This window comes from Pagrus pagrus (assembly GCF_965226575.1).
Source record: "Pagrus pagrus genome assembly, chromosome: 13".
Classification (NCBI taxonomy): Eukaryota; Metazoa; Chordata; class Actinopteri; order Spariformes; family Sparidae; genus Pagrus; species Pagrus pagrus.
The window spans coordinates 750,613-822,701 of record NC_140197.1 but is presented as its reverse complement, the minus strand read 5'-3'; the positions used below and the strand labels follow the sequence as shown (position 1 = coordinate 822,701).

The 72,089-nt window shown below is 40.4% G+C and overlaps 1 protein-coding gene and 1 long non-coding RNA gene across 4 annotated transcripts; both read right to left on the bottom strand.

The window, feature by feature from the left end:
• Positions 1-17,906: 17,906 nt before the first annotated feature.
• LOC311267926 lies at positions 17,907-22,164 on the bottom strand. Of its 3 annotated transcripts, none has more exons than XR_014623888.1 (6): positions 22,104-22,164; positions 20,095-20,243; positions 19,717-19,855; positions 19,456-19,635; positions 18,502-18,634; positions 17,907-18,204 (listed from the first exon to the last, which is right to left on the bottom strand). It is a non-coding gene; the product is annotated as an uncharacterized lncRNA (long non-coding RNA). The 3 variants fall into 3 exon arrangements; XR_014623889.1 differs by having other exon boundaries at positions 17,908-18,204; positions 18,509-18,634; XR_014623890.1 differs by lacking the exons at positions 17,907-18,204; positions 18,502-18,634 and adding an exon at positions 18,734-18,850.
• A 16,871-nt stretch (positions 22,165-39,035) lies between these two features.
• On the bottom strand, positions 39,036-48,190 carry LOC311267579 (uncharacterized protein; the record flags this gene model as incomplete). Its single annotated transcript, XM_084370718.1, has 2 exons — positions 39,036-40,060; positions 41,379-48,190. The coding sequence occupies one exon, from the start codon at positions 48,188-48,190 to the stop codon at positions 43,472-43,474; it is 4,719 nt and encodes a 1,572-aa protein (XP_084226844.1). The 3' UTR covers positions 39,036-40,060; positions 41,379-43,471.
• Between the last annotated feature and the right edge of the window lie 23,899 nt (positions 48,191-72,089).

Here is a 72,089-nt window from a genome sequence, read left to right as displayed (position 1 = left end):
GCTGAACATTAAGCTGAATATTTTAAAAGTTGAACAGTTTCTCTAGCTGAACATAAAGCTGAATATTTTAAAAGTTGAACAGTTTCTCTAGCTGAACATAAAGCTGAATATTTTAAAAGTTGAACAGTTTCTCTAGCTGAACATGAAGCTGAATATTTTGATAGTTGAACAGTTACTCTAGGTGAACATGAAGCTGAAGATTTTAATAGCTGAACAGTTTCTCTAGCTGAACATGAAGCTGAATACTTGAAAAAGCTCAAAAGGCAGAAAGCTGAATATTTGAAAAGGTTGACAAGCTGAAAAGTAATAGGCTGAAAGAGCTTAAAAAGCTGAACATTTTGATAATTGAACGGTTTCTATGGCTGTACATGAAGCTGAATATTTGAAAAAGCTGAAAAGGCAGAAAGCTGAATATTTGAAAAAGCTGAAAAGGTTGAAAAGCTGAAAGTAATAGGCTGAAAGAGCTTAAAAAGCTGAACAGTTTGATAATTGAACGGTTTCTATGGCTGTACATGAAGCTGAACATTTGAAAAAGCTGAAAAGGCAGAAAGCTGAATATTTGAAAAAGCTGAAAAGGTTGAAAAGCTGAAAGTAATAGGCTGAAAGAGGTTGAAAAGCTGAACAGTTTGACAGCCAAACAGTTTCTGTAGCTGCACATATGCTGGAGCAGTAGCAGAACCAAAGTTGAAAATGTCCCCATAAGAATGAATGGGAAAACACCTCCCAAACACCTGCAGGTTGAGAAAAAAGTGTAATGGTTATGGACAAAATATGTATACAGTGAGTAACAGGAGACATTGCTGAACTCTGTGATGTGTTTTTTATTTCTGTAGAGTGAAAAATGAGGGAGCCAGAGCGAGAGACAAAACCGGTACCGTCTGCTCTCCTCCAGAAATTTAGGCTCAAATTTAACATTGCGGCTTATGGGGGAGTTGCTGGAGTTCTTGTCGCTCTAGGGCTTCTACAGCCAAAAGTTTAAGACGCACATCTGAAATAAGGTGATCATATGAAAGCCAACACGATTTCCTACATTTCTATGTATATATTGTCTATGTGAAGTAAAAGCTGTGGGACCCAAATCAAGCTGAAGACAGTTTTTTCAAAAGTTTTTGCAGCTGCTCTCCACTCTAGCGATGATGTTCCGCACTCTAGCTCACGCAATACACACCCATTATAAACCCAGAAGATGAGCTAAAAATCCTTCAAACTAAAACTGTGATATTTTCAAAACCATAAAAGATTTTCAAAAACTGAACACATGCCCAATAGTTCAAGGTCTTGTGAATATTTTAAAGTTGGAATGGTGTCTCTAGCTCAAAGTATGAGAGAGCAGAAGAGGTTGAAAGTGGATGAGTTTTGAAGAGGATTTGAAGATTTTCCCATTTGCTTCCATATTAAATTTTTTTTTGAAAAAGCTGAATATTTGAAAAAGTTGAAAAGCTAAAAAGCTGAAAAGAAGAAGGCTGAAAGAGCTTAAAAAGCTGAACATTTTGATAGTTGAACGGTTTCTATAGCTGAACGTATGCTGAAGTAGTAGCAGAATGAAATTTGAAAAAATCCCCATAAGGATGAATGGGAAAAAATTTTGGTTTTAGTTTTGAAAAAGCTGAATATTTGAAAAAGTTGAAAAGTTAAAAAGCTGAAAAGAACAAGGCTGAAAGAGCATAAATAGCTGAACGTTTTGATAGTTGAACGGTTTCTATAGCTGAACGTATGCTGAAGTAGTAGCAGAGTGAAATTTGAAAAAATCCCCATAAGGATGAATGGGGAAAATTTTGCAGAAAAAGCTGAATATCTCCAAAAGTATAAAAGATAGAAATACCAAAAATACAAGCAGTAATGTCCTTAACAAGCTGCACATTTTGATAGTTGAATGGTTTCTATAGCTAAAAATGTGTAGGAGGAGATAGGTGCTGAAAAACGTACGGAAGCTGGAATAATAATAATAACTAGAAAAATTGTATTTCCTGCGAAAATACAGTGTGAATGCTGATTGCTGAAGTGATTTCGCAAAATCTGCTGAATGTGCTGGAAAACACTTGCCTAATCCACAAAACATGCATAAAACTATGAGAATGAATAGTCAAGAATTTGCAGGAAAAGCTGATTTTTTTCAGAAGCTGAAAAGGCAGAAAGGCTGAAAAGTACAAGGTTGAAAAAGCTTAAAAAGCTGAACATTTTGATAGTTGAACGGTTTCTCTAGCTGAACATGAAGCTGAACATTTTGATAGTTGAACGGTTTCTATAGCTGAACATGAAGCTGAATATTTGAGAGCTGAAAAAGTTGAAAAGCTGAAAAGTAATAGACTGAAAGAGCTTAAAAAGCTGAACATTTTGATAGTTGAACGGTTTCTCTAGCTGAACATGAAGCTGAACATTTTGATAGTTGAACGGTTTCTATAGCTGAACATGAAGCTGAATATTTGAGAGCTTAAAAAGTTGAAAAGCTGAAAAGTACAAGGTTGAAAGAGCTTAAAAAGCTTAAGATTTTGATAGTTGAATGGCTTCTATAGCTGAACATAAAGCTGAATATTTGAAAAAGCTGAAAAGGTTGAAAAGCTGAAAGTAATAGGCTGAAAGAGCTTAAAAAGCTGAACAGTTTGACAGACAAACAGTTTCTGTAGCTGCACAGATGCTGGAGCAGTAGCAGAACCAAAGTTGAAAATGTCCCCATAAGAATGAATGGGAAAACACCTCCCAAACACCTGCAGGTTTAGAAAAAAGTGTAATGGTTATGGCCAAAATATGTATACAGTGAGTAACAGGAGACATTGCTGAACCATGTGATGTGTTTTTTATTTCTGTAGAGTGAAAAATGAGGGCACAAGAGCGAGAGACAAAACCGGTACCGTCTGCTCCACTCCAGAGATTTAGGCTCAAAGTTAACACTGCGGCTTATGGGGGAGTTGCTGGAGTGCTTGTCACTCTAGGGCTTCTACAGCCAAAAGTTTAAGTCGCACATCTGAAGTAAGATGATCATATGAAAGCCAACAAGATTTCCTACATTTCTATGTATATATTGTCTATGTGAAGTAAAAGCTGTGGGACCCAAATCAAGCTGAAGACAATTTTTTAACAAGTTTTTCCAGCTGCTCTCCACTCTAGCGGTGATGTTCCGCACTCTAGCTCACGCAATACACACCCATTATAAACCCAGAAGAGGAGCTAAAAATCCTTCACACTAAAACTGTGATAATTTCAAAACCGTAAAAGATTTTCAAAAACTAAACACATGCCTAATAGTTCAAGGTCTTGTGAATATTTTAAAGTTGGAACGGTGTATCTAGCTCAAAGTATGAGGGAGCAGAAGAGGTTGAAAGTCCATGAGTTTTGAGGAGGATTTGAAGATTTTCCCATTTGTTTCCATGTTAAATTTTTTTTTGAAAAAGCTGAATATTTGAAAAAGTTGAAAAGCTAAAAAGCTGAAAAGTATAAGGCTGAAAGAGCTTAAAAAGCTGAACATTTTGATAGTTGAACGGTTTCTATAGCTGAATGTATGCTGAAGTAGTAGCAGAATGAAATTTGAAAAAATCCCCATAAGGATGAATGGGAAAAAAATTTGGTTTTAGTTTTGAAAAAGCTGAATATTTGAAAAAGTTGAAAAGCTAAAAAGCTGAAAAGTATAAGGCTGAAAGAGCATAAAAAGCTGAACATTTTGATAGTTGAACGGTTTCTATAGCTGAACGTATGCTGAAGTAGTAGCAGGGCGAAATTTGAGAAATTCCCCATAAGGATGAATGGGGAAAATTTTGCAGAAAAAGCTGAATATTTCCAAAAGTATAAAAGATAGAAATACCAAAAATACAAGCAAGAATGTCCTTAATGAGCTGCACATTTTGATAGTTGAATGGTTTCTGTAGCTCAAAATTTGAAGGAGCTGAAGAGAGCTGAAAAACGTACGGAAGCAGGAATAATAATAATAATAATAAATTCCAGAAGAACAATAGTGTGAATGCTTTGAAGCATTCACACTAACTAGAAAAATTGTATTTCCTGCGAAAATACAGTGTGAATGCTGATTGCTGAAGTGATTTCGCAAAATCTGCTGAATGTGCTGGAAAACACTTGCCTAATCCACAAAACATGCATAAAACTATGAGAATGAATAGTCAAGAATTTGCAGGAAAAGCTGATTTTTTTCAGAAGCTGAAAAGGCAGAAAGGCTGAAAAGTACAAGGTTGAAAAAGCTTAAAAAGCTGAACATTTTGATAGTTGAACGGTTTCTCTAGCTGAACATGAAGCTGAACATTTTGATAGTTGAACGGTTTCTATAGCTGAACATGAAGCTGAATATTTGAGAGCTGAAAAAGTTGAAAAGCTGAAAAGTAATAGACTGAAAGAGCTTAAAAAGCTGAACATTTTGATAGTTGAACGGTTTCTCTAGCTGAACATGAAGCTGAACATTTTGATAGTTGAACGGTTTCTCTAGCTGAACATGAAGCTGAACATTTTGATAGTTGAACGGTTTCTATAGCTGAACATGAAGCTGAATATTTGAGAGCTTAAGAGGTTGAAAAGCTGAAAAGTACAAGGTTGAAAGAGCTTAAAAAGCTTAAGATTTTGATAGTTGAATGGCTTCTATAGCTGAACATAAAGCTGAATATTTGAAAAAGCTGAAAAGGTTGAAAAGCTGAAAGTAATAGGCTGAAAGAGCTTAAAAAGCTGAACAGTTTGACAGCCAAACAGTTTCTGTAGCTGCACAGATGCTGGAGCAGTAGCAGAACCAAAGTTGAAAATGTCCCCATAAGAATGAATGGGAAAACACCTCCCAAACACCTGCAGGTTTAGAAAAAAGTGTAATGGTTATGGCCAAAATATGTATACAGTGAGTAACAGGAGACATTGCTGAACCATGTGATGTGTTTTTTATTTCTGTAGAGTGAAAAATGAGGGCACAAGAGCGAGAGACAAAACCGGTACCGTCTGCTCCACTCCAGAGATTTAGGCTCAAAGTTAACACTGCGGCTTATGGGGGAGTTGCTGGAGTGCTTGTCACTCTAGGGCTTCTACAGCCAAAAGTTTAAGTCGCACATCTGAAATAAGATGATCATATGAAAGCCAACAAGATTTCCTACATTTCTATGTATATATTGTCTATGTGAAGTAAAAGCTGTGGGACCCAAATCAAGCTGAAGACAATTTTTTAACAAGTTTTTCCAGCTGCTCTCCACTCTAGCGGTGATGTTCCGCACTCTAGCTCACGCAATACACACCCATTATAAACCCAGAAGAGGAGCTAAAAATCCTTCACACTAAAACCGTGATTATTTCAAAACCGTAAAAGATTTTCAAAAACTAAACACATGCCTAATAGTTCAAGGTCTTGTGAATATTTTAAAGTTGGAACGGTGTATCTAGCTCAAAGTATGAGGGAGCAGAAGAGGTTGAAAGTCCATGAGTTTTGAGGAGGATTTGAAGATTTTCCCATTTGTTTCCATGTTAAATTTTTTTTTGAAAAAGCTGAATATTTGAAAAAGTTGAAAAGCTAAAAAGCTGAAAAGTATAAGGCTGAAAGAGCTTAAAAAGCTGAACATTTTGATAGTCGAACGGTTTCTATAGCTGAATGTATGCTGAAGTAGTAGCAGAATGAAATTTGAAAAAATCCCCATAAGGATGAATGGGAAAAAAATTTGGTTTTAGTTTTGAAAAAGCTGAATATTTGAAAAAGTTGAAAAGCTAAAAAGCTGAAAAGTATAAGGCTGAAAGAGCATAAAAAGCTGAACATTTTGATAGTTGAACGGTTTCTATAGCTGAACGTATGCTGAAGTAGTAGCAGGGCGAAATTTGAGAAATTCCCCATAAGGATGAATGGGGAAAATTTTGCAGAAAAAGCTGAATATTTCCAAAAGTATAAAAGATAGAAATACCAAAAATACAAGCAAGAATGTCCTTAATGAGCTGCACATTTTGATAGTTGAATGGTTTCTGTAGCTCAAAATTTGAAGGAGCTGAAGAGAGCTGAAAAACGTACGGAAGCAGGAATAATAATAATAACTAGAAAAATTGTATTTCCTGCGAAAATACAGTGTGAATGCTGATTGCTGAAGTGATTTCGCAAAATCTGCTGAATGTACTGGAAAACACTTGCCTAATCCACAAAACATGCATAAAACTATGAGAATGAATAGTCAAGAATTTGCAGGAAAAGCTGATTTTTTCAAAAGCTGAAAAGGCAGAAAAGCTGAATGTTTTGATAGCTGAACAGTTTCTCTAGCTGAACATGAAGCTGAATACTTGAAAAAGCTGAAAAGGCAGAAAGCTGAATATTTGAGAGCTGAAAAAGTTGAAAAGCTGAAAATTACAAGGTTGAAAGAGCTTAAAAAGCTTAAGATTTTGATAGTTGAATGGTTTCTATGGCTGAAAATAAAGCTAAATATTTGAAAAAGCTGAAAAGGTTGAAAAGCTGAACAGTTTGACAGCCAAACAGTTTCTGTAGCTGCACATATGCTGGAGCTGTAGCAGAATGAAATTTGAAAATGTCCCCATAAGAATGAATGGGAAAACACCTCCCGAACAGCTACAGGTTTAGGAAAAAGTGTAATGGTTATGGCCAAAATATGCATACAGTGAGTAACAGGAGACATTTCTGAACCATGTGATGTGTTTTTTATTTCTGTAGAGTGAAAAATGAGGGCACAACAGCGAGAGACAAAACCGGTACCGTCTGCTCCACTCCAGAAATTTAGGCTCAAAGTTAACATTGCGGCTTATGGGGGAGTTGCTGGAGTGCTTGTTGCTCAAGGGCTTCTACAGCCAAAAGTTTAAGTCCTACATCTGAAATAAGAACATTATCTGAAAGCCAACAAGATTTCCTACATTTCTATGTATATATTGTCTATGTGAAGTAAAAGCTGTGGGACCCAAATCAAGCTGAAGACAATTTTTTAACAAGTTTTTCCAGCTGCTCTCCACTCTAGCGGTGATGTTCCGCACTCTAGCTCACGCAATACACACCCATTATAAACCCAGAAGAGGAGCTAAAAATCCTTCAAACTAAAACTGTGATAATTTCAAAACCGTAAAAGATTTTCCAAAACTGAAAAACAAGTTCAATAGTTCAAGGTCTTGTGAATAGTTTAAAGTTGGAATGGTGTCTCTAGCTCAAAGTATGAGGGAGCAGAAGAGGTTGAAAGTGGATGAGTTTTGAGGAGGATTTGAGGATTTTCCCATTTGTTTCCATGTTAAATTTTTTTTTGAAAAAGCTGAATATTTGAAAAAGTTGAAAAGCTAAAAAGCTGAAAAGCACAAGGCTGAAAGAGCTTAAAAAGCTGAACATTTTGATAGTTGAATGGTTTCTATAGCTGAACGTATGCTGAAGTAGTAGCAGAATGAAATTTGAAAAAATCCTCATAAGAATGAATGGGAAAAAATTTTGGTTTTAGTTTTGAAAAAGCTGAATATTTGAAAAAGTTGAAAAGCTGAAAAGCTGAAAAGCACAAGGCTGAAAGAGCATAAAGAGCTGAACATTTTGATAGTTGAACGGTTTCTATAGCTGAAAGTATGCTGAAGTAGTAGCAGAGCGAAATTTGAGAAATTCCCCATAAGGATGAATGGGGAAAATTTTGCAGAAAAAGCTGAATATTTCCAAAAGTATAAAAGATAGAAATACCAAAAATACAAGCAAGAATGTTCTTAACAAGCTGCACATTTTGATAGTTGAATGGTTTCTGTAGCTCAAAATTTGTAGGAGGAGATAGGTGCTGAAAAACGTACGGAAGCAGGAATAATAATAAATTCCAGAAGAACAATAGTGTGAATGCTTTGAAGCATTCACACTAATAAATTCCAGAAGAACAATAGTGTGAATGCTTTGAAGCATTCACACTAATAAATTCCAGAAGAACAATAGTGTGAATGCTTTGAAGCATTCACACTAATAACTAGAAAAATTTGTATTTCCTACGAAAATACAGTGTGAATGCTGAAAGCTGAAGTGATTTTGGAAATCTGCTGAATCGTAGTACTGGAAAACACTGGAATTTTTCAAAGCTGAAAAGGCAGAAAAGTTGAAAAGGAATGGGTCGAATGGGTTGGAAAAGCTGAAGATTTTGAAAGTTGAACAGTTTCTAAGGTGAATCTTTTGATAGTTGAACAGTTTCTCTAGCTGAACATCAAGCTGAATATTTGAAAAGGTTGAAAAGCTGAAAAGGTTGAAAAGTTGAAAAAGGTGAAAAGCTGAAATGGTTGAGCTGAAAAGGTTGAAAAGCTGAAAAGTAATAGGTTGAAAGAGCTTAAAAAGCTGAATATTTTAAAAGCTGAACAGTTTCTCTAGCTGAACATAAAACTGAATATTTTAAAAGTTGAACAGTTTCTCTAGCTGAACATAAAGCTGAATATTTTAAAAGTTGAACAGTTTCTCTAGCTGAACATAAAGCTGAATAGTTTTAACAGTTTCTCTAGCTGGACATGAAACTGAACATTTTGATAGTTGAACGGTTTCTATAGCTGAACATAAAGCTGAATATTTGAAGAAGCTGAAAAGGTTGAAAAGCTGAAAGTAATAGGCTGAAAGAGCTTAAAAAGCTGAACAGTTTGATAGCGGAACGGTTTCTATAGCTGAACATAAAGCTGAATATTTGAAAAAGCTGAAGAGGTTGAAAAGCTGAATAGTTTGACAGCCAAACAGTTTCTGTAGCTGCACAGATGCTGGAGCAGTAGCAGAATGAAATTTGAAAATGTCCCCATAAGATTGAATGGGAAAACACCTCCCAAACACCTGCAGGTTTAGAAAAAAGTGTAATGGTTATGGCCAAAATATGTATACAGTGAGTAACAGGAGACATTGCTGAACCCTGTGATGTGTTTTTTATTTCTGTAGAGTGAAAAATGAGGGCACAAGAGCGAGAGACAAAACCGGTACCGTCTGCTCCACTCCAGAGATTTAGGCTCAAAGTTAACACTGCGGCTTATGGGGGAGTTGCTGGAGTGCTTGTCACTCTAGGGCTTCCACAGCCAAAAGTTTAAGTCGCACATCTGAAATAAGACCATCATCTGAAAGCCAACAAGATTTCCTACATTTCTATGTATATATTGTCTATGTGAAGTAAAAGATGTGGGACCCAAATCAAGCTGAAGAGAGTTTTTTCTAAAGTTTTTGCAGCTGCTCTCCACTCTAGCGATGATGTCACCCACTCTAGCTCACGCAATACACACCCATTATAAACCCAGAAGACGAGCTAAAAATCCTTCAAACTAAAACTGTGATAATTTCAAAACCGTAAAAGATTTTAAAATTTTGAAAAACAAATTCAATAGTTCAAGGTCTTGTGACTATTTTAAAGTTGGAATGGTGTCTCTAGCTCAAAGTATGAGAGAGCAGAAGAGGTTGAAAGTGGATGAGTTTTGAAGAGGATTTGAAGATTTTCCCATTTGCTTCCATATTAAATTTTTTTTTGAAAAAGCTGAATATTTGAAAAAGTTGAAAAGCTAAAAAGCTGAAAAGCACAAGGCTGAAAGAGCATAAAAAGCTGAACATTTTGATAGTTGAACGGTTTCTATAGCTGAACGTATGCTGAAGTAGTAGCAGAATGAAATTTGAAAAAATCCCCATAAGGATGAATGGGAAAAAATTTTGGTTTTAGTTTTGAAAAAGCTGAATATTTGAAAAAGTTGAAAAGCTAAAAAGCTGAAACGTACAAGGCTGAAAGAGCATAAATAGCTGAACATTTTGATAGTTGAACGGTTTCTATAGCTGAACGTATGCTGAAGATGTAGCAGAATGAAATTTGAGAAATTCCCCATAAGGATGAATGGGAAAAATTTGGCAGAAAAAGCTGAATATTTCCAAAAGTATGAAAGATAGAAAAATGAAAAATAGAGGCAGTAATGTCCTTAACGAGCTGAACATTTTGATGGTTGAATGGTTTCTGTAGCTCAAAATTTGAAAGAGTAGAAGAGAGCTGAAAAACGTACGGAAGCTGGAATAATAATAATAACTAGAAAAATTGTATTTCCTGCGAAAATACAGTGTGAATGCTGACGGCTGAAGTGATTTCGCAAAAGCTGCTGAATGTGCTGGAAAACACTTGCCTAATGCATAAAAAATGCATAAAACTATGAGAATGAATGGTCAAGAATTTGCAGAAAAAGCTGATTTTTCAAAAGCTGAAAAGGCAGAAAGGCTGAAAAGTAATAGGCTGAAAGAGCTTAAAAAGCTGAACAGTTTGATAGTTGAACGGTTTCTATAGCTGAACCTGAAGCTGAATACTTGAAAAAGCTGAAATACAGAAAGCTGAATATTTAAAAAAGCTGAAAAGGTTGAAAAGCTGAAAAGTACAAGTTTGAAAGAGCTTAAAAAGCTGAATATTTTAATAGCTGAACGGTTTCTATAGCTGAACATGAAGCTGAATACTTGAAAAAGCTGTAGAGGCAGAAAGCTGAATATTTGAGAGCTTATAAAGTTGAAAAGCTGAAAAGTACAAGGTTGAAAGAGCTTAAAAAGCTTAAGATTTTGATAGTTGAATGGTTTCTATGGCTGAACATAAAGCTGAATATTTGAAAAAGCTGAAAAGGGTGAAAAGCTGAAAGTAATAGGCTGAAAGAGCTTAAAAAGCTGAACAGTTTGACAGCCAAACAGTTTCTGTAGCTGCACAGATGCTGGAGCAGTAGCAGAACCAAAGGTGAAAATGTCCCCATAAGAATGAATGGGAAAACACCTCCCAAACAGCTGCAGGTTTAGAAAAAAGTGTAATGGTTATGGCCAAAATATGTATACAGTGAGTAACAGGAGACATTGCTGAACCATGTGATGTATTTTTTATTTCTGTAGAGTGAAAAATGAGGGCACAAGAGCGAGAGACAAAACCGGTACCGTCTGCTCCACTCCAGAAATTTAGGCTCAAAGTTAACATTGCGGCTTATGGGGGAGTTACTGGAGTGCTTGTCGCTCAAGGGCTTCTACAGCCAAAAGTTTAAGTCCTACATCTGAAATAAGAACATCATCTGAAAGCCAACAAGATTTCCTACATTTCTATGTATATATTGTCTATGTGAAGTAAAAGCTGTGGGACCCAAATCAAGCTGAAGAGAGTTTTTTCTAAAGTTTTTGCAGCTGCTCTCCACTCTAGCGATGATGTCACCCACTCTAGCTCACGCAATACACACCCATTATAAACCCAGAAGAGGAGCTAAAAATCCTTCAAACTAAAACTGTGATAATTTCAAAACCGTAAAAGATTTTCAAAAACTAAACACATGCCTAATAGTTCAAGGTCTTGTGAATAGTTTAAAGTTGGAATGGTGTCTCTAGCTCAAAGTATGAGGGAGCAGAAGAGGTTCAAAGTGGATGAGTTTTGAAGAGGATTTGAAGATTTTCCCATTTGCTTCCATATTATTTTTTTTTTTGAAAAAGCTGAATATTTGAAAAAGTTGAAAAGCTAAAAAGCTGAAAAGTACAAGGCTGAAAGAGCATAAATAGCTGAACATTTTGATAGTTGAACGGTTTCTATAGCTGAACGTATGCTGAAGTAGTAGCAGAATGAAATTTGAAAAAATCCCCAAAAGGATGAATGGGGAAAATTTTGCAGAAAAAGCTGAATATTTCCAAAAGTATAAAAGATGGAGAAAAGAAAAATACACGCCATCATGTCCTTAACGAGCTGCACGTTTTGATAGTTGAATGGTTTCTGTAGCTCAAAATTTGTAGGAGGAGAAGCGAGCCAAAAAACGTACGGAATCAGGAATAATAATAACTTTAATAAATTCCGGAAGAACAATAGTGTGAATGCTGAGTCAGCATTCACACTAATAATAACTTTAACTAGAAAAATTGTATTTCCTGCGAAAATACAGTGTGAATGCTGACGGCTGAAGTGATTTTGCAAAATCTGCTGAATGTGCTGGAAAACACTTGCCTAATCCACAAAACATGCATAAAACTATGAGAATGAATGGTCAAGAATTTGCAGGAAAAGCTGATTTTTTCAAAAGCTGAAAAGGCAGAAAGGCTGAAAAGTAATAAACTGAAAGAGGTTAAAAAGCTGAACAGTTTTCAAGCTGAACATGAAGCTGAACACTTGAAAAAGCTGAAATACAGAAAGCTGAATATTTAAAAAAGCGGAATACTTGAAAAAGCTGAAAAGGCAGAAAGGCTGAGAAGTAATAGGTTGAAAGAGCTTAAAAAGCTGAACAGTTTGATAGTTGAATGGTTTATATGGCTGAACATAAAGCTGAATATTTGAAAAAGCTGAAAAGGTTAAAAAGCTGAACAGTTTGACAGCCAAACAGTTTCTGTAGCTGCACATATGCTGGAGCAGTAGCAGAATGAAATTTGAAAATGTCCCCATAAGAATGAATGGGAAAACACCTCCCAAACAGCTGCAGGTTTAGAAAAAAGTGTAATGGTTATGCCCAAAATATGTATACAGTGAGTAACAGGAGACATTGCTGAACCATGTGATGTCTTTTTTATTTCTGTAGAGTGAAAAATGAGGGCACAAGAGCGAGAGACAAAACCGGTACCGTCTGCTCCACTCCAGAGATTTAGGCTCAAAGTTAACACTGCACCTTATGGGGGAGTTGCTGGAGTGCTTGCCGCTCAAGGGCTTCCACAGCCAAAAGTTTAAGTCCTACATCTGAAATAAGATGATCATATGAAAGCCAACAAGATTTCCTACATTTCTATGTATATATTGTCTATGTGAAGTAAAAGCTGTGGGACCCAAATCAAGCTGAAGAGAGTTTTTTCTAAAGTTTTTCCAGCTGCTCTCCACTCTAGCGATGATGTTCCGCACTCTAGCTCACGCAATACACACCCATTATAAACCCAGAACACGAGCTAAAAATCCTTCAAACTAAAACTGTGATAATTTCAAAACCGTAAAAGATTTTCAAAAACTGAAAAACGAGTTCAATAGTTCAAGGTCCTGGGAATAGTTTAAAGTTGGAATGGTGTCTCTAGCTCAAAGTATGAGGGAGCAGAAGAGGTTGAAAGTGGATGAGTTTTGAGGAGGATTTGAGGATTTTCTTATTTGTTTCAATGTTAATTTTTTTTTTGAAAAAGCTGAATATTTGAAAAAGTTGAAAAGCTAAAAAGCTGAAAAGTACAAGGCTGAAAGACCTTAAAAAGCTGAACATTTTGATAGTTGAACGGTTTCTATAGCTGAACGTACGCTGAAGTAGTAGCAGAATGAAATTTGAAAAAATCCTCATAAGGATGAATGGGAAAAAATTTTGGTTTTAGTTTTGAAAAAGCTGAATATTTGAAAAAGTTGAAAAGTTAAAAAGCTGAAAATTGATAGGCTGAAAGAGCATAAATAGCTGAACATTTTGATAGTTGAACGGTTTCTATAGCTGAACGTATGCTGAAGTAGTAGCAGAGCGAAATTTGAGAAATTCCCCATAAGGATGAATGGGAAACATTTTGCAGAAAAAGCTGAATATTTCCAAAAGTATGAAAGATAGAAAAATGAAAAATGGATGCCATAATGTCCTTAATGAGCTGAACATTTTGATAGTTGAATGGTTTCTGTAGCACAAAATTTGAAGGAGTTGAAGAGAGCCGAAAAACGTACGGAAGAAGAATAATAATAATAATAATAATAATAACTAGAAAAATTGTATTTCCTGCGAAAATACAGTGTGAATGCTGAAAGCTGAAGTGATTTTGGAAATCTGCTGAATGTGCTGGAAAACACTTGCCTAATGCATAAAAAATGCATAAAACTATGAGAATGAATAGTCAAGAATTTGCAGGAAAAGCTGATTTTTTCAAAAGCTGAAAGTAATAGCCTGAAAGAGCTTAAAAAGCTGAACATTTTGATAGTTGAACGGTTTCTCTAGCTGAACATGAAGCTGAATACTTGAAAAAGCTGAAAGTAATAGGCTGAAAGAGCTTAAAAAGCTGAACATTTTGATAGTTGAACGGTTTCTCTAGCTGAACATGAAGCTGAATATTTTGATAGTTGAATGGTTTCTATAGCTGAACATAAAGCTGAATGTTTTGATAGTTGAACAGTTTCTCTAGCTGAACATGAAGCTGAATATTTTGATAGTTGAATGGTTTCTATAGCTGAACATAAAGCTGAATATTTTGATAGTTGAACGGTTTCTATAGCTGAACATAAAGCTGAATGTTTTGATAGTTGAACAGTTTCTCTAGCTGAACATGAAGCTGAATATTTTGATAGTTGAATGGTTTCTATAGCTGAACATAAAGCTGAATATTTTGATAGTTGAACGGTTTCTATAGCTGAACATAAAGCTGAATGTTTTGATAGTTGAACAGTTTCTCTAGCTGAACATGAAGCTGAATATTTGAGAGCTTAAAAAGTTGAAAAGCTGAAAAGTACAAGGTTGAAAGAGCTTAAAAAGCTTAAGATTTTGATAGTTGAATGGTTTCTATGGCTGAACATAAAGCTGAATATTTGAAAAAGCTGAAAAGGGTGAAAAGCTGAACAGTTTGACAGCCAAACAGTTTCTGTAGCTGCACATATGCTGGAGCAGTAGCAGAATGAAATTTGAAAATGTCCCCATAAGAATGAATGGGAAAACACCTCCCAAACAGCTGCAGGTTTAGAAAAAAGTGTAATGGTTATGGCCAAAATATGTATACAGTGAGTAACAGGAGACATTGCTGAACCATGTGATGTGTTTTTTATTTCTGTAGAGTGAAAAATGAGGGCACAAGAGCGAGAGACAAAACCGGTACCGTCTGCTCCACTCCAGAGATTTAGGCTCAAAGTTAACACTGCGCCTTATGGGGGAGTTGCTGGAGTGCTTGCCGCTCAAGGGCTACTACAGCCAAAAGTTTAAGTTCTACATCTGAAATAAGAACATCATCTGAAAGCCAACAAGATTTCCTACATTTCTATGTATATATTGTCTATGTGAAGTAAAAGCTGTGGGACCCAAATCAAGCTGAAGAGAGTTTTTTCTAAACTTTTTCCAGCTGCTCTCCACTCTAGCGATGATGTTCCGCACTCTAGCTCACGCAATACACACCCATTATAAACCCAGAAGAGGAGCTAAAAATCCTTCAAACTAAAACTGTGATAATTTCAAAACCGTAAAAGATTTTCAAAAACTAAACACATGCCTAATAGTTCAAGGTCTTGTGACTATTTTAAAGTTGGAACGGTGTATCTAGCTCAAAGTATGAGGGAGCAGAAGAGGTTGAAAGTCCATGAGTTTTGAGGAGGATTTGAAGATTTTCCCATTTGTTTCCATGTTAAATTTTTTTTTGAAAAAGCTGAATATTTGAAAAAGTTGAAAAGCTAAAAAGCTGAAAAGTATAAGGCTGAAAGAGCTTAAAAAGCTGAACATTTTGATAGTTGAACGGTTTCTATAGCTGAATGTATGCTGAAGTAGTAGCAGAATGAAATTTGAAAAAATCCCCATAAGGATGAATGGGAAAAAAATTTGGTTTTAGTTTTGAAAAAGCTGAATATTTGAAAAAGTTGAAAAGCTAAAAAGCTGAAAAGTATAAGGCTGAAAGAGCATAAAAAGCTGAACATTTTGATAGTTGAACGGTTTCTATAGCTGAACGTATGCTGAAGTAGTAGCAGGGCGAAATTTGAGAAATTCCCCATAAGGATGAATGGGGAAAATTTTGCAGAAAAAGCTGAATATTTCCAAAAGTATAAAAGATAGAAATACCAAAAATACAAGCAAGAATGTCCTTAATGAGCTGCACATTTTGATAGTTGAATGGTTTCTGTAGCTCAAAATTTGAAGGAGCTGAAGAGAGCTGAAAAACGTACGGAAGCAGGAATAATAATAATAATAATAATAATAAATTCCGGAAGAACAATAGTGTGAATGCTTTGAAGCATTCACACTAATAATAACTTTAATAAATTCCGGAAGAACAATAGTGTGAATGCTTTGGAGCATTCACACTAATAATAATAAATTCCGGAAGAACAATAGTGTGAATGCTTTGAAGCATTCACACTAATAACTAGAAAAATTGTATTTCCTACGAAAATACAGTGTGAATGCTGACTTCGCAAAATCTGCTGAATGTGCTGGAAAACGCTTGCCTAATGCATAAAAAAATGCATAAGACTATGAGAATGAATGGTCAAGAATTTGCAGAAAAAGCTGATTTTTTCAAAAGCTGAAAAGGCAGAAAGGCTGAAAAGTAATAGGTTGAAAGAGCTTAAAAAGCTGAACATTTTGATAGTTGAACGGTTTCTATAGCTGAACATGAAGCTGAATACTTGAAAAAGCTGAAATACAGAAAGCTGAATATTTAAAAAAGCGGAATACTTGAAAAAGCTGAAAAGGCAGAAAGGCTGAGAAGTAATAGGTTGAAAGAGCTTAAAAAGCTTAAGATTTTGATAGTTGAATGGTTTCTATGGCTGAACATAAAGCTGAATATTTGAAAAAGCTGAAAAGGTTGAAAAGCTGAACAGTTTGACAGCCAAACAGTTTCTGTAGCTGCACATATGCTGGAGCAGTAGCAGAATGAAATTTGAAAATGTCCCCATAAGAATGAATGGGAAAACACCTCCCAAACAGCTGCAGGTTTAGAAAAAAGTGTAATGGTTATGGCCAAAATATGTATACAGTGAGTAACAGGAGACATTGCTGAACCATGTGATGTGTTTTTATTTCTGTAGAATGAAAAATGAGGGCACAAGAGCGAGAGACAAAACCGGTACCGTCTGCTCCACTCCAGAAATTTAGGCTCAAAGTTAACATTGCGGCTTATGGGGGAGTTGCTGGAGTGCTTGCCGCTCAAGGGCTACTACAGCCAAAAGTTTAAGTCGTACATCTGAAATAAGATGATCATATGAAAGCCAACAAGATTTCCTACATTTCTATGTATATATTGTCTATGTGAAGTAAAAGCTGTGGGACCCAAATCAAGCTGAAGACAGTTTTTTCTAAAGTTTTTGCAGCTGCTCTCCACTCTAGCGATGATGTCACCCACTCTAGCTCACGCAATACACACCCATTATAAACCCAGAAGAGGAGCTAAAAATCCTTCAAACTAAAACTGTGATAATTTCAAAACCGTAAAAGATTTTGAAACTTTGAAAAACAAGTTCAATAGTTCAAGGTCTTGTGAATATTTTAAAGTTGGAATGGTGTCTCTAGCTCAAAGTATGAGGGAGCAGAAGAGGTTGAAAGTGGATGAGTTTTGAAGAGGATTTGAAGATTTTCCCATTTGCTTCCATATTAAATTTTTTTTTGAAAAAGCTGAATATTTGAAAAAGTTGAAAAGCTAAAAAGCTGAAAAGAACAAGACTGAAAGAGCTTAAAAGGCTGAACATTTTGATAGTTGAACGGTTTCTATAGCTGAACGTATGCTGAAGTAGTAGCAGAATGAAATTTGAAAAAATCCCCATAAGGATGAATGGGAAAAAAATTTGGTTTTAGTTTTGAAAAAGCTGAATATTTGAAAAAGTTGAAAAGTTAAAAAGCTGAAAAGTACAAGGCTGAAAGAGCATAAATAGCTGAACATTTTGATAGTTGAACGGTTTCTATAGCTGAACGAATGCTGAAGTAGTAGCAGAGCGAAATTTGAGAAATTCCCCATAAGGATGAATGGGGAAAATTTGGCAGAAAAAGCTGAATATTTCCAAAAGTATGAAAGATAGAAAAAAGAAAAATACAAGCAGTAATGTCCATAATGAGCTGAACATTTTGATAGTTGAATGGTTTCTGTAGCTCAAAATTTGTAGGAGGAGATAGGTGCTGAAAAACGTACGGAAGCAGGAAAAATAATAACTTTAATAAATTCCAGAAGAACAATAGTGTGAATGCTTTGGAGCATTCACACTAATAATAAATTCCAGAAGAACAATAGTGTGAATGCTGTGTCAGCATTCACACTAGTAATTAAGCACTGACAATAGAGTACCAGTGACTTCATAAAAACATAGATTGGTTAGAATGTTTTAGAATACATTTATTAACAAGATTGAACATGTCAATAATAACATTAAAAAAGGAACAACACTAAGATTAAATTGAAAGAAATCTAACAGAACATTTTTAAATTGATTATAACCCTCCTTTAATTCCCTCCTCTTTATTCCTCTTTTTCCACAATGTCTCATCCCACAACCATTGTTCCCTACATCGTTAGTCTTGATTTGACTGACCCCTTTTTCAGCAGGTGGGAAATGGGGTGCCACAGCTCCCTCCGGATCTCACAAATTGAGTAGTCGTGGAGGAGCAGCTTGAAGAACTCTTCCTCCTCTTCCTCCATCACCCCCAGGAAGTCTGCCTCTTTATAGCGGTCATTACAGCAATCTGGAGCAAAATGTAAAGGTCATACTAATAACATAACTGATAATCTCTTTTCCTTAAAAACATTATCATGACTGTGAATCAGTCATTTAAAAATGTTTGCTGGGTCGGAAATGATTGTTTTGTTTATCTATGTGTAAGAATTCTGCTCTTTTACATATCAATAAGGAGATGGCATTTATAAAACAACATTTTACAACCTTACTTAATAGTTAACTTTACAGTTTACAGTTTTGTAGTACTGAAGGCAAACAAAAGACATCACAAGTGAAATGATGACTGAGATGTCGATGCACTTACATTTTACCCCATACTGGTCTATGGTCCCTTTCCACACTGCAAACACTCGCCTTAGTACGGAAAAGACTTTGAGGCTTTCGAGTTCCTCCCCTGTAGCGAGGTTGATGGCCTCCTCTGTAATTGCCGTCACTCTCTAAAATAACAGGATCAGATAACAGAAGAGGGGAAAATTAGTTTTTCTAGGCAGCGCAGTATTTGAGAGTGCCAGCTACTGTAGTGAACTCACATCAATGACAAAGACGAGTCTCTCGGCTGCGTTAGATGGAAGTCCGTCGCCAAATCTCTCCAGCTCTGTGCGAGACTGTACTAGTTTCTTCTCAATCTGATCTTCCAGTCGAGGCAGAGACATCTACAAATCACACAGGGCCAAAACTTTAACGCATGAAGTGGGTAAAGTGGTCCGTAGTGAACTGTGAAGCTGAAGCACCAAGAAGTATTTACCTGGATATGATGCACCAGCTCAAGTGTGAGTTTTTCAGCTACACGGCTTACGAGTGAAATAATTATTAATAAGTAATCACCCACAATGAGTGGTCAGTAAAGTTTTCACTTTCACTTTCAAGGCCGGCCTGAGAGAGGAGCTGGACAGCGGTTCTTCTTACGCTGTGATTGGTGTAATGCGTTATAAGTCCAGCTGTCTTGCTTATGTTGCTATATGTTGCCAGGGCGGATCAGTGCGCTGTGCCTAGCAACGGTCTGTTATACTTGACAACGGTCATTATAATGACTTAACGCACGAAGTGGGTAATGTGGTCCATAGTGAACTGTGAAGCTGGAGCACCAAGAAGTATTTTACTGGATATGATGCACCAGCTCAAGTGTGAGTTTTTCAGCTAATTCAGGAACAGTGGCGTGGCCTTCGTCATAAAGAATGCTGCGACAAAAAGAAGAAGTTACTGAGTACCAGCTACACAACCCGTCAAAATCACTGTTAACCAGAAGGAATGAACTTACTGGAAATGCACATGATATTTGAAGAAGGCTTTCTCTCTTCTTGTTGCATCAGTAAGAGTCCCCTTCTCTGTGATCGCCTTCTGACCCCTGCACTTGACGATCATGTAGCCCTTCTTCAGGTGGGTGACCTCATTGTGGACGATGTCAACCGCCGTCTGTTCTGTGCCTTTGTCAAGATACCTAAGAGAAAGAAAGACAAACAGTGAACTATATAAAAGTAACTTGGCAAAGTGGCCACTTTCCAAAATATGCTCTATTTACCCAAAGTCCTCTCTCCATCACGATCCACCTTCTGTGCCATCCCCAGAGCCTCTGTGGTTGCAATGTCCACGTTGCTTGGAACAAACACCAAGCTGACAGTTTCTTGTTTTTTGATGAACGTCTGGATCAGTCTCTTTATCTGAAAGTATGAATCCATAATGAAGTTATAATCTGCACCATTATCAATCACCACTGTGTTTGGTTGTAATCAAATCATGAACAAACATTATAAATCTACACCACCTTTAAGTGTCCCGTAAAGGTCATTACACACCAGAGAAATACAGTTTCGGATGGATAGGAATGGAGGCAAATCATTGTGCAATATTTAATAGATTAGCCATTTCAGGTATTTCAAGTATCTTGTGAGCAACTAACCATTTGCTAGGTGACATCTCCTCAGAGATTTCCTTTCCAATCTGGAAGACATCATTGTCTTGCATGAGCATGTGTAGGATGCCACTGTTCTCATCCTCCTCCTCCACGGGCCCCAAGGATCTCTGCATGTTGATGACGTGTTTTGGCTTCTGTTGAAAGACAAACATATGGCTTGATATCATCATTTTCCCAAAGAAAACAAGTAATTGAGATGATATTCCTTGCCTGGATACATAAGTACATTGTAAGGATAGGACTTGGAAAAATAGAATCAAATGTCATAAAAGTACCAAAATACACTGTTAAGTATATGAACTGTGGGGCTTGCTAATACTTTTTCATCCATCTCTGTTTAAGCAGCTCTTGATCATCATTCAGTCAACCCTGAGCTTTACTTGAACCAGGTTCTTCTGGGACATGTCGGATTTCATCAAATCTTGCGGACCCCATCTCTAATCAAAAACTTTAAGCAAAAGATATGGGGAAGAAAGTATTGAAACCGACAATACTTTAAGTCTAACACAATACTAGTACACCTATCTTAGTCATTTAAAGTATCCTACAGATCAAATGACTGAGTAAGCCATATCTATCTATCTATCTATCTATCTATCTATCTATCTATCTGGACATTCATAACTACCTTAGTACCAACTTGCACTTTATGTAGATACTGCCTACATCTCTTTTAATTGTATTTATACCTTTATATTTCTCTATTTTAATCTTTTTTTTTTATTGTTTTATTTTAACTAGCTGTCTGTTCTGTGTTGTATATAACTGCCCCAAGTACCTTGCCTTGAATTCCCCCCTGGGGACAAATAAAGTTTTTTGAATTCGAATATGCACGCACGCACACACACACGCACACACACACACACACACACACACACACGCACGCCGATTGCAACGGCTGTAAAATTACCAGCTCGAGCGAACTGTCATCACAACCCATCTTCACTGGATCCTGAGATAAACTTTGACCGATGAACTTAGACCCTTTAATGACTGTAAATACTGTAAATACTGTGTAAATAGTCTCATTTAACCTGCGGTTCCTGCTGCCGACCTTTTTCACCTTTCCTACCAGACTTTTTCCATTTGTTTTATTTATTTTATTCCAATCGACCGGTAAGTAACTTAGCTAACGACTACTGGCTAACTTAATCCAGAAGTGCATTTATGAACACCAGGTTTTCTTTGGTGAACTGGGCAATTCAGCCAACACTGCTTCATTTTCAGCATAACTGTGTTAATAATATGCATCTACTTAATGTGAACTAGGTGATGACTACATGTTGGTCGAAATTTACCGTTACCAGCAGTCAGATAATATGAGATAAACGCTAAACATAGGCTGAGTTGTCGTTAGCAGCATATGCTAAACTACAAGGTTTTCTCAGTCGGCCTTCACAATTAACTTCTATTACTAACGTTCCTGTGAATTAGGACCTTTCAACGTTATAGCTTTAGTAACATGGGTCAGTACAGCCATAATATATTAAGACCTTTAACTCAAGTCAGCCATTTTGTCAAAACTCCCGGGCTAAAACCATCAATGCAACAACGTGATTGGCTGATAGGTTTACCGCTTCAACGAACCACACGATTGGTCCTTGGAGGGTCGGGGCGGATGTATCATATTACCGCAATGGCGATACGGACTTTTCTATTCACATTGCCTTAACCGCTCCGTTTGCTTGAAAAGAGGAGCGAATAGGAAACATTAACCTATGTACAAAAAAACCTTAAGCACAACTTCGCCCAAACCACATAATTATTTTTTAATTAACGCATAGTCCATCACAACATTTAATCAATCAAACTATCGACTAAATTAGCTTTCTTGATCTGGGCTAACGCTAGCTTCACGTTAGCGCAACTCGCATTACACAGCCTCAACAAAATCGTTGCAAAATACAAATACTGAGTGAATTTATTTCGGGGAAATAAAAACTGCAACTTGCCATCGAGTCACGCTTTTATACAATGCATATTGCAAAACTTACCAGTGAAAGTCCATTTTGTAGGGAGCTCGACTGCAACTGCGACGTCCAACCATGATCTCCACGCTGCACGAAGACACCAGCAAGTCTTAAAACAACCGGGTGCAAACAGGGAACAAAGGCGTTGGTTCCGGTGTCACACCAAATTCTGTAACCCTATGTGAATTTTACTGCCAAATACAGTTACTAACTTTATTTCAGGGGGGAAAAATGTCAACATGCCATCGAATCACGCTTCTATACAATGCATTTTGCAAAACTTACCTGAGAAAGTAATTTTATCGGAACAAAATTCCGTTTTGTACGGGGGGCTCGTTTGCAAACACGGAACAAAGGTGTTTGTTCCTGTGTTACACTAAATTCTGTGACCACATGTCACCCCTATTTTATTATAATGTCTATATTCATTAAGATAACAATTACAATATTTAATAACTATATTGTCCCTGCAAAAGGGGTTATTATCTGGTACAAGAAATAGTACAAATACACAAATGTACTTATTGTAAGTCACTTTGGACAAAAGCATTTGCTTGATGTCCTAAATGCAAATGTAAATATAATATTCTATTCCACCAAAATCACAGGTACCAAAATGAAGTAAGATTTATCACATTGAACTTTTGTAGCCATAAGACAGTTTCCAAAGGCTGAATAATCTAAATATGCTGTTATATGTGTTGGCAGCTGACTGATTCAGTTGTTTATTTTATTTCTCAATGTGTTTACCTTCAGGTGTGTCCTTTGTTATCACTGCTTCTCTACAGACTAAATACGATGACTTTTTGTAGACAATTTCTTTGACTGTATACAACCCAGATACTCCTATATACTGTCAGAAATACAAAAGCCCCCCTCAAAATAACAACATCTTACTTACCATCTCATCTTCAACTTTAACATTATTTTTGAAATACAATACATAACATATTACTAGTTACCTTGATTTTAAAGTAATATGTTACATTACAACAATATTACTGTCAGCATAGAGTACTTTTTACGTTTTAGTTACTGTGAACAAAATGCCCAAATAACCCAGTACACCGCCGGTACTCCTTTGGGACACTACAGTTTGCTATGTTACCTCCACTAAAATTGCTGGCTCACAACAATATGGAAACAATTCCTTCAGATAAAGATCTTTTTGTCTGCTGAGGAAGCTCAGGTCCTTTGGGGTGCAGGGGGCACTCCTGACAACTTTCTATGACTCTGTGGTGGCATCAGCCATTTTCTATGGAGTAGTCTGCTGGAGCAGCAGCATCTCGGCAGCAGGCAGGAAGAGACTTGATAAACTCATCAAGAAGGCCAGCTCCATCCTGGGATGCCCTCTTGACCCAGTGCAGGTGGTGGGAGAGAGCAGGATGATGGACAAGCTGTCATCGCTGCTGGTGAAGGAGTCCACAACCAGCACTGCTCCCAGTAGACCTCACTGTGCACTGTGCACTGTGCATTACAAAACTATGCACATATCCACACACTTTCTGGTTTGCACAAATTGGACAATTTTTAATATTCATATTTATTATTTATTGTTTGTAAATAAAAATACCAAACTGTTTATACTTACACTGTCCATATTATAAATACTATGTCATATTGTAGATACTATGTATATACGAGTTAAATTATATTTCTTATCTCTTTTTATATTGTTTATTTTTTACTTTTTATTATTGTTTAAGTGTGATACTGTCCTTTGGCTGCTGTGACCAAGAAATGTCCCCTTTTGCGGGACAAATAAAGGAATTCTGATTCTGATTCTGATTCTGAAGTCACTTTTTATAACCAATAACACAAGTGTTATTCAAGGAGTTGTCTCACTCTGAAATATCACAAAGTAGGTTCAACATATAGGTAATGTTCCCTAAAGGTTCTCTAGAGGTAGTTTTTTTTTCTCAATCCCATAAACACCTTCAGTGATCCATTATCAATTGGCAGTGAAGCTAGCTTCCTAGCTATATATGGACAGACAGACAGACAGACAGACAGACCCACAAGGCCTTCCATTTTCAGTTGGGCTTTTGACATAAAAAACACTTATGTCTGTGTGTGTTTTTGTTTTTTGTTGTTTCAGAATGGCACTTGCACTCCTCCTGGGGACAAAGTCCCCAAATCCATACTTCAAGCCACCACCCCTGACGGTCTACATCCTTAAAATGATGAACTCATCAAAAGTTATTTCATGGGATTTTTCTCAGAACACAGTTAGACCGGCCATTACTAAATTGAACAAGGTTGCTGTGCTAACAGATGGTGTGACCTGCACTAAAGTAACCTTGTTCCAGCAATTTGGCAATAAAATTAGGGAGGGCAATACGTACATCATGAGGGGCCACACCATAAAGGGTACAAATACACCATATTACATTAACATATCAGATAAGACCATGTTCTTCAAAACGACTGATATTTCAGTCCAAGAAGACCTCCATCGCCAGGCAGAGGCCCTTCTCCAGCCAAAGTCTGCTCTCACTGAATTAAGTGAGTGTCGGACTTCAGAGGGCCTAATCAGCGTTGAGGGTCAGGTGGTGGAGGCAAGTTTTTTTCATGGCTTCTAGTATTAAGATGGTGAAGTGGCAGTGAGGGTCCATAGTACTGTGGCGGGCACTTTCCATTTACTCCTGTTTTTTTTATACTAATAACCTATGTGTCTGTGTTCAGAGGTTGATTGTCTGCTAGTTGATAAAACCAAGACTTCTGTTTACAATTTAAAGTATTAGCATACTGATATAAACTTGAGTTTGGAATATCATTATAAAGCGTGAAATTAAAATAATCCATCTTTTCATTCAGGCATCACCAATCAGGAAAGTGTCAGTTGGGAATGACCCTCTCCCCATACGGCAACTGACTCTGCAGCAGGTAAGCTGTAAAGCCATAGGTATGGTTCATGGACAGGTAGAGATGGGGAAAAGGAAGGGGCAGAGGGAAGAAAGGAGATGAACAAGAGATGGGAAGTGGAAATAGAGAGAGGTGGAATGAAAGAGGGGGATGAAAGGAAAGAGGTTGGACATGGAGATCAGACAGTAGAAGGGAGGCAGAGGATGAGATAAGGAAAAGGAAAGTAGAGGAAGACAGAAGGAGAGAAGGAGGAGAAAGAAGAGAAGAAGCGAGAAAAGAACAAGAAAAACAAAATGTCTGTTTGTGTGTGTGTGTGTGTGTGTGTGTGTGTGTGTGTGTGTGTGTGTGTGTGTGTGTGTGTGCACGCGCGTGTGCCAGCATGTCTGACCCATATCTGAACTGTAGGTAGTTCTGTATGCTGTTTCCGCAGACAAATTGAAAGGAACTGATGCTAGATCAGTTCAGACATAATTAGGGGTTCATGGACAGGTAGACGTAGGGAGGAGAAGAAGAAGATGAAGATGAGGTACAGGAAGAAGAGAAGGGGGAAGAATACAGGACAGGAAGAGGAAGAGATAGAAGGGGGGATAGAGAAAGGAGGAAAGAAAGTAGGAGGATGAAAAGGAAGAGGTAGTATTCAATTGTTGTTGTAACAAAAAATAATGTATTCCCCTATCTGTGACAGGGAAGTGCCAAGGTAGAGGTGTGCCTCTGGCCAGAGGCAGCTTTAGAACCTCTGCATGTTGGGGACAGGGTCATCCTAACCCACCTCAAGGCTTCAAAGCATGACAAGCTTCAGTCCAGCTGTTACACCAGCCCATAGGTACTGTCTTGTTTCTGTTTAATTTTTTAACCCAGTTTTAAAACACACAACCTTTTTTCCAATTTTTATTTGTATGACTTTGAACCATACAAGGAAAAGTTACATTTTATTAGGTTTTGAAAATAAAATCAACAATTTCTCTATGAATGGAGTGTTAAAATATGAGTTAACATTGATCAGAATGAGTTAATGAGTATTGAGAAGAAGGGATGTCTAAAAACCCTGCTAAGCCTTCTGCCATCAAAACCTGACCCCAGATAAAGATTAAAGCCATTTAAGTGAAAATGATTGACCCAGAATGCAGAGGCTGAAGGCATTAGAACAGGTCAGAGGTATTTATTCACTACAACAGCTGAGACTTTGAGAGAGATCTGACACAGAAGTAGTGAAGAGATCGGGTTGATCTAGCAGCAGTTGATGAGATGATGACATGCAGGTGCATCTCCAAGCTGCAGCAGTCACACCCACAGACAGACAGACAGACAGACAGATACACATTAGGAAGGAGCAGGTGAGGGAGAAAGGAGGGGGAAAACAGACAGGGGCAGAAAACAGTAACAACCAACCTGACTGCCACAGCAAATTATTTCATCCAGGCAAAGAAAATCTGTTCAATTTCTTACTCTGTTTACGAAAATGAGAATTCTGATCCAATGTCATGATTATTTCATCCCTCAACAGAAACCAGACAAGGTGTACAAACTTGCAGACATCCTGGGGGTTATGGAGGAAGAGGAGGAGGAGATCCTCCAGCTCCTCCTCAATGATGACACAATCTGCGACATCCGGAGGGAGCTGTGGCAACCGATTTCTCACTATTTAAAAAAGGGGCCAATACAAACCAACCTGACAATTGAGGGAAGAATGATTGTAGGAATAGACCTGGTGGTGAAAGAGGAGTGAACAGAGGTGAATAAAGGGAGGGTTGATTTGGGTCCCACAGCTTTTACTTCACATAGACAATATATACATAGAAATGTAGGAAATCTTGTTGGCTTTCATATGATGGTCTTATTTCAGATGTAGGACTTAAACTTTTGGCTGTAGTAGCCCTTGAGCGGCAAGCACTCCAGCAACTCCCCCATAAGCCGCAATGTTAACTTTGAGCCTAAATTTCTGGAGTGGAGCAGACGGTACCGGTTTTGTACACTTTTTTCTAAACCTGCAGCTGTTTGGGAGGTGTTTTCCCATTCATTCTTATGGGGACATTTTCAACTTTGGTTCTGCTACAGCTCCAGCATATGTGCAGCTACAGAAACTGTTTGGCTGTCAGACTGTTCAGCTTTTTAAGCTCTCTCAAAAATAAAAAAAAGCACAAGGCTGAAAGAGCATAAAGAGCTGAACATTTTGATAGTTGAACGGTTTCTATAGCTGAACGTATGCTGAAGTAGTAGCAGAGCGAAATTTGAAAAAATCCCCATAAGGATGAATGGGGAAAATTTGGCAGAAAAAGCTGAATATTTCCAAAAGCATGAAAGATAGAAAAAAGAAAAATGGAAGCAAGACTGTCCTTAAAAAGCTGAACATTTTGATAGTTGAATGGTTTCTGTAGCACAAAATTTGTAGGAGTAGTAGCGAGCCAAAAAACGTACGGAAGAAGAATAAAAAGTTTAATAAATTCCAGAAGAACAATAGTGTGAATGCTTTGAAGCATTCACACTAATTAACTAGAAAAATTGTATTTCCTACGAAAATACAGTGTGAATGCTGACGGCTGAAGTGATTTCGCAAAATCTGCTGAATGTGCTGGAAAACGCTTGCCTAATGCATAAAAAATGCATGAAACTATGAGAATGAATGGTCAAGAATTTGCAGAAAAAGCTGATTTTTTCAAAAGCTGAAAAGGCAGAAAGGCTGAAAAGTAATAGGTTGAAAGAGCTTAAAAAGCTGAACAGTTTGATAGTTGAACGGTTTCTATAGCTGAACATGAAGCTGAATACTTGAAAAAGCTGAAATACAGAAAGCTGAATATTTAAAAAAGCGGAATACTTGAAAAAGCTGAAAAGGCAGAAAGGCTGAGAAGTAATAGGTTGAAAGAGCTTAAAAAGCTGAACAGTTTGATAGTTGAACGGTTTCTATAGCTGAACATAAAGCTGAATATTTGAGATCAGGGTCATTTGTGTCAGTTTGTAATTCACACAGTAATTAGAGCAGTTCAAGATTTAACTGAAGTATCAGCAGTAATAAAGCACTAGAAGTGAAATCCACAGCATATTATATGAACAAGCCTGATGAGATACACAAATAGGACTGAAAACATGTTTCAAAAACATTTACAAAATAATTTCAAAACTGTTCATGTGAGCGTTACGACTTTATTGCACAATTACTACACAGATTATTTGATGATAAATCATACATCAAAATAAAAAAATAAATACATTGTGAAAACATGATTGAATAGTTTGCCTATGCATGTTTTATTGCCCGAGTAGAATAAAAAAGTTAATGAATCAGATTAAACTGAATTTGATGACGTTGAAATGATATGAACATCACTCAAGTGACCTGAAAGGAATGTAATGGAACTGAACATTATCAAGTTAAGATAAACAACAACAGATTAATATGGGGGCACTTTGATCAACCAGAAGGAACCTTAAAGGATTTTATGGCAATATGGTATGAATACTACTGTCAACTGCATGTACTAAGAGCAGAGATGTTGTGAAGGCCCCTCAGTCAACTTTGACTAATTAAGGAAAAAAGTATAAAACAAAAGAAAAAAAAAAAGAAATACATCTTGAGACAAAGGTTTCCTATGAAGTCCAGCTAATTAATTTGGGCCTTAAATGTATTTCAGGACATTTTCTATAATTGTGGGATTGATTATTGTGGGATTGATTGTTGATTATTTAAATGAATTAAATAACCACCAATGAACAATTTATAAGAGAACAGAAAAAACACGAAAGCCGGCCTTGCAAAACCAAAATCCACTGTGCCTCTAGCACGTAACCAGTAAACAAATAAACATTTCTTAAAAGCTCTGTGCCTCGGAACAACCACAAGGAAATGTTTCCAGCATGGTGTCGAAACATGGCCCTGGCGACTGATGTGCAAAGGGAAGAGATTTTTTAAATCCCTTTCAGCAAACTTTGACTATTTAAAAAGAAAAGATTTTTTGAGACTGTAAGTTCCAGGCACAGTAAATTGGGTTTGAAGTGACTTTTGGGTTAATCTCTATGAATTGTTTGACCAGTCCTTGGCCACTATTTAGTTCAGAGAAACAAACAAAACTTAAAATAAAATTAAATAAAAAATATGACTATCATTAAGTTTCCTTTTGGGAAAAAAATAAAAATAAAATGCAATAAAACAAATTAGCAAAACACAAATAAGAGAAGAATATATAGAAAATACATGAAAGTAGTCAAACCAAAACTGTCAATGGAGCACACTGTCAGTGCGAAGATGTAAATGAGTGAAGTCATGACCTTTGACATGTTCAGTGGCTGGAAGAACTGCTGCTCCCTATTGTCAGGTCACGTTTGGCGTGAGGACAGCATCACCGATACAGAGGCATTGAGAGGCAGGGGAATGGAGCTCGCCCTGAGAAAAGACAACAGAAAGTCTATAATCTGAAGACCATGACACAAAACATACACAAGAGTTGCACCATACAAAGTAATCGACTACCTTGCACACTGCTGCAGGGCAGAAATCCATTTTCCCTCTTCACACAGAGAGGTTTTGAATGGCTGAATGTCTTATGCATGTTAACTCTCTGGGCAGTCTGGAGGTCTAGCTGTGGAGTGGCTGGACCACAGTGGAGGAAGACCTGAAGAAAGAACTTCATTCAAAATACACTCCCAACTGTAACTTTAAAGTCAAAAGCTACAAAAACTGTTAGATACACAGACAATTTTATCAAAGCACATACAAGAATATTTGTTCAAAAATAAACCCTTAATGGCCTACCTTATGGTTAGTTAAGAAGAAACCATTGCACTGAGAGGGGAAGCACATGTCTCTATGTGATCCAGCAGTGATGGCTCCATTGTCGACTGACAGTTAAGCTGGTGCAGCTGCCTCGTCTGTGGCACCATGGTGTTGCTGGTCATGTGTCGGTCCTCATTGAAGACAATAGGACCAAGGTGGGTAGGTGTCGTCACAGAGGAGCACTGTGTCTCCCATCACAAAGAGGGACAGTAAACTTGCATAATTTAGAGTATCTGGCAAGGCCACCCACCCTGCTAGAGAGAGTAGTGGCAAATTTGGTGGGAATGCCGGGTTTCAGCTGGTAGGTGTAAGTACATTGGAAAGTATGTGTTACATTGAAAACACATACTTTCTGATGTATTTTTGCTACCGTAAATGTTGGCAGATGTATACAGCTGCCTAAAAATAGTTTTGGCCTGTGCATTTATCAACCCTGACCCAGACCCACCCTGACAAATGCACAGGCCAAAATGTGCTGGGAATATGGTCCATTACCGCATAGTTATCTGTAAAACAATTTAGCCTTTTTGCCTTTAGCCTGTAAAACAAATTAATCTTTTTGCCTTTAACCTGTAAAACAATTTAGCCTTTTTGCCTTTAGCCTGTAAAACAATTTAACCTTTAGCCATTTTGTATTAGTCAAGATTTTTAAATGTTGTTCTACCTTTATCCATCCTTTGAAGCATTTTTCACGAGCCAAGGTTTTAATTTTGAACCAGATTGGAGAGTTAGCTGTGTGTAATTCTCTCAGCAACATAATGTCCTTGTAGATCAATTTCTCTTAGACACAATACAACCAACATTCATATCAAGTGTTGAGCGGTGTATCCTCTTGGTCCACCCTCCCTCCCACACAGTCTCAGAGAGACTGAGGCAGCCGGCAAGGTTGTGAAGCCAGGCTGCAAAGAGGATACCCCGACTCTGAGTAATTGTTGACTATTTGTTTTGTAAGTCTGTATAACTACATGATCTGTCACATTCTGTACATTGCATTTTCAGTAAACGATGATCATTGTGATATAAACTTTAGATTTTACCATTGTCAGCTTAAGTTTTGTGTTTTAAATCAAAATGCGCAAGACATATTATACTTTTTCACACAAAATGGTATTAAACAATTTTCTTAATCCCTTAATCCACGAAAACAAACAAATCCTTAGTCCTAGTATTTTTCAATGTCACTCACCGGATTTCTTTATGAACTGCTGCAGGAGATTACACAGTACACAGGGTTGTGATAACTGTAGTACGTTTTCAAGACACCTGAATTGAGACAGCGTTGTGGTTGAGAGATGAAAATGAGGTCCAGCAGTGTGTTCTTCTCGGTGGTTGCAGCAGTGATTAGTTGGGCATATCCCCTAGACCGAAACAGCTCCAGTATTGGCATACTTCCGTTGGATAAGAGATTCTCATTGAAATCGCCACAGACAATGATGGGATGGCAATCCATGATCTCCAGTGAATCCAAAAGGCCTACCAGGTTTGACAGGAATGATGCAATGCTGTAGTCTGGAGGTCTGTACACGGCTGCAATCAGTGCACTCACAGGGGCTTCAACCTTCAGAGCCACAAACTCAAGATCAGTCACATTATGTAGATACTGTTTTTCACGCACTTGAAAGTGTTTTTTCACATAAACAGCAACTCCGCCACCACCTCTGTTTGCCGTTTGTGGGAGATTTGTGTAAGACACGTGTCTGTTGCGCTTGAACATATTGTAGCCGTCTAAATGGAGGCTGTGTGCAACAAAGGAGCCTTGTAGGTGGGTTTCCGTGAGACACAGAACATCTGCAAGACACAGTTCATGGTGGCTCTTGATGTCATTCACATGTGATGGCAGTCCTTCTGTGTTGTGGTGAACAATGGTCGGAGTGTCATGTCTGCTCAATGTTTGTTTGAAATGGAGAAGAGGCATCATGTTGTCCAAGTTGACATGTGTCATGGTCTCTAAGGCTGCAGTGACGTCTTGGTTTGCATAGATTTTTTTCTCGTCTATATCCAGCATGTACAGTCCACTGAGAGAGGTCACTCTACTGATAGCCACATAAGCCATGCCAGGTTCAAATATGTGTTTCAGTGAGACTACAGCTGATGTCTTTGTCATACCTTGAAGCTTATGTATTGTGCAAGCAAAGGCAAGTTTAATGGGAAACTGTCTGCGTACCACTCCTTTCTGTTTCATATCCTCCTCCGCTCTGTCAATGTACACAAGATTATCGGGTCCTCCTGGTGCTCTATTGCGGTAACGCATTCCAGCTGTTTCATCATCCATCTTGAGCCCAAGCATGGTGACGTGTGTAAAACCACTTTGTTCAGAGGTAATTATCCTTTCTAATGTGCAAAAGGATCCATTCACTAATCCCTGAGAGACGTCGATGTTTCTGGTGAGCATGGCACGTGCGCCTTCAGCAACATTTAGTGAATCTGGTAAATCGTTTTTGCCTCCTTTTAATGGTTCGACTTGTCGTGCCATTCTGCCACTGTGTGGGTCCTTTTTATAGTCATCTGCATCAATTGTAGTGATATTAGAATGGAGCAGAGCTAACGTTGCAGAGTTGTGGGAATTGACTTGTTTGTTTGTTGCAAAAATGTGCAGGGCATCAGTCGGACAAAGTGCCGGTTCAGTGATGGTCTGTGACAGCATAGCTCTGTCTGCTTCAGACAACTCATCTGACTTGTCTTTCACACGGATCCTGTTCAGCATCTCTGCAAAGACCACATCATCTTTCTGCTGCATGATCTCAGTCAGTGTGACCATCTTAAAATGTCCCCACAGGTCTATTTGTAAAGGCTCTTGGACGCAGAGAGGTTTACTGTGTCTCACTGGTGGTAGCTGATAGAAGTCTCCAACAGCGATTACTGACATCCCTCCAAATGGTTTTTGACTGCCTTTAATCTGTTTCAGTCTGGCATCCACATATGCAAAAAGTGGCTTTGACACCATGGACACTTCATCAATGATGATGATTTCAGCATTTAACAGATCTGATCTGACCTCATCCAGTTTATTACCAAGTCCTTGAAATGGGGGTTTTAAGCTTCTCGGCAGCTTGAGCAGAGAGTGCAGTGTTGAACCTGATATATTAAAGGCTGCGGTTCCAGTGAAAGCAGTCAACAGGACAGTGGGGTTTGATATGTCAGCCTCCTCAGCACGTCTCGGCAGTTTGCACAGTATCTTAGATGCTTCTGAGTAGATGCATTTGATGAGATGTGACTTTCCTGTTCCAGCACCACCGTTTATGTAAAAGAAGAATTGCTCAGGATCAAGGCCACAGACACGCTTTATGCACCAGTCTCTGACTGCATGGAACACACATGTCTGTTTCTGGTTCAGATTCTGATACATTTGACGTAAGACTGTGGGGTCAACTGCAGGGGGTTCTCTGATGGCTCTGGCTTCTGTTACAGCATTAGCCTGCTTTGCATATTCTGGGACATCCTCCTGTACATTTTCATGATCTGGCGCTCTTGCTTCCAGTTCTTCAATGCACTCCAACCTCACTAGTTCAGATTCAGGTGCCAGATTACACCATTCATCAATCACACCTCTGTTCTCTTCAAACTCCTCAATTGCACTCTCAATTTCTTCACTGTTTTTTTCATATTTTTCTCTGTTTCGTTTGACAATGCGTTTGACGGACTCTGGACGGTTAGCACCTGGTAGTTCAACACGGCCACGGTTGTAGAATGACTCATATGTGGGTAAAAAAGAAGGTTTCAGTTCATCGTCTGATCGGTAAGGAACGTACAGTTTCAGTAATGTGCCATAAAACTGCTCGGGATATTTCTCCTGCGATGTGCGGTGAAATCTGATGACAGCGGGCTTATCGTTTTCTCTCTTTTGAACATATCCCATCTCATTCAGCAGAGGAAAAACCTTTTTACCTTTGGTCTGTTGGCCATACACAAGTCTGCAAGTTGAGGCAAAGTCTGCCATACACATCTCCTCAAACTCTAGTGTTTCAGGCCTGGCTTTGTACTTGTCTGTCAAAGATGTCATCCACACATTTACACATTCTGATGTTGTGTTTTGCAGGTCTGACATGGGGCGACTCATTTTCACTGGGTTGTCATCTGTCGGTATGAATACGACACCACGTGAACACTTTTTCATTTTGATACCACATGCACGGGTGACACACTCCTGGGCACTGACCTCTCTCTTTTTGGAATATGCCTGCATGATTTCCCTCATTTCATCACACTCATTGACATTTTCTCTGTTGGAGTTTTCAATTAGCGTTTTGAGATACTCACTGACAGAGTTTTCACTTTTGCAAATATATGTGCAGATGTAGTTGATCAAACTGTAATAATTCAGTATGAACTGAACATCAATATGTGCATCCCAGGCAGAAAGTAGAGCTGCGTTATATGGATTTACCCAGCAGTCTTTTGGGTCACGCCTCAGTATCACCGCATTTGATCGTTTCATCACGTGCAGACAGTTCTCATACTCGCTGAGTGTTAAATCACAACGATCCAGGAGCTGGTTCAAACTCAGGGAGGCAGTTTCAGGTTCATTCAGCAGCAAGTTCAGCGGTCTGAGCTTTTCTTTTGCTTCTGCCAGTTTTTCTGGATCATCTTTCTCTCCAGGTCTTGTTATCATTGTATTTCTGGAAGGTGGTTGGGGAAAACCAAAACGACATCCAGAGCTAGCACTTTTGAAACATGTCCGTGTGTGGTTTTTGCTGTGCATCTGCACTTCTGTGACTTTGTGGTACAGGTCAGGTTGTGTAACTGGGTCAGGTAGCTGTGCAGTGATATATTTGTTCACAAAGTCACAGATAGTTTGATCACTGTCTTCCTCAAAAACAGGAGCTCCTTCTACCCATAGCAGGCAATGTATGTGCGGGCTTCCTCTGTGCTGAAACTCAACTCGGTAAAAGTAGTCAACAACTTTGCCAAGGGGTTGTGCAGGCGACAAGATCAAATCTCTGTATAAGGCCTCAACACGCTTATCAAACATGCGCATTGTAGTCACAGGATTGCTTTGCAATTGCAATATGTCACACTTTGTGGACCAGTCGAGTTCATCAAAATCAACTTCCTCACCCTGCTGACGTTTTATTGCTTCAATCACCTCGGGCCAACGCATTTCTGCTGCAGAAAACGTACAAAAGAAAGTAGGAGTTCCGAGCTGTCTTATCATGGCAAACAGATCTCTCGTTGTTTTCTCCCAATAGGCTGGCGTCCCTCTCAGCGGCTGCATGAATCTGACTGCATCTTTATGTCTCACCAGTCGTTCAACCTCTCGTTTGTCTTGCAACATTCCTGACGTTATTTTGCGTCCATCTCTGGTGAAAGGTTTTCCCTTACGTAATTGAATTGTCATGCTGGACGTGGCCAAGTGTATTTCACTCACAAACTGTGCAAAGAACAAATAGTTTGTGTCTCTGGCAAAGCGATCATCAACACCTAAAAGCCTGCTTTTGAAATAACCACTGGGTGTTATTTTGATCAGTCTCTGTTCATCTAGTGTATTTTGACCAGTGGGAAACTGTACAGGGAAAGCCATGGCCTCAAGTTTAGGTGTTTTGAAAAAGCTGACTGGACTGTTTCCTTCTGCAGGGGCAACAGAGTAGATTCCTTCACTAAAACACAATATGTCCTCTGAAACATCGCGTGGCTGAAGGCATGACTCTAGAGCAAGACCACCATTTGGCATGTCACCTTCTTGTTCTGGATCATCATTCTGCTCCTCTGGTTGGCTGTCATCACAAATTAGCTTTTCATTGTTGTCCACTTCATTTTCATGACCATTTTCTGCCTCACACAGTGCATTTCTCTCACACATGTCAATTTCCATTAAATCATCTTCATCATAATCAACATCCTCCATGGTCACATTAACATCATCACAATCATCATCATCTTCCTCATCGGGAAGCGTTGGGTCACACAGCTCAGCCTCATCTCTGATAGTAATGTCCTTATACTGTGGGTGAATGTGCTTGAGTTTATTCAGTGCTTGCACCAGTTTAGACCAGGTAACAGTCTGGAACAGCTGATGACCTCTGTAACACAGCCGCCTCTTTAGCTTTACTCTCAGTACTTGAGACTCACTTCTCAGTCTTGGCAGAGCGTTGACAGTTTCCTCAATCTGAGATGGAACACAGACAACATTCCCTCGAATACACTGCTGTCGTCCTTTAGGAAGAGGAATAATTTTTGCAAATGGTATGCACTTGGCGATTAGATGTCTTTCCAATATGTTGAGATCACACAGTTCAGGTGGAATATCAGTAAGCTCCAAGTTGTTAGCTACAGCAAGGCTGGGCATGGCTCCTTTTTTAAGGTGACTATGGCAGGTGTGACAAATCCACTCTGTCTTTCTCTCATCAGGAACTTTGCACTGTTCATTTCTGCAGCCTTCGTCACAAATATGAACATACTTTCCAGTCAGGCATGCTTCAACCACATCTGGATTTGTTACATATTTTGACCTTATGCAGCGTTGAACTTGATTTTGAAATGAAGCCTTATGACACACAGTGCAACAAAATGTGGGACCAGCCTTTATTTGTGATCTGAAAACAGATATGGCCTCGTTGATCAAGGGGTTTTCAGCCTCCCTGTCACTCTCATGTGCTTATCTTTGTATTTGTCTGTATTTCCTTGTTATTTTCATTGCACATCTTATCTTATGCATACTCCTAAATGCAAGATTGTTGTTACGCTTCTCTCGCATTCGTTGTCTCATTAGTTGTCTTTGTTTTTCTCTGAATTCAGGATTGAGTCTGTACTGGTTTGTTATGTAGCCTCTTTGTTTTTCTCTGAATTCAGGATTGAGTCTGTACTGGTTTGTTATGTAGCCTCTTTGTTTTTCTCTGAATTCAGGATTGAGTCTGTACTGGTTTGTTATGTAGCCTCTGTGCTTTTCTCTGAATTCAGGATTGTGTCTGTACTGGTTCGTTATGTAGCCTCTGTGCTTTTCTCTGAATTCAGGATTGAGTCTGTACTGGTTCGTTATGTAGCCTCTTTGTTTTTCTCTGAATTCAGGATTGAGTCTGTACTGGTTCGTTATGTAGCCTCTGTGTTTTTCTCTGAATTCAGGATTGTGTCTGTACTGGTTCGTTATGTAGCCTCTTTGTTTTTCTCTGAATTCAGGATTGAGTCTGTACTGGTTCGTTATGTAGCCTCTGTGTTTTTCTCTGAATTCAGGATTGTGTCTGTACTGGTTCGTTATGCTGCCTCTGTGTTTTTCTCTGAATTCAGGATTGTGTCTGTACTGGTTTGTTATAAAGTCTTTTTGTTTCTGTCTGAATTCAGGATTTTCTCTATATGCAGTTGTTATATTATTTCTCTTCTTTTGTCTTAATTCAGGTTTTTTTCTATAACGGTTTCTGGAATTCGCTTGTTTTCTTTGTCTGAGTTCTTCGTCAGAAGTTTGCAGAAGATTTTTTCTTTGCTCTGAATGTTTTGTCAGAAGAATACTTTTCCTTTTCTTTCCTCTTTTGATTCTCCTTTCTTTGAGATACCTTTCCAGAGCACAGAAGTCTCCTCTTATATTTTATTTTTGCCTGCCTACTAAGTTTCGAGTTTATGAGCAATGTCATGTAAGGCACTATCACTCACCATTGTATCAATTATTGGTGCAGAAGAGTTTGATTCATTTTGAGGAGCATCATGTGATGTGTCTGAATTCAAAGTGAATTGGCTCAATGGCTCTGGTTCAGTTTCCATGTCAGTGCATGCTTCATGTACAGTGTTATTGCAGACATCAGTAACAACAGTGGTTAACCTTGGAGCACTCAGGCTTGCCTCTTTCTGAAGAGCATCATCCAGCACAGCAGTTGATAGAGCAGCAGTCTGAGTGGTAGGTGGACTGTGTGTGTCTGACATGGCTCTATTCAGGTTTGTTGTGTTCACAATGTAAAACTCCACAGGCTTCAACTCATAGGTACAGGAGGAATGTATGTCCATCATCTTGTGTTGCTTCATGAGCCTGTCAATCATGTCACTGAGATGTGAGAATGTCAGCATGACAGCTGTACCAGCCATGACCGAACCCAGGGGTAAAGCCAAACCTTTGGCTGTTCTGGGGTGTGGATCAAAGAAACCGTATCTGCCTGACCTGGTTCTGAATACTGCAATACACAACGATCTCATCAGCAGCAGTGCATATTGGACCTCTGATAACAAACAGCTCAGTCCTGCCTCCAGGTCCAGATAGTCATCTACAGCTCCAGGTAAAGGTTCGCCAAACGTCCCGTATCTTGACAGTATTTTCATGTCTGCATGAAGTCTGTGCCTGCGTGTACGAACCTTATGAGGTAGCTCATCAGTAGTCAAATGGCTGTGATCAGGGAACCTTTTCCTGGCTTCTTTATATAACACATTACCTTTATCCAAAACAAGGTCAAGGTCTGCTCTGGTGATGTTTTCATTCTCATAGAGAAATGCAAGAAAGGTTAATGAGTTACAGGTACACTGCTGGTTCCTGAATTTGCCATATTTGAGAGAGGCCTGGCTGCGTGATGCACAGACGTGTTGTTCAGAAGGCTGTTTTGTGAGGTTCACATAGTCTGCATTGGATGGTCCTGCTACACTGAGGTCTGCCTCTACAATGTCAGAATGTGAGATCTCGCGCACATCACCCGAATAGCTTACAGCATGGGAGCTAACTTTTTCTATGGGATCATTACTGTGACATCCTCTCTTTACCATGTCAGCATAAGAGACCTGTGGCGAAGGCACATCACCTGAATGGTTTACCTGGTTAGCATTTGAAGTAGCTGATGCCCTTGGGTCATTACTGTGAAGTGTTGTCTTTACAACGTCACATAAGAAATGCGTGGTGAGCACAATGCATCATGTTGACCTGCCTGGTTGACACTTGGAACATGAGATGCTGCAGACGTCATGACTTCTCCACTGCTCTGGGGACCAACACATGCTTCCTGTTCAGCTGTTGTAGCACAGTGCATCTCACCTGATCTCTGCCAGCGCATGCGTGCAGCTTGGGACTTCTTACTTCTCCTAGGCATTGTTGTAGATTCAAACCAGTGTTGTTGTTTTTTCAGAAAACCCTTTTTTAGCCTGCAGAAATGGGCTTAATGTATGCTCAGCTAAAACTGAGGTGTATTCTGTTTGTTTCACTGTTTATTCAATGCTTTAAGGCACTATCAAGACATATATATACTAATGCTCAAATGTGGTATTCAGCTGAGAATAGCTGTAGGATAGTACTATACTTTTCAGTGACAGCAATCCAAATCTTATTCCTTAACAAACTTAATGTATAAGACTAAAGAAATGTATTCAGGTTTATATTAAATATCAGAATCAAACACAGCTTCTTCAAACAACAACAAAAAGACAACAGCAATTAAGTTTTTTTTATTACAACAGGCTTAAACAACAATAAACACTTATTGATGTGAGCTGGACTAAAGATGAATTAGAATTAGATGTATGTCAGGGACAACTAATGCACTGTATAATATGGTTTTACCTTTACACTTATTATTGAGTAAACTCAAACTTTTGAAAAATGAAAAAACACCCGTTTGTTTTTAATTTTCTTGTACAAATATGGATTTTCACTCCAAATATTTGTGTATGTTGTTTTCCAAAATGTCAGTGCAATATTAAATTATCCAATATCTTCTGACAATGTATCAATGTTCAAATCAATTATTTCAAAGCTTTACTTAACAATCAAATTAATTAGAATTAATGTTAGTAGTTCAAAAATCAAATGCTGGTAAATGCTTGTCAAAAGCTGATCAAGGTTGTAGCTCAAATCAAATCAGCTCAATAAGGTAGTGGTAACCTGCTCTGACAGATTGTGTAATGTTTTGTCAAAATGATGTGCGTGTGAAACTTGTCCAAAAAATATCAAGTCAAAATGTCAAGCCAATAAATGTCAAGCCAATAAACCAATAGTGATGTAACCAAAGTGATGTAACCAAAGTGATGTAGCCTGTCACCAATTTTTATCAACAATCAGGACAATTCAGTCCGATTGGTCAGAAAGGGAGAGAGAGCAGGAGAGTCTAGGGACTCTCAGATTTCCAATGACAGTTAGAAAATCTCAAGAAGCCATAAAATCCATAAAATCCATACAAGCCATAAATCTCAAATCTGATTTGGACAGAAAGGGAGAGAGAGCGTGAGAGTGGAGGGACTCTCGGGGTTCCAGTCAAAGACAGAGGCTTGATAACAACAATCAGGGACTGAAGTCTGATTGGTACAGAAAGGGAGAGAGAGCGTGAGAGTGTAGAGACTCTCAGGGTTCCAGTCAAAGATAGAGATCCAACAACAATCAGGAACTGAACCCTGATTGGACAGAAAGGGAGAGAGAGTGTGTGAGTTCCAGGCAACAGATAGAAAATCAGCAAGGCACCTGTAAGACAAAATGAGAAAGATCAATTAGACTGCTGTTGGAATATCAGGGGAAAAAAACTCAAGTAGCTTCTACCCTGAGCTAAACATGAACATGATGTAAAAACATTAGGGATGCACATAATAAATCATGCTGATAAATTATCGGCCAGCAGGGATTCCCATACATTCATTTGAAATGTGAAAACCAGTAGTCATGAGCTGCATCAGTTCATTAGGGCTTGTCTTGAGGTTTCATTTCCACTACCATTTCCCAACAGTGTGTTGAAGCAGCTGCTGTAGCCAATAGGTTTAGAAAGTGTGTGCTTACAGTCAAATCACTAGAGTGCCAACCCTGATATAGTGTATGTCAAAATCTGAGCCATGAATGACATTACTGCAGTAGCAGCCCAGCCATACAGTGCTGAGCTGTGTGTGCGTGTGAGAGAGACACACAACAGTTTGTCTGAGTCAGGTGAGTGTCTTTGTGCTCGTTTGTGAGTGAGTGTGACAGAGAGACAGTGTCTGGATGCAAGCTACAATTGTGTTTATACAAATGCAGTGCAGAGACGATACAAGCACTTCATGAAAACGCTGATCAAGAGTCTCTCGCTCTCTCTCTATCCATGCTATGTCCATGAATAATCATTTATAACTAAATACATTTGAAAGAATGTTTGTATTTTTCTATGATATTTTTTTCTTTTCAAAATGACATAACAAACTCCCTCAACACAGAATGTTATGGATCAAACTATCATGGACTTCATACAATTACACAATTATTAACATATGCTTTTGTGCTGCAAAACTCTAATCAGATCAGCACGTAGCACCAGTGGAAAAAATAAGTTAACTTACAGGCCTACTAGTTTTTTAAATTAATTTATAGATTTGAATTTACATGTTTTGTAGATTTGTCACAGTCTGTTTAAATAAAAGTTCTTGTGACATATAAAATGTGGTTTTGGTCACAACTGATATTTCAGCCCACTGTGTAGAACATGGTGAGATATATCTAGCTTGTGTTGACAATCAGCCTGAAAATACCATGACAGGAATTTTGGTCCATAATGCCGAGCCCTAGTATACAGCTAGAGACCACCAGAAGTATGGAGACAGAAAGACATGATGTTTACTTTCTCCTCAAAAAATCAGGGGGTCACATCTCATATGTATCCGGATCAAATTGTTTTTCAGAGTGTTTAATTTATTATTGATTACATAAAGTGTGTACGTGATTCGCATCAACAAAGTTTATTTGAATGGGGACTCATCCTAAATTGTAAACCCATGAAATATCAGTTTAAAACAATCATAATGTCTCTGTGTGCTCTTACGCTTCGGAGTTTGCAGGAGTCACAGGCTGGCGGGAATCCAACGATGTTCAGTCGAGTGAGGGAGAGAGAGAAATTGAGATTTTCAATTCACTAAAGAAAACCAACTTCACAACTCATTTCAATTAAGGGCATTAATACTGCTCCATCTCAGCTCTCTGTACAGCGAGCTGGGTACACAGTGTATGTTGCCTGTGCTTCACCAAAATCAGCCTGTGCCATGAATGACATTACCACAAAATCAGCCCTTCGACACAGTGCTGAGCTGTGTGTGTATGTGAGTAACTAATTATTCTTATATGCAGCAATTGCTACAGTAATTCAATTACTTTTGAGAGAAGCAACTTTAACTATTAATTTAAAGTAACTTGCCCAATTTCTTTATTTTGAGACATAAATTATAACAATACAGAAATCACAATATATATATAAATCATGTGTGAATCCAAACAAGATTAAACAATTTGAGATACTAAACTGTGTTACTGTCAATTTATGTAGGCTGTTGTGTTGAGACCTAGATATAACATTCATTATTTAATTTACATTTTTATACTCTACATTTTTTATAATCTAGATGCCAGTGAGTGAAAGATCTGAGAAAGTGAAGCTATTTAAACTGTATTTTCATTTTGTTTATATTTTATATTTTTCGGACTGAGGTCAGAGGTGATGTGATGTCATCAGCGGGCGCCCAGCAGAGTTGTTGATGTGTTGTTTTACCGTGATGCCTCGCTGCGTCGGGGAATGCCTCGTAAAAGAAAAGTGAATAGAACCGGGACAAATAAAGTTGCCAAACAGTGAGACGGAGTCATGTCTGCTTGAGAGTGCAACATAAACTTGGTGTTTCCGCCCGGTTGGAGGTTTTTCTTCAGCGCAAAGCAAGACGAATGACGAGCAACCAACACGGACATTGAAAGAGCTAATGCTAGCTGCTAACCAAGCCTGCAGACATCTAAAGCCACAGACAGTGAAGGTAAACGTTGTCTATCATGTCGGAGCTGCAACAGATGTCGCCAGAGTGGGAAGGTATTGTGGCAGAGATAGAAGAAAAGTTACTGACACTGAAAGCACCGGATTTGAATGATGTGTGTGCAGCACTTGGTCTTACAGTGGAGGAACGTGATAAAAACTTACCTCGCAAGTTGAGAAGGCTTATTCTTCAGTATATAGAAGGAGAAGATATTATCTCACGGGAGGATGAAGGAATGTCTGTTTTGCTGGAACTAAATGACAAAATTGACGAAGTAAAAGAGAAATTTGAGGATAGCGACGAACTCCTGCCTCAAAATGCAGTACAAGAGCACCACCATGTGGACAAAAATGAAACGGCATCTAATAATACAGCAGGACAAAGGGAAAGTGGTTCAAACCTGAATGCAACAGCTGCTGTGGCTAGTCAAAATGTGTCTTTTGTCCATCCACTGTACAGGAGAGAGTTAAAAATAACTGGACAAATTGGAGAACCAAATCAAAAGGACAAATTAACCTACTGTTACGACCCATCCAGGGGTGACTGGGACGCAACATGAATAAGCCCCATTCTCCCCAAAACCCAAGCAGCCACCAGGATTAAAGAAATTGAATAAAGAATTTATTATTCCAACAGAACTGCGACTTAATGAATTAGTTCAGGATGGACTCAGGCCAACATAACAAACAAAAAGGAAATCTATCTCTGGAAATCAACTGACCTGTCGGGAAACAAAACAGAACTCAAAGACAAAAGCTAACCTCCCTGACTGGCCAAACACAGGAGAAAACAAATCAACAGAAATGGCAGTCCACCCCTACAAACGCAAAAATACAAAGATGCCCTGGTGTGGCTGATTGGATCTATGAGGAGCGTGTGGACTTCGTCTCTCTCTCTGCCTCTCTCTCTGTGTCTGCCTCTCTCCGACGCCATCTCGGTCTTTTGTAGCCTCAGCCGGATCCGGCAACCAATCAGCGCGCAGAGGAGGAGGAGTCCGGTCAGCAGGCGCTGCATTCAAGGAGGACAGAAGAGCACACACACACACGCACCTATATACGTCACGACATTACGACAGTAGTCGTAACACCCCCCTTCCCAAGAATTAGGCATCCCCCCGTGATGACTAATTCCCGTGAAGTTCAGAGGTTCTAGAAAGGGCGTCAGCTATCACGTTCTCTGAGCCCTTCTTGTAGCATATCTTTACATTGAAATCTTGCATAAGAAGAGCCCAGCGCATGATACGCTGGTTGGAGTTTCTCATCTGAGAGAGAAAGGTGAGTGGGTTATGGTCGGTACACACTGTAACCGGGTGAACACTGGAACCAATGTATACTTCGAATTGCTGCAAAGCCAATAGCATAGCGAGCGCCTCTTTTTCGATGGTGCTATAATTTAGCTGATGTTTGTTAAACTTTTTGGAAAAGTAACAAACCGGATGTTCAACCCCGTTCTCATCTTCCTGTAGGAGGACGGCTCCAGCGCCGCACGCGCTGGCATCCACCTCCAACTTAAAGGGCCGCGCGAAGGCGGGCGCTGCAAGGACAGGTGCACAACACAATAAAGCTTTAGCGGACTCGAAGGCAGCCTGACATGCATCGGACCAACAGAACGGTTTCAGAGGGCTAACGAGAGCTGTGAGGGGAGCTACAACGTCAGAAAAGTTTTTGCAAAATGCTCGGTAATAACCACACAGGCCAAGGAAGCGGCGCAAAGCTTTCTTTGAGTGTGGTACTGGAAAATCAATAACCGCCTGTATCTTTGCCTCCACAGGACGAACTTGACCCTGTCCCACCTGTTTACCGAGATAGGTAACGGTCCCTTTACCGAACTCGCATTTCGCGAGATTGAGAGTGAGGGAGGCGTTGCGGAGACGGCGAAAGATAACGGACAGGGTTGTCATGTGCTCGGACCAGGTAGAGGAGTAGGCAACTACATCATCTAAATACGCCTCGCAGTTCTCCACCCCAGCTAACACAAGGTGCATGAGACGTTGAAACGTGGCCGGAGCATTCCTCAACCCGAATGGCATCACTGAGTACTGGAGGAAACTGTCGGGGGTAACAAAGGCGGAAATCTCGGATGCGCGCGGTGTGAGAGGGACCTGCCAGTAACCTTTTAACAGGTCCAGCTTTGTGACAAACCTGGCAGATCCCACTCTGTCGATGCAATCCTCCATCCTGGGTAACGGAAAAGAGTCAGGTTTAGTGATGGCGTTAACCTTCCGGTAATCGGTACAGAAACGGGCTGTTTTGTCGGATTTCGGGACCAATACACAGGGGGAGCTCCAGGGACTAGTGCTGGGAACAGCTAAACCATGCTCCGCTAGGTAACTCACCTCCTGCTGCATCAGAGACCGTTTCGTGGGATTTATTCTGTATGCGTGCTGCTTAATGGGCCGGTGTCCCTCCACATCGATGTCGTGACTTAACACAGAGGTCTGACGGGGATGATCAGAAAAAAGTGACAAATTACCCTCAATCAACTGACGGACATCTGCCCGAGCGGCAGCGGACAAATGAGACAAAAAGGACTCCAGGTCATTTAAAACCTCGGAGTTTGGCAAACGAGCGACTGGCATCGAACAACTTTTTTCCACTAACCCGTCATCAGCCAGTCGGTACAACGGTGGAGGAGCAGCCACGGCGGCAGCAGCAGCAGGACGCACAGAGATCACCGGTGCAGCAGGTGATGGACGCGGAAAACTCTCTCTGGAAATGTAACTTTTTAACATGTTAACATGACAAACACGAGACTTTCTTTTCCGATCGGGAGTTTGTACCACATAATCGGTGTCACTAATTTTCCGCTCCACCTCATAAGGGCCAGAAAACCGAGCGTGCAGGCTGGATCCAGGTAACGGAAGCAGCACCAACACTTTTTCACCCGGCTGGAAAACACGGAGCACTGACTTTTTATCATACCGTTGCTTCATTTTACATTGGACTTGGGCCAGATTTTCACGAGCCAGCTGACAGGCTCGGTGGAGACGCTCACGAAAAGAACTGACATAATCAAGAACATTATGCTCGGGAGTGGGTTTTTCCGACAGCCACTTTTCTTTAAGGAGCCGGAGAGGACCTCGCACAGTATGACCGAATACTAAGTCACAAGGACTGAAACCCAAGGATTCTTGAGGAGTTTCTCGCACAGCGAACAGCAGGAGAGGAAGAGTTTCATCCCACTCTCTGTTGGACTCTAAGCAAGCCTTCCTCAACATAGACTTTAAGGTCTGATGGAATCTCTCAAGTGCGCCTTGGCTCTCTGGATGGTAAGGACTTGATCTTATATGTTTAATGTTTAGCTCGGTCATAACCTGCTGAAAAACCTTCGACATAAAGTTTGTGCCTTGGTCAGTCTGAACTATTTTTGGGAACCCAAATGTAGAAAAGAATTTGGTGAGAGCTTTGATGATAGGTTTAGCTTTCAGAGTGCGTAATGGGATGGCCTCAGGGTAGCGACTAGCAGCACACATGACAGTTAGCAGATACTGTTGACCCGATTTAGTTTTTGGCAATGGGCCCACGCAATCTAACAACACACGTTCAAATGGCTCCCCAAGTACTGGGATCGGATGTAGAGGAGCTGGCGGCACAGGCTGGTTAGGCTTCCCCACCACCTGGCACGTGTGACAGGACCGGCAATATCTGGCAACGTCGGCTTTTAACCCTGGCCAAAAGAAATTACGCAGCACCCGGCTATAAGTTTTCCTAACTCCCAAGTGTCCAGCATAGTTAGAATCGTGCGCCAGGCTAAGGATTTGAGGCCGAAATTCTCCTGGCACAACCACTTGACTCACCGTATTCACCACAGATAAATCGGGGCTCCAGCGTCTCATTAACACACCATCTTCAAAGAAAAACATAACAGGGTGCAGCTCATCACTCGTAAGAGCGGATGATAGACAATAGGCCAGAGACGGATCATTTTTCTGAGCCGTCACCAACATCTCTCTAGTTACATTCAAGCTAAGCTCAGAATCAGCACATGGTTCGGAAGCACTCACACTCTTAGATATCTCCACATTGTTAACACTGGGTGAAGCTGAACAAGGAGACACACACTCATCTAAAGTAGCCATGAATGACTCAGACAGATCACTAACTTCACCCATTTTACGAGCCTGTGCGCGCGTAATGGCGCATGCAGGAAACACTTTTGAGACAGAGGAGGCAGAAGGGACCGAGTCGGGCAGAACAGAAACGGGCACATTAACAACTTCGGGTGGAGGGAACACATTTCCACCGGCTAAATCATTCCCGAGAATGAACGACACCCCGCTGATGGGGAAACACGAACGCACGGCTACTTTAACGCGCCCTGTCACTAGGGGCGAACACAAATGCACCATGTGTAGTGGCGCTTTTACGACACTCATTTTGATGCCCCACACCAACAAATCAGAGTTACACGAAGTTTTTGACGAGAGAGGCAAAACACTATCTAGCATAAACGAGTGATAGGCAGCTGTATCTCTGAGGATTGTTACGGGCACTTTCTCCTTGCCAAATAACGAAACGAAGCCCTGGGAAATGAACGGCCTGAAGCGGGGATCCACCTCGTCATTCATTTCAGACTCCGGTGCCATGTCAGAACCTTTTTCAGGTGGGGACGCGGTTTTAATGAAACCCACACCGGCGGGACCTTTATTCGATTTAACATGTCCTTTGCGTTTAAGGACAGGACACACCGCAATTAAATGACCTGACTCATGGCAATAGAAACACTCGCGGTCAGCTGCTAGTGACGGTGCGCTTTTACGCGCTGACTTTGGCGACCTTACTCGTCTCTCTGGCGGAGAATAAAAGCTGCGGTTTGGCGTAGTGAACACACTTTTATGAGTCAAAATGAACTCGTCGGCTAAGACCGCGGCATTTGTTAGTGAAGCCACCTTTTGCTCGTTTAAATAAACGACGATTCGCTCCGGGAGGCACTTTTTGAATTCCTCCAACAGAATTAACTCTCTCATATCAGCCAGATTCCCCACACTACATGCTTGACACCACTTGTTAAACAAAACGCTCTTTTCACGCGCAAACTCGACGTAAGTCTGGTTGGCAGTTTTTTCAGTATTTCGAAATTTTTGCCGATAGGCTTCGGGCACGAGCTCGTAAGCCTGCAACACAGTCTTTTTCAATAGGTCATAATCAAGACTCTGGTCAATTGTTAAACTTGCGCAAACTTCCTGGGCTTTCCCCACAAGCTTGCACTGCAACAGCAGGGACCAGAACTCCCTAGGCCAACTTAGTGCAGCAGCTATTCGCTCAAAAGCGCTGAAATAAGAGTCAACCTCTGACTCGCGAAACGGGGGGACTAACGCTATGTGTTTACTGATATCAAAAGCAGGAGCAGCAGAGAGTGTGTGGTTAGTGGGTCGTGGTGTTAAAACTGGAGATGCGCCTCGCTCTAGCTCCAGAGCTCTCACACGGAGATGCATAGCCTGCACCTCAAGCTCTTTGTTCCTTGTTTCAACCTCTTTTATTCTGAGGGCTAGGCGGAGATCCTCCGTGGACCTACCGCCAACAGGAGAACCAGAGGCAGGCTCACGCTCCACCTCGGCGGCTGGTATGCCAGCAACCCCCGTCACTTTCGCCCCAGCCACCGGAGCAGCTTCTTTCACTTCCTGTTCCTCCTCCTCCTCCTCCTCCTCAGGAGCAGCTAAAACAGGTAGCACCCCGCTCTCCACCAGCCTTTCACACAACACACGTTTCAAATCTGCTTTCCGCGCCCCATAAGACACAGTTACATCATAGCAGTTAGCCACAACTAACAAATCTGCTTTCGTGCACTTCTCAATTTTCTCCCAGGAAGGATTCCTCACAAAATCATCAATTGGAAACTCCATGATTTCCCCCGCACACAAAAGAAAACTGCCAACCAGGACAGACGCCGCTACTTACCGAACTACCACTACAGAACAACGTGAAAAGCTCCCGGACGAGCCCCCAATTCATGTTACGACCCATCCAGGGGTGACTGGGACGCAACATGAATAAGCCCCATTCTCCCCAAAACCCAAGCAGCCACCAGGATTAAAGAAATTGAATAAAGAATTTATTATTCCAACAGAACTGCGACTTAATGAATTAGTTCAGGATGGACTCAGGCCAACATAACAAACAAAAAGGAAATCTATCTCTGGAAATCAACTGACCTGTCGGGAAACAAAACAGAACTCAAAGACAAAAGCTAACCTCCCTGACTGGCCAAACACAGGAGAAAACAAATCAACAGAAATGGCAGTCCACCCCTACAAACGCAAAAATACAAAGATGCCCTGGTGTGGCTGATTGGATCTATGAGGAGCGTGTGGACTTCGTCTCTCTCTCTGCCTCTCTCTCTGTGTCTGCCTCTCTCCGACGCCATCTCGGTCTTTTGTAGCCTCGGCCGGATCCGGCAACCAATCAGCGCGCAGAGGAGGAGGAGTCCGGTCAGCAGGCGCTGCATTCAAGGAGGACAGAAGAGCACACACACACACGCACCTATATACGTCACGACATTACGACAGTAGTCGTAACACTACTCAAGTTTGGAGAGACAGATTCAAAGGGCACTAAAAAAAGGATATGAGGAGGGAGAAGTTGTCGAGGCTGTTATTCAAGCAATAGCTCCAGGAACAAAACTGAAGAGTTATTTGGAGAGTAGAATAGATCTGACACTGCAAGCCCTCAGACAAATTCTACGGACTCACTACATTGAAAAAGATGCTACAGAGCTGTATCACTCCCTCACACGTGCAGTTCAGGAGCCCAAAGAGACGCCCATACAGTTTTTGATGCGAGCCATGGACCTGAGACAACAAATTGTCCTCGCTTCAGATAGAGTCAAGTCTGGTTTGAAGTACAGTGCAGAACTAATACAAAATCAATTCCTTCAAACAGTAATGACTGGTCTTCATGATGACACTATTCGAACGGACATAAAACCAGACTTACAAAATCCCAAAGTTACAGATGAAGTCCTTTTGGAGAAAATGACAGCTGCATACAGCCTGGAAATAGAAAGAAGGAACAAGCTGTCAACCACATCAAAAGCAAAAATGATCAGAGTGGCAGCAATTGGTGAAGAAAGTGAACAAACTGAACATGTGCAAAAACCAAACAAGAATAAAAGTGGTGAAACAAACAAACGTGATACACTCATGGAAAAGGTTGATCAAGGGAACAAAGCCATATGTGAAGCTATTCAGAACCTCACCACACACATCGCAAGCCTTCAACAAGTCCCTCAGTCTCATGTTCAACAAGGGAGAGTCAGAGAAGAGCCAAGTCGAAAATACAGCGCACGACCTAGGACTGTTAACAGCAGACAATGTCGGAAATGTCAACAGTCCAACCCTGACGGAAAATGTGATCACTGTTACAAGTGCGGCAGCACAGAACACTGGGCATCAGGATGCCGAATGAAAAACATCACAGCCAGCACAAGCAAAATTGAAATCCTGCAAGGTCCAACTGAAAACTCAGACAAAGCAGAACTTTTCAGCCTAAGAGCACCTCTCACTGGTAAACAGCTGCAAACGGCGAAGCTGGTTGGAAAAAGATGTCTAGTTCGAGCTTCTTTAGGAGGAGTTGACACCACGATACTGTGGGACACTGGTTCACAGGTATCAATTGTGGGAACCAACTGGAAAACAAAGTACCTACCAGACGTTGAAGTGAGACCAGTGACTGAGCTACTTGAAGATGGATCATTGGAGCTTTCGGCTGCGAATGGAACTGATATTCCATATAAGGGATGGATGGAAATTGAAGTCACCTTATTCAAAGATGCTGTAGCTGGAATGAGTGACAAACCTGTCCTGGTACCCATCCTAGTGGCCAACAGTGACATTGAACGCCCGATCATCGGCTTTAATGTAATCGAGGAACTGGCCCTGACCAATGACACAAGTGAAGACTGTATCTCATCGGGTCAGATGGTTAAGAGACTGTGCACAGCTCTGGAGGTAGGCCACAGAACTGCAAGAGCTGTTTTATCTGTTTTGAAGAAGCAAAAGCCTGAAAACCAGCCCCACTTAGCCAGAGTAGGCAGACAACCAGTGACCATCCCAAGGAACAAAGTGATGGTTGTACAGTGTGGTCGGCTAAACAAGAGTGTGGTGAGTGCATCACATGTAGTGTTCGAGCCAAACCTTGAGGCACCATGGACATCCGGCCTAGCCATTAGAGAACAATTGATTAAGCTTCCTTCAGAAGATAATGGTAAAATTGAAGTGACTGTGGAAAATATGACTGATAATGATATTGTGCTTTGCAGTCGCACCACACTTGGCCTGTTGCACAGTGTTGTTGCCATCTACCCATTGCAGACAAAGTCGGCTGAGGAACAGACACCACAAGCTCCAGACGGCAGTGCTGCCCCGCCTGGGCAGCAGTTCAGTGGAGGATCACGAGGTGAGCCCTGGGATCCGCCTGTGGATCTGAGCCATCTGTCAGAAGACCAGCAAGAGCAGGTAAAACAAATGCTCAGGGAAGAGTGTTATGTTTTCGCAAAGGATGACTGGGATACAGGGTGCATTAAAGATTTGGAAATGGAGATACAGCTAAAAGACAATGTGCCTGTCCAAAGAACATACAATGCAATCCCTAAACATCTCTATCAGGAAGTAAAAACACACATACAGGACTTACTCAACCGAGGCTGGATCCAGAAGTCCTGCTCCTCCTACTCCTCACCTGTAGTATGCTTCAGGAAGAAAGATGGGAGTCTGCGGCTGTGTATAGACTACAGGCTACTGAATGGGAAAACACTGCCTGATCGTCATCCCATCCCAAGGATTCAAGAGATTCTCGACAATCTTGGTGGCAACTCCTGGTTCACGGTGCTGGACCAGGGAAAAGCATACCATCAGGGCTTCATGAGTGAGAAAAGCATACCCTGTGTAGTGGGTCTGAAATAGCCACATATTGTTTATGTTAACAGACACCTCCTCTTTTTCATTTTAATATTGGAACTTTTATAAATTATGCAGAAAGCATTGCCACTTTGCACCAGTAGAGGTCGCTTTAATGCCAGTGGGTCCAAGCAGGAAGTCTCTGCCCTGCCTTGCGCTGCGCATGTGCAGAGAATAAATATGCTGAGTAGCCGTAGCATCAGCTAACAGCTATCGTGTTGTGTGTTTGGATCCACAGGTATGTAAAATGTACTAGTTGTACAGTTCTGTTGAGTTAAGTTGTGTAACAACATATAAGCCACGCAATGAAGTGGAGCTAAGCATTGTAAGATGTTGAAATATGTACTTTATGACGTGATTTATTACCGAGCCCACATTCCCGTCCACAAAAGGTCGGTTGAACAAGAGTGAGTGTATATATGTGTGTGTGAGTAGTTCCGACCATAAATGTTGCTGACTATTAGTTATTGTTTGTGAATACTAGTCTGAGAGTAGTTAGTATGGTCGTTGCAATGTTGTGTATATGGAATGTGAAGAGAATAAATATGCTGAGTAGCCGTAGCATCAGCTAACAGCTATCGTGTTGTGTGTTTGGATCCACAGATCCACAGTTACACCTTAGTTCAGCCGCTCGGTGCCCGCCGCCTGAGTGGCTCATGCTGCCGGACCAGAGACCCCTAGCTCTGGCGCCGGTAACACCTGCACGGCATTCATAACACCATGGGGACTTTATGAATGGGTGAGGATCCCATTCGGGCTGACCAACGCCCCTGCCTGCTTCCAACGCTACATGGAGGGATGCCTGAGAGACCTCAGAGACGAGGTATGTGTCCCATATTTGGATGATGTATTGGTTTTTAGCTCCAGCTTCAATCAACACATTCAAAATGTGCGACAGGTGCTCAGATGACAGCAAGAGTGTGGCATAAAACTGAGACCAAAAAAATGTGACTTGTTCAAAAGTGAGGTCTGTTATGTAGGTCGTGTCATCTCTGCAGAAGGATACAAGATGAATCCTAAAGAAGCAGAGGCGGTTCAAGCACTGAAGCATGAAACACCAACTACTGTGCGAGAGGTGAGAAAACTAATGGGATTCCTTAGTTATTACAGATCTTACATACCAGACTTTTCTAGGACAGCCAAGCCCCTTTATGAACTCTTAGCAAAGCCCAAGTCTGACGTGAAGCAAAGTCAAAAGAAAAAGGAGCTTAGCCGCAAATCTGCTCAGTTGCCACCTTCTCATCCAGTGCAGTGGACAGCGCTCCACAAAGAAATACTAAACAAAATTGTGGACCAGCTGACAAATCCACCAGTCATGGCGTACCCTGATCTAGAGAAACCCTTTGTGCTACATGTGGATGCCTCTGAAGATGGTCTAGGTGCAGTTTTGTATCAGCGTCAAGAGGGTGTTCTCAGAGTGATAGCCTATGGATCAAGGACCTTAACAGCAGCAGAGAGGAATTACAAGTTACACTCTGGCAAATTAGAATTCCTGGCGCTGAAATGGGCCATAACAGAGCGGTTTCGGGACTATCTTTTCCATGCACCCCACTTTACAGTGTACAGTGACAATAATCCCCTGACGTATGTCACAAAGTCAGCAAAACTGAATGCAGCTGGACACCGCTGGGTTAGCGGATTATAGGTTTACATTGAAATACAGACCTGGAACAGCAAATAGAGATGCAGACTTCCTGTCACGCAGACCAGAATCCATTGAGGACGTCATCCAAGAATGTACTGAGGAGTGTCGAGAGGAAACCGTCAAATGCATCAGGGAAGCCCTGGGCATAGACGAGACCGGAGAAGTGAATTGGATCTCTGCGGTTACTTGTAATGAAGATGCGCTGCCAGAAGGATGCAACATCTCAGAGCCAATTCAGCCTCTTGGAGCAGACGACATAAGGACAGCTCAAAATGCAGACCTAGTCATAAACAGAGTAGTGACTTTGAAAGAAACATATGTCCATCTGAAACATAAAGACAAGCTGAGAGAGAATGAAGGCGTCCGACAACTTCTCAGAGAGTGGCCCCGTCTGCAGATAGATGGTGATGGCATCCTCCGAAGAGAAACTGCAACAAGAAAGCAGCTAGCTGTTCCTGAGTCTCTGAAATCAGTTGTGTACAAACATCTACATGAAGAAATGGGACACTTAGGTGCAGATAGAATGGTGGCTCTAGCAAGAGAACGCTTCTTTTGGCCTAAGATGAGACAGGAGATGGAACATTATGTTACTAAAGTGTGTCGCTGCATTAAGAGAAAGAAACCGAACAGAGTAACCAGAACAGCCATACAGAGTATAGAGACTTCTGCACCGTTTGAGATGATCTCCATCGATTACTTACATCTGGACAAGTGAAAGGGAGGTGAGGAATACATACTTGTAGTTGTTGATCATTTTACTAAATATGCGCAGGCATATGCAACAAGAGACAAGTCTGGGAAGACAGCAGCCAGAAAGCTTTTTGATGACTTTATCATGCGTTTTGGTTTCCCATCCAAGATACACCACGATCAGGGAAAAGAGTTTGAAAACACTCTGTTCCACAAGCTGCAAGACTACTGTGGTATTCGTCACTCCCGCACTTCTCCATATCATCCTCAAGCAAATCCTGCAGAGCGCTTCAATAGAACACTGCTTGGGATGCTGCACACACTGGAGGAGTCTCAGAAGTCAAGGTGGAAGGAGCACCTTAACAAAGTGGTCCACGCCTATAACTCAACTGTGCATGAGGCAACAGGATTTTCTCCATTCTTCCTTCTCTTTGGCCGTGAACCAACACTACCAGTGGACCTGATGTTCCCCAGGAGAGGAGAGGAGAGAAACCATTCACAAACTGGATATGCAGAAAAATGGAGAGAAGTCATGCAAGAAGCCTATGCTATTGCAAGGCAGAATATGAAGAAAAGTGCTAAAAGAGGACAGAAAAATTACAATCAGCGTGCATGGAGCTCGACACTTGAGTCAGGTGATCATGTCCTGGTGAGAAACCTCACACCCAGAGGTGGCACTGGAAAACTGCGCAGCTACTGGGAAGATGTGATTTATGTTGTCAAGGGAAGGAAAGGCCCTGATAGTCCAGTGTACGTGGTTGAGCCATTGCAAGGAACTGGGAGAAGACGTGTGTTACACCGAAACCTACTCCTGCCATGCCCCTACCTGGTTGAAGAGCCAGAGGCGGATGAATCCAACCTGAAAGAGAAAAACAGTGGAAACAAAACAAAACAGAGAACAGGAAGACAACATACAAGCAAGCACAACACTTACCCAACTGGTACAGACAGTTCCAGTGAAGAGGAGTATCACTTGTGGACAGCAGTGAGACATGCAGATCTGCCCCTCAATGCAGAAGCAAAAGAGTTCTGCCCCAGGAGTGACACATCCAGAGACAGACCTGAGGTGGCGTTTATACCTGAGGAACGCTCTGAAGAGGAACATGTGGAGGACAGACATGGTGTGGAGGAAGAGTGACGCTCCAGCTGTGGAATCCGAGGATGAGCAGAGCGATGCTGAAACACAGAGAGAAAGGCCTAAGAGAGCTCGGCAGCCCAGGCGTGTCTACACCTATGACCAGCTAGGCCAGCCAACCTTTCAACAGCTGAAAACCTGCCCTGTCAGTGTGAGAGAGCCCTCTGAGACCAGCCATGACCTGCCGACCAGATCATCATCCATGTATCCTTTTTGTCATGAATAGAGATTCACGCACACACAAGACAATTTAATAAGTTAGTTTATCTCTGATATGTTACATACGTTATAGTCCAATGTGGTAATTGACACACATTACAGAATATAAAAGAAAAACAGGGTATCTGAACATTTATTTTAATAATAAGTACAGAAAATGGGGGGGTTGGCATTCTAGTATTTTGTAGTCAAGACAGTAGTGTGGTACATACTGTAAAGTAGGAATTAGTAGTGTGTACAGAATAGACTTAGTACATGGCTATGAAATGTGTTAACACACAATTCTGGGTGTAGATGGTAATTTCCTTGTCCCATTTGTGAAGATTTGGGGGGCCCACCAATGCTTCTATGGACTATGCACCCTTCAATACTTATGGACTATGAGCATTGGATCCTGTATTGTGGCCATGAGAGACTTTTGCAAAGAAAAAAAGAATGGATTATTAAGATAGTACAACCTCATCATCCTGTAAATTAAAAAATGTGCCGTGTGTCATACATACCTGTTTACTTACCTTTTCACAAAGTGTTCAATAGTTAAGCGATTAAGAAAATGTTTGGCAACATCTTATTTAGTGGGGGAGGGTGTTGAGACCTAGATATAACATTCATTATTTAATTTACATTTTTATACTTTACATTTTTTATAATCTAGATGCCAGTGAGTGAAAGATCTGAGAAAGTGAAGCTATTTAAACTGTATTTTCATTTTGTTTATATTTTATATTTTTCGGACTGAGGTCAGAGGTGATGTGATGTCATCAGCGGGCGCCCAGCAGAGTTGTTGATGTGTTGTTTTACCGTGATGCCTCGCTGCGTCGGGGAATGCCTCGTAAAAGAAAAGTGAATAGAACCGGGACAAATAAAGTAGCCAAACAGTGAGACGGAGTCATGTCTGCTTGAGAGTGCAACAGTTGCAGCTTCCATACTCACCAGGCAAAAACGCAGGCGTCGGTCAATGTCCTCTATATCTATGAGAGGAAACATATATTAGTTTAACTACAAATCACGACTAAATACTTCTCCATCTCATCTCTGTGTATCATTTTATTGGTATTAAGGTCACGCTGCTTCTCCGTTCTGTTTGTTTGGGTTGGAGTTACACACACACACGCACACACACACATACTTTTTTGTCACTCAAATTAAGGTTGCTTGCGACTTAACTTGGTTAGCGATAGCTGTTATGCTAGCAACATTCTCACAGCTCATTTGAATCAATAATGGATTAATTGATGTGACATAGCAGCCTTCAGTGTTGATAGGACATTACTCATGTAACCAATCAGATAATGGTTGTGGGTCAGACAGTGAGCAAGGCTTCAGAGTAGTGTCTACAGAGAGACAGCTACATATCATAGTAGTAAAAGTAAAACTGTAATACAGTATATTATTATCCTACTTTTTTGTTCTCAGAAAACCAGCAGGTCTCATGTTATTTCAATTGAGATCACATTGTTTGATTATTATTTTCTGGTATTGAATGTTCAAAGTATGGCTGTAATTCCTGTCAACAAAGATGATATGGATGGGAAGTCATTCCAAACTACAAAGTGACTCACATATCAGTTTAGTGACAGTCATAACAAACAAAATGTGTGTGTGTTTGTACTCACACTGTACAGTCAGCACAGGACATCAGCAGGAACACAAGGAGGGTCAGCGGTTTGAGGGTGGGGGGAGAGAGAAGAGTTTCAGTTAACCTCAGAAAAGCAGTGTCACAGCTCATTTGAATTTATTGGCTTCAGAGTAGTGTCTGCAGAGAGGCAGCTACATGTCATAGTATGGTACAATAGTAGTAATAGTAATACTGTAATACGTTATATTAATATCCGACTTTTTTGTCACTCAAATTAAGGTTGCTTGTGAACTGAAAACTGATGTTAGTACGTTGGCTGTTGGTTGTCTCAGCCAAATACACTGGGCCTCTGCTATTAACTGCAGCTAACTGACGTCAGCTCTCCTTTCATAACTCCCTCACGCGCTCGTCCGTTAACTTGGTTAGCGTTAGCGGTTATGCTAGCAACGTTACCATCGGGTAGCCAACAATAAAGGCTTTGCCGAACAAGAAAAACTCTGCGCCCATAAATTCATGTTTACTCCCGTACGAATTAAACACCACTTTAATGTACTTCTGAAACAATAAACCTGTATTTGGACCGTTCATAACTGCCGGCCGTGTGAAACAGACTTACCTGTCAAACAGCATACAGTGACTGACGGAAGATCCGGCTGCTTCGTCAAAGTTTGATTGAGGCGTTCAGGGAACACTCGTAAATTTTGGCGTTGGACACAAAAACCTTTGACAGCGATCCCCAAATCCTGCAATATCTCATAGAACCCGTGGTAAAAGAAGTCAAGGCTCGTGTAACATTATGAGCTTTTTGGGGATCTCTAATATTAGTAACCCTAACCAATGTTAAGACGGAAATAGGTAAAGTAGATAACAGCGCATACAATGTCCGACATTAAACACGTCGCGCCCCGCTAGATATGAAAATACAGGGCTACGCTGACGTCATTGGAACAAACGGATACGTTTCTTACACAAAGAAAACATTTCTTCATGTATAACATTTGCCGAATGAACACCTGTGTCCTGAATATGTTTTTATAAAACCAGATGAGCTAAAAATCCTTAAAACTAAAACTGTGATGATTTCAAAACCGTAACAGATTATAAAAAGCTTAATACATGCCCAATAGTTCAAAGTCTTGTTACTTGGAGAAAGTTTGAATGGTGTCTGTAGCTCAAAGTATTAGGGACAAGAAGAGGTTGAAAGTGGATGAGTTTTGAAGAGGATTTGAAGATTTTCCCATTTGTTTCCATATTATTATTATTATTTTTATTTTTTTAAAAGCTGAATATTTGAAATAGTTGAAAAGGTTGAAAAGCTGAAAGTAATAGGCTGAAAGAGCTTAAAAAGCTGAACAGTTTGACAGCCAAACAGTTTCTGTAGCTGCACAGATGCTGGAGCAGTAGCAGAACCAAAGCTGAAAATGTCCCCATAAGAATGAATGGGAAAACACCTCCCAAACACCTGCAGGTTTTGAAAAAAATTTAGTGGTTATGGCCAAAATATGTATACAGTGAGTAACAGGAGACATTGCTGAACCATGTGATGCCTTTTTTATTTCTGTAGAGTGAAAAATGAGGGCACAAGAGCGAGAGACAAAACCGGTACCGTCTGCTCCACTCCAGAAATTTAGGCTCAAAATTAACATTGCGCCTTATGGGGGAGTTGCTGGAGTGCTTGTCGCTCGAGGGCTTCTACAGCCAAAAGTTTAAGTCGCACATCTGAAATAAGATGATCATATGAAAGCCAACAAGATTTCCTACATTTCTATGTATATATTGTCTATGTGAAGTAAAAGCTGTGGGACCCAAATCAAGCTGAAGAGAGTTTTTTCTAAAGTTTTTGCAGCTGCTCTCCACTCTAGCGATGATGTCACCCACTCTAGCTCACGCAATACACACCCATTATAAACCCAGAAGAGGAGCTAAAACTCCTTCAAACTAAAACTGTAATAATTTCAAAACCGTAAAAGATTTTAACATTTTGAAAAACAAATTCAATAGTTGAAGGTCTTGTGAATAGTTTAAAGTTGGAATGGTGTCTCTAGCTCAAAGTATGAGGGAGCAGAAGAGGTTGAAAGTGGATGAGTTTTGAGGAGGATTTGAAGATTTTCCCATTTGCTTCCATATTAATTTTTTTTTGAAAAAGCTGAATATTTGAAAAAGTTGAAAAGTTAAAAAGCTGAAAAGCACAAGGCTGAAAGAGCTTAAAAAGCTGAACATTTTGATAGTTGAACGGTTTCTATAGCTGAACGTATGCTGAAGTAGTAGCAGAGCGAAATTTGAGAAATTCCCCATAAGGATGAATGGGGAAAATTTTGCAGAAAAAGCTGAATATTTCCAAAAGTGTGAAAGATAGAAAAAATAAAAATGGATGCCATAATGTCCTTAAAAAGCTGAACATTTTGATAGTTGAATGGTTTCTGTAGCACAAAATTTGAAGGAGTTCAAAAGAGCCAAAAAACGTATGGAATCATGAATAATAATAACTTTAATAAATTCCAGAAGAACAATAGTGTGAATGCTGTGTCAGCATTCACACTAATGAATGCTCATTGAGGCTGATTAATAATCTTGATAGGCTAATTTAGACTTTCTAGGCTGTGTGACCGTCATTATAAGACACAAATATGTTTTGCGGCTTCAGACATATTTTTTTGGCGAGGGACGGGGGCAAAAATGGCTCTTTCGATGGTTAAGGTTGCTGACCCCTGCACTAAATACTGTGACCACATGTCACCCCTATTTTATTATAATGTCGATATTCATTAAAATAACAATTACAATATTTAACTATATTGTCACTGCAAAAGGGGTTATAAATAGTTAAATAGTTATTGTAAGTCACTTTGGACAAAAGCGTTTGGTTGATGTCGTAAATGTAAATGTAAATATAATATTCTATTTCACCAAAACCACAAGTACCAAAATGAAGTTAGATTGATCACACTGAACTTTTGTAGCCATAAGACAGTGTCCAAAGGCTGAATAAACTAAATATGCAGTTGTATGTGTTGGCAGCTGACTGATTCAGTTCTATATTTTATTTCTCAGTGTTTTTACCTTCAGGTGTGTCCTTTGTTATCACTGCTTCTCTACCAACTAAAGACAATGACTTTTTGTAGACAATTTCTTTGACTGTATACAACCCAGAGACTCCTATATACTGTCAGAAATACAAAAGCCCCCCTCAAAATAAAAACATCTTACTTACCATCTCATCTTCAACTTTAACATTATTTTTGAAATACAATATATAACATATTACTAGTTACTTAAATTTTAAGTAACCAATAACATAAGTGTCATTCAAGGAGTTGTCTCACTCTGAAATATCACAAAGTACAGTAGGTTAAACGTATAGGCAATGTTCCCTAAAGGTTCTCTAGAGGCAGTTTTTTTTATTAATCCCATAAACACGTTCAGTGATCCATTATCAATTGGCAGGGAAGCTTGCTATCTAGCTATATATGGACAGACAGACCCACAAGGCCTTCCATTTTCAGTTGGGCTTTTGACACTTGAAAACCACTTATGTCTGTGTGTGTTTTTGTTTTTTGTCGTTTCAGAATGGCACTCAGTCTGCTCTTGGGGACTAACCACCTCTCAAGATCGCAATAGTAAAAATGGTAGAAGCCCAGAAGATAATCTCCTGGGATTTTTCACAACAAATGGTCAGACCAGCCGCTACAAAAGTCAATACAGTGGCAGTCTTCAGTGATGGGATTAGCTGCTCTAAAGTCACCATCTTCCAGCAGTTCAGCCAAAAAATTAAAGAGGGGAACACATATATTATGAGAGGGCACAACCTCAGAGGAAAGGAGCCACCTTACCTCTTGAACATAAATGATAGAACAATGTTCTTTAGAACGACAGACATCGAAATCACAGAAGACCTACATAAAATGGCAGAGGCCCTACTGAACCCCAGATCACGGCTCACTGAGATTAGTGTGTGTCAGAGAGCAGAGGGCCTCATCAGTGTCCAGGGTCAGCTGGTGGAGGCAAGTTTTTTTCATGGTTTCTAGTATTAAGATGTTAAAGTGGCAGTGAGGGTCCATAGTGCTGTGGGGGGCACTTTCCATTTACTCCTATAACACATGGGTTTTTTGATACTAATAAACTTTGTGTCTGTGTTCAGAGGTTGATTGTCTGTTAGTTGATAAAACCAAGACTTCTGTTTACAATTAAACAAATTATCATAATGATATAAACTTGAGTTTGGAATATCATAATAAAACATGTGAAATTAAATTAATTCATCTTGTCATTCAGGTAGTACTGACAAAGAAAGTCAGCATGGGGAATGACCTCGTCCCCTTAAAAAAAGTCACTCTCCAGCAGGTAAGCTGTAAAGCCATAGGCATGGTTCATGGACAGGTAGAGATGGGGAAGAGGAAGGGGCAGAGGGAAGAAAGGAGATGAACAAGAGATGGGAAGGGGGAATAGATAGAGGTGGAGTGAAAGAGGAGGATGAAAAGAAAGAGGTTGGATATGGAGATCAGACAGTAGAAGGGAGGCAGAGGATGAGATGAGGAAAAGGAAGGTAGAGGAAGACAGAAGGAGAGAAGGAGGAGAAAGAAGAGAAGAAACGAGAAGAGAACAGGAAAAGCAAATTGTGCGTTCGTGCGCGCGCACATGCCAGCATGTCTGACCCATATCTGAACTGTAGGTAGTTCTGCACGCTGTTTCTGCAGAGCAGCTGCAAAAACTTTAGAAAAACTTCTTATTTCCGATGTAGGACTTATGCTTTTGACTGTAGAAGCCCTCGAGCGACAAGCACTCCAGCAACTCCCCCATAAGCCGCAAAGTTAATTTTGAGCCTACACTTGTGGAGGAGAGCAGACGGTACCGGCTTTGTCTCTCGCTTTGGCTCCCTCATTTTTCACTCTACAGAAATAGAAAACATATAAATATAAATAAATATAAAATATTATAGGCTAAAATATCCTAATATCCCTAATTAAACTGTAGGTAGGATGTTCTGCGTGCTGTTTCCACAGACATATTGAGAGGAACTGATGCTAGATCAGTTCAGACATAATTAGGGGTTCATGGACAGGTAGATATATACGGAGGAGAAGGATGAGGACAGAAGGGGGACAAGAGGATGAGGAGGTCCTTGATGAGATAGAGGAACAGAATGGGAGAAAGTAGGAAGACTAGCCAAGACGAAGAAGAGAAAGAGAAGGGGCAGAAGGATGAGAGAAGATGAAGATGAGGTACAGGAGGAAGAGAAGGGGGAAGAATACAGAACAGAAAGAGGAAGAGATAGAAGGGGACATAGAGAAAAGAGGAAAGAAAGTGGGAGGACATAGTATACTAAGTGTAAGTGTTATTGTTAAAAAAACAAAAAATAATGTATTCCCCTATCTTTGACAGGGAAGTGCAAAGGCAGAGGTGTGCCTGTGGCAGGAGGCAGCCATGGAGCAGATGCAGGTCGGGGAGAGCATCACATTGACCCACCTCAAGGTGGCAAAAAGTAACAGCCTGCAGTCCACCTGTTACACCACATGCGAGGTACTGTCTTGTTTTTTTTTTTAACTCAGTTTTAAAACACCTTTTTTCCTAATTTTTAGTTTTATGACTTCTATGAATTGAGTGTTAAAATATGAGTTAATGTTGATCACTGTGAGTTAATGAGTGTTGAGAAGAAGGGACGTCTAAAAACCCTGCTAAGCCTACTGCCACCAAAACCTGACCCCAGATAAACATTAAAGCTCATTTAAGTGAAAATGCTTGACCCAGAATGCAGAGGCTGGAGGCATTACAACAGGTCAGAGGTATTTATTCACTACAATAGCTGAGACTTTGAGAGAGATCTGACACAGAAGTACTGAAGCGACCAGGTTGATCTAGCAGCAGTTGATGAGATGATGACATGCAGGTGCGTCTCCAAGCTGCAGCAGTCACACCCACAGACACAGACACACAGTAGGAAAGAGCAGGTGAGGGAGAAAGGAGGGGAGAAACAGACAGGGGCAGAAAACAGTAACAACCATCCTGACTGCCACGGCAAATCATTTCATCCAGGCAAAGAAAATCTGTTCAATTTGTTACTCTGTTTAGTAAAATAAGAATTCTGATCCAATGTCATATGATTATTCCATCCCTCGACAGAAACCAGACAAGGTCCACAAACACGCAGACATCCTGGGGGTAATGGAGGAAGAGGAGGAGGAGATCCTCCAGCTCCTCCTCAACGATGATTCAGTCGCCGACATCCGCAGTGAGCTGTGGCTGCCAGTTGCCCATTATTTGAAAAAGGGGCCAATAAAAGCTAATTTGACAATGCAGGGAACACAGATTGTGGGAATAGACCTGGTCAAAAAAGAGGACTGTAATCAGTTCTGCGTTATTTCTTTCGGTTTCATCTTGTTCAAATGTTGTTCTTGTTCCTTTAATTGTTAATATATAATATCATATGTTATTGTTGTTATTAATAAATGTATTCTAAAACTCTCATTCTACGTTTTTATATATACTTCTCCATCTCAATATGTTATTATATGTTACACTGTAACAAAATTACCTTAAAATTTACAGTAACTTACTGGCAACAATTATCCAGCAAGTTACTGTAAATATGTTTTACAGTAGACATACTGTGCTTCCATTTATAGTATTGGTTTATTTACTGCAAAATAAAAAACTAATAAACACTGAGATTTCAGTTGTTTTTACAGTATTGAGTGTTTAACTGTAAAGTTAATACCAATTAAATACTGTGATTTTAGTTGTTTTTACAGTATTGAGTGTTTAACTGTAAAGTTAATACCAATTAAATACTGTGATTTTAGTTGTTTTTACAGTATTGGTTTATTAACTGCACAAATACAAACAGTTAAGCACTGTTATTTTTTAATGGTATTGTATATGGCAGTACAGTACCATTAACAGTAGGTAACAGTTGATCACTGTACAATTTAAATATTGTATCACTGAGATTTAATATTACCCATCACTAACAGAATGACACATATTCTAAAATATTTCAATTTACAACAGAAAACAAGACAATTGTTAACGCAATTATTTATTTAAGACATTTGGTGAACATGATAAAGCACAGGTTACGAAACTTTTCAGACAAGTACCACTATGTACCAAACCAAATTTCCAAGTAACACTTCAGATACCAACAATACAACAATGAAAGAGACACCTCTACTTTGTCTGACTCCCTTCTTTGATTTTTTGGCTGAACTGCTGGAAGATGGTGACCTTCGAGCAGGTAATGCCATCACTAAAGACTGCCACTGTATTGAGTTTTGTAGCGGCTGGTCTGACCATTTGTTGGGAAAATCCCAGGAGATTATTATTATTATTATTATTACATGTTTATGGGATTTAAAACAGAAAAAACTACCTCTAGAGAACCTTTAGGGAACATTACCTATATGTTTAACCTACTTTGTGATATTTCAGAGTGGGACAACTCCTTGAATGACACTTATGTTATTGGTTTCGAAAAGTGACCTAATAAATAACAAAAAGATCTTTATCTGTAGGAATTGTTTCCATAGTGTTGTGAGAAACTTGGAATAACAACTTTACTTTAAAATTAAGGTAACTAGTAATATGTTATATATTGTATTTCAAAAATAATGTTAAAGTTGAAGATGAGATGGTAAGTAATATGTTTTTATTTTGAGGGGGGCTTTTGTATTTCTGACAGTATATAGGAGTATCTGGGTTGTATACAGTCAAAGAAATTGTTTACAAAAAGTCATTGTATTTAGTCTGTAGAGAAATAAAAAAAAAAAAACTGAATCAGTCAGCTGCCAACACATATAACTGCATATTTAGTTTATTCAGCCTTTGGACACTGTCTTATGGCTACAAAAGTTCAATGTGATAAATCTAACTTTATTTTGGTACCTGTGGTTTTGGTGGAACAGAATATTATATTTACATTTGCATTTAGGACATCAAGCAAACGCTTTTGTCCAAAGTGACTTACAATAAGTACATTTGTGTATTTGTACTATTTCTTATACCAGATAATAACCCCTTTTGCAGTGACAATATAGTTATTAAATATTGGAATTGTTATTTTAATGAATATATACATTATAATAAAATAGGGGTGACATGTGGTCACAGAATTTAGGCCCTTTCTCATTTTACGTTCTTGTCCGTTCTTGTGTTCTACTGAAACGTCATCAGTTGCAGCCCAAGTACTGTCCCAATACACAAGTTCGCATTTCGCCAAGAACGGTCAAAGTTCCCGGAAGTGTTCTCGCCATGCCCATTTTACCGAGGATGCATCGGTAGCTGACTTGTGCTAACTTGTCAGCGCAGATATCCCAGCATGCCTTTCGGCAGTCAAGCCAGCAGCAGGAAGACGAAACAGTGAAGTGGTAAGCGGTCTTTCTTTTACAATTTTCGTATGCTATTTAATCAGTAAGGTTCATTTTGATGCGACAAATCAACTGTTTAGATTTCAAATATCAGCATTAGCACGAAAATTTATGGCAAATCGAACTTTTGCTCGAATATTTTCGGAGTTGAGAAGCTCCATGAACTGGGGCGGCAGGCAGGCAGCGTATACGGGGGTAACTTGCTATCTAAGCGGCTAGTCTACTGCTCACAGACCCGTATTGAGCACACAATGGCGGAGGAGGCGGCAATCCACAACTGTAAGAGTATTTTAAATTAATATTCGTACAGCTGCCATTCCGTCAAATTAATATCAGAGTAATTATAATGTAAACTAACGTCAGTTCAAGAGATTATACTTAGCCTAGCCAAATGTTTAACGACCTGTATTTTGGTTGATTTTTGTATTGTTTTAACTTCAATCAAGGGACAACTGACGAAACCGCGGCTCTCATAACATGGAGAGCCGCTCACGAAGCCCTCTTCACCGGCCGGAGGAATACGTCCAAAACTGGATGGGAGTGAGTAAGCTTTTTATGTGTTTTTATACGAGGAGCAGTGGTCCGCTGGTGTGTTTGTTCGTGCCAGATTTCACAGCCTTTTAAAATGGTTTGATGCAACCTAAATAAATAAAAGGAAAATATAGTATAAAGCTAAACTAAATGTTTATAATACTACAAATCAAATAAGTTGTGTGAATTGTAACCTGGTGAACAAAAATGACTTAAAGTGCCACAAAGTACAAGTGAAGGGCAACAGCAATAGTACAGGTGTAGTTATCAACCTAAGTGATATACTAGTTTGTACTTACAATATTAACTATATATTATCAATATAACTATTGATGAAGCCACTTGGATAAGGGTCGAAACGTCTTCAAAGACAAAACTAAGTCCAGTTGACTTGATTCAATTGCCTAGAGATGACTTTGACCTGGACTAATGAGAATTTACACAGACATTCACTATATAATATGATTGCACTTACATGCATGCAAGGAAGAGAATAGTGATTCACTATTCTCTTCCTTGCATGCATGTAAGTGCAATCATCCTAACTACATCACATTCAGTAGTCTCTGTCAGCTTGTGTGTTAGTCACTGTAATATGATGATAACAATTCTCAATGTGTAATAATATGTCTAAATTGTCCTTTTTTGTGTGAATGTGTGTGCTTTATCCAGAGTCTTTGTGAGAGACAGTGCTGTGCTGTGTCACCCCCAAACAGGCGCAAAAGAAGTGGAACAATCTCAAAGAAAAGTACAAGGTACCACCATTCTATCTACTTTTCAGTAAATAAGTTGGACATGGCAACATTCATTCAGTGAATTGTTATTTTTTTAGGAGCTTAGGGACCCACCAACGGGGAAAGGGGTGGAGGCGGGAGGGGTGACAGCTGCCACCTGGCCATGGTATGGTCAGATGGATGCCGCACTGCAGGGGCAGCACTCCATTAGTCCGCCCCTGGTAGTTGCGGCCAATCTGACCCCCACTACAGGTGGTGTTGTCACCCTCCCGTCCTCTGCCCCTCCCAGAGAAGGGGAAAAGCCACCAGCTCCCAAGAGGGCCAGGGCCAGTGGGCAGCTGATGGACTTTCTGAGAGAGCAGGCAGAAAAAGAGGAAGAGAGGGAGAAGAGGGCAGCAAGTCAAAGAGCTGACAAGTTTTTGTCTCTCTTTAAGAGGCTAGTAGAGAAAATGTAAATAGTGTATACAGTAGGTACTACTTCAAAGTGGCCATTTCACTCGCGGGGAGCGAGATTCACGCAACGCGTGAAATGTCAATGACAACTGTAGCCACTAGGTGGAAGCATAGTACTGAATTGCAGCTCAAACGATTTTGGGACAATTCCACATTTGACCACAATGTAGCTGCAATGGAGAGTGGCGCTGTTTTAGGCTACAGGTAGAGTGAATGGAGAGGGGGACTGCTAAACCGTATCAGATTGATTCAGACTGATTGTTTCACAGCGGTGGGACACCTCAATTATCTGGGTGACCTTGGATAATCACTTGTGCTTTCTTTGTTTTACAGTAGAGCTAAACTACATTAGTCGTTTTTTAAGGAACATTTGTTTACTGGTAAAATTGCCGACCTGAATTATTGTCCCAGTCCGCCCCCGTGAGCCTATATCACGTCCTGACTGGATGTTGCTTAAATATAAGAATAGCCAATAAAAATATCTGATACCCTAAAGACATCTGAGGTTGTGATTTTGCTCGCTCGCTGCAGCCACGGCTAAGCGGAGGCAGAAACAATTACGCACAGCCTACAGAAGTTTCTACGTCCATACAAGCATTTAAGAAATGATTCTTATCAGTTCCATAATTCAGAGAGGATTTTTACTCAACGAAAAAATGTATAAAGATCAGCTTTTAGGTTGAAGACACGACAGCAGCACGTATGTCCAGACGCTGATGTGTCAGCTGGGGCAGCGGGTCGGTGATAAATAAGACACGTGAAGATATTGTGACTGACGTATAGCTCCCCTGGTAGAGCAGCTCCCTCAGTAAGCAGAACCTTCTGCTAGTATGAGTTCGAATCTCAGTGTAGGCTTTAATATTAGTTAATGTGTTTTCTTTTCTCATCATTATTATGATCACATATGGCTCCAAGTTTGAGCAAATAAATGAGCATTTATTCTCCGCCGGGCCGCGGCACCAGCTTTCCTGCTTGTGTACATAAAATATATTAAATTCTGACACCACAACTGTAGCGTACCGAATATCAATAGATGATAACCAGAAAAAAAACGTTCTATTGATCTGATTCACCGGCTTCATGGACGTCGGAACTATTTTCTGATCAAGCGATGCCAGGCAAATCGATCACCCACCTCTTTATCAGTGCATAAGTCACACACAGCGCCCCGTGGTCGTCCCCTCCCCCCCAGGTGCAATTAGGCTGCATGTATCGTGTGTGTGTGTGTGGGCGGGGTGTGGGTGCGGGTGTGTTGACGGCCGCGTAGTGCTTTCTACCGATCCAGCACGGATCCACCAGGGAGGGATTGTGGATTGGAATGAGGGTGCCATCCATGGCATGGCGCAGGAGAATCGGTGTCACAGCTGCCACACTCCGTGACACCGATGCCTTGCTGAGGCCGGTGCCATCCCCCACCACCTCCAGGAAGCTCCCCACTGCGTAAAAACGCAGCGCAGCCAGGAGCTGCACCTCCGGGCTGAGGGCAAAATTGCAACGGGTTGCTCTCTGGATGTGTGGAGACAGAGTGATCAGCCGTTGGATCTCCGCACGGGGCAGCCGGTACTTTGCCTGGACAGCCCGGTCTGACAGCACGTCCAGTGGGGAGAAGTGCTGACGCACGTATGCATTTATGTAAACCGTCTGGCTTCGCGCACGGCGACGCTGTTGGTTTGCAGCGAGAATGTGCTGTATTGCAGCCATGGTTTATCACACGCGCGGACTTTGGCAACGCATTTATATAGAGTAGCAGGTGAAGCCTCTCTGGATGAGGTTCAGCTGAGTTTAATTACATCTGTTCCCTTGATATCTGTGAAATGCCACAGGGTTGTTATATTTTTATGTGTAGTACTATAAACTCATATGCAGATGTGTGTGGAAAACTTAAACGTGTAATTCAATAACAAGGTTTTTTCTTCTTCTTCTATTAACCTATGTTTCTTGTGCCAGTGGTCCGCAGCTATGAGCGCATTTCAACATTGAGCATTGTTTTATTATTTCGAAAAGTGGAGGATATAAATTTCCCTGACGCGCTTGATCACTGAGCATTTGGTCGCTAAGAAGGCTGTTAAGAGTGGGTCAGCTCGATCTTACATTTCCTTCTTAGTGAAAGATCTTCTTAAGCTAAGAGCGACTCTGGAAAACACATCCTTCTTTCACAGTGTTCTTAAGAGCGCTCCTAAGAAGATCTTAGCACTTAAGAGCTTCTTAACGAATCTGGGAAACGCGGCCAATGGCAGGGCCAGACACAGCTTAATGAGCTTCTCCACCTCCGAATGCAGGATGGACACATCCTGGATGGTGCTTACTTCTCGTCCCCTACAAACATTCCTCAGTACGGGGGAATGCAAATGTTAAGGCATCTGGAACAAGTTCGCTTAACTGGAAAGACCACATCCATCCCCCAGCGCCCCCACCCCCACCCCCACCCCCGCGCGCTGAGGACAGCAAAGAGGTCTGCAACAAATACATTGATCACTTGGCCAAGGGATCTCCTCCTGCAGGGAGACTGCTTCAGGGACTCACTCCGCTTTAAATAACCTTCTGTATATCCGACTACTGTGAAGCTGCTGATTATGTATTTTAATAAAGCTAGAGAAAACTGTCTGACATGACGTGGCGTCGTTCTTCTTTCTATAAGCCTGTTGTAGAAAATATAAGGAATAGAAAGCACAAATATTTGTGTTAAATTCTGACACCACAACTGAAAGAAAGAAAGCCGGTCATAGACGTCGAAACTCACGCACCCCATCAGCCTCCCTACCCACGGGAAGATACGAGAAGTAAGCACCATCCAGGATGTGCATATGGACCTGGGTCGCTCCGAGGCGGAGCGGCGTTTTGATCAGGAAGGACTCTGCATAGCTGCAGGGCGAGAGCAGGCAGTTCTTGAGGCGGCTGAGGGGAAACGAGTGGATGTGGGCTCCTCGGAACTGACCCCCTTTCCACGAGAGAGGTGGAGAAGCTCATTAAGCTGTGCCTGGCCCTGCCAATATCTGTCGCGGCATCCGAGCGCTCTTTCTCAGCCTTGCGCAGGCTGAAAACCTGGCTGCGCACCATGACGCAGGAGAGACTAACACATTTGACGGTTATGAACGTTCACAGTGACCTTATGGATGAAAGCGATGTCTCGACCCTGCTTAAAATCTTCATCAGTGGGTCAACTGAGAGAAGGTCCACTTTTGGATATGCATGAAAGCCCTGAGTCAGGAGCAGACTTTTCTTTTTTGCATTCAAGGGTACAAATAATGCCGTTATGTTCCTTAAATGGCTTGATTTAGTGATCAAAGTTTCATTTTCTTAACAATAAAGATGCCGTGTTCATCCATTCTAGTTCTGTTATAACTGCACGCCATTATAAAATAACTTCAAATCAAATCCTAAATCATTGATAAAAGTGCGTGCTTCCCCCGCCCCCCCTCTCAGAAAATAGTTCCGACGTCCATGAAGCCGGTGAATCAGATCAATAGAACGTTTTTTTTTTTTCTGGTTATCATCTATTGATATTCGGTATGCTACAGTTGTGGTGTCAGAATTTAATGTATTTTATGTACACAAGCAGGAAAGCTGGTGCCGCGGCCGGCGGAGAATTAATGCTCATTTGCTCATTTATTTGCTCAAACTTGGAGCTATATGTGATCATAATGATGATGAGAAAAGAAAACACATTAACTAAAAGTAGGCTATTGCTTATACTGAGATTCGAACTCACATCAGCGGGTGATTCTGCTTACTGAGGGAGCTGCTCTACCAGGGGAGCTATACGTCAGTCACAATGTTTTCATGTGTCTTATTTATCACCGACCCGCTGCCCCAGCTGACACATCAGCGTCTGGACATACGTGCTGCTGTCGTGTCTTCAACCTAAAAGCTGATCTTTATAAATTTTTTCGTTGAGTAAAAATCCTCGCTGAATTATGGAACTAATAAGAATCATTTCTTAAATGCTTGTATGGACGTTGAAACTTCTGTAGGCTGTGCGTAATTTAAAAGGCTTCATAGTGAAAAAAATCATTCATCTCATCCGCCATCAACATCATCAACAACTCACTAAGTTTGTCCTTGCTAGAGGGACCCTGTAGCGACAGGCTGAAGGAAGGAGTTGGAATGAGGTGTGGAGTAGGTGAGGCATTATTAGCTACATTCTTGTATTTAAGCAACAACGAACAGAAACATAAATCAGGCAACTCTGTCCATTCCCCGTTCATGGTCACTGCTCCCTGCTGCTGCATGTTGTCGTCCTCCTGCTCACAGATGCCACCTGGTGGTTGTTTGGGCACATTGCCGCTTCTCATGAAAACACAATTGATCCGCCACTAAAAAGGTGCGTGATTCTCGCGTGATTCACGCGAGAATCACGCGTGAACTCGGCCACAACGAAGTAGTACCTACTGTATATGTAGTAGTTCTAGGTAATGTAGTTCTTTGTTGTTGTTTTGTTGTTCTGTCAATTAAATAGTGTGAGAATGGAGTGTCAGCCTGTACAGTATTTTAACAGTTGTGAATGAAGTGGTCTCAAAGAAATTCAAAACCCAACTGGACTTGGTTATCTGTCAGTTATTTGCCAGTTCATGTTCGCATCTGACCAGGCTGAGACTGGTCCGAGGTCCGAGGACCAGTCTCAGCCTGGTCAGATGCGAACATGAACTGATGAAGCCTGTGGGATGAGAGGTGAAACGTCTTCCTAGACAAATCGAGGCACCAAGGCTTGTAACGGTGGTCACAACAAAGAATGCTTCTGAAACTGAAATCTGATTGGGAGGTTGACTTTACTTACAGGTGTTTTTTCTAACCATTGTTATATGTTTAACTATACACATAATAGAATCATTTTTAATTGAGATAAACTATACAATCATTTTTAATTGAGATAAACTATACAATCATTTTTAATTAATCAACAAAACAATATTTACAATTAACCATTGTTATATGTTTAACTAACTGTCATATGTTTAATTAATCAACATAACAATATTTACAATTAACATTAATTAACATTACAACTAATTATTGAACTGATTATGAATTTGGGGTTTTTCCTTAGTAATCATGCTCCCTCAGAAATGCCGGGAGCTCTTGAGGGGCAGACACTTCGGCAGCAAGTCTGCCTCTGAGATTGACTCCCGACAGCTCCTGACCTTGGGCAGCATTCCCCCCAGCTTCCTCATCCTCCCCGTCATCCTCCTCTGCCTCCTCCTCTTCCTGGATGTCACCAGCTAACAGGCAAAGGTTGTGGAGGATGCAGCATGCTCCAACAACCTTGGGGGCGAACAGAGCCCGGATCTCCAAAGCCCGGAGGAAGATGGCTCTCCAGCGGGTTTTGAGCAACCCGAAGGTGCGCTCAATAATGTTGCGGTCCTTGGCGTGATGCCTGTTGAAACGGGCCTCAACTTGGCCTGTTGATTAAAATACAGGTAATGTAGAATACACCCAGGAATTCAAATTCAAAGTAACAACTGTAATAAATAATTTATTCTCTTACCTGCTACAGGTTGACAGTAG